General features: G+C 41.1%; 2 protein-coding genes across 2 annotated transcripts; both read left to right on the forward strand.

Annotated features, from left to right (window-relative positions):
* The first annotated feature begins 9,516 nt into the window (after positions 1-9,516).
* Positions 9,517-51,210, forward strand: si:dkey-34d22.1 (discoidin, CUB and LCCL domain-containing protein 1). The gene is made up of 15 exons (XM_062992154.1): positions 9,517-9,619; positions 23,876-24,097; positions 31,414-31,551; positions 38,298-38,349; positions 40,080-40,152; positions 40,262-40,395; positions 40,571-40,608; positions 41,269-41,451; positions 41,563-41,675; positions 42,291-42,462; positions 44,102-44,191; positions 46,557-46,650; positions 46,761-46,801; positions 46,905-47,018; positions 50,512-51,210. Exons 1-15 carry the CDS (start codon positions 9,517-9,519, stop codon positions 50,865-50,867), a joined length of 1,923 nt encoding a protein of 640 aa, XP_062848224.1. The 3' UTR covers positions 50,868-51,210.
* A 12,186-nt stretch (positions 51,211-63,396) lies between these two features.
* LOC134310544 (ras-related protein Rab-39B-like) lies at positions 63,397-67,033 on the forward strand. Its single transcript, XM_062992153.1, has 2 exons — positions 63,397-63,712; positions 66,498-67,033. The coding sequence occupies exons 1-2, from the start codon at positions 63,495-63,497 to the stop codon at positions 66,925-66,927; spliced, it is 648 nt and encodes a 215-aa protein (XP_062848223.1). The 5' UTR covers positions 63,397-63,494; the 3' UTR covers positions 66,928-67,033.
* Positions 67,034-72,089: the final 5,056 nt, after the last annotated feature.

Consider the following 72,089-nt stretch of genomic DNA (forward strand, 5'->3'; position numbering starts at 1 on the left):
TGATCCACCACCTAAATAATACCTGCTCTGTGGTGGTCCTGACCATTGAAGAACAGGGTGAAAGCAGGCTAAAAAGGTATGTAGAGAAACAGATGGACTACAGTCAGTAATTGTAGAACTACAAAGTGCTTCTATATGGTAAAATGGACAGTGAGTGTAGAAACAAGGAGGTGGCTGATCAGTGTATATTACAGTTATGGCTGATCAGTGTATATTACAGTTTACAGGATGTGTAACTGTATAGGCTTTGTAAAGTGATACACTGTTGATGACGTTCCGAATGTTTTTAAAACCATATCCCTAGCTCAGTGTACAAATATGTACTTCTCTTACAAGATTTAATGTAAAAGTCATTTCACCATGTAGACAACAGATCATAACAAACCATGCCAACATCTCCCCAATTTAAAAACCACTTCCCTTTACAAAACACTTTTAGTACATTCCTAAATCAAACCTACAGCAAATCAGAGTAAAAGAACAGTTTTATGATTCGTAGCCAGAAGCAATTCATCAATACAGACAATAATTTAGCATCAGTCGTGTGGGACCAGTTGTAATCCCAAATAAGATTTGACATCTGAAAAAGGCTTAGCAACAACTGGTGTTGGTTATCATATCTAAAACCCCAAATATATCATGTCAGGGCAAGTTACAAATCCATGACACAAGCAAAATAGCATCTAAAACTTTAGTGAATGATCTATGTTTTCAAAATAAAAGTTCCAAACAAAAATGTCTGCAATTTCTTTTCTTTCTCAGGTATATTTAAGCACTTTTATGCTTTTTGCATCCTTTCCTTTGGGTAACAGTGGACCACTTAGCTTAAATGCAAATCATTTAGCAGATGCTTTTATCCAAAGCGACTTACAATTATGGCAGCTTACAATTCAAGGAACTGAGGGTTAAGAATCTCGCTCAGGGGCCCAACAGTGGCAACTTGGCGATGGTGGGGCTTGAACTGGCAAACTTCTAATTACTAGTCCAGCTACCAAGCAGAATAGCTTTATTTGTTAGATACACCGACTAGGCATAACATGATGACCACTGACAGGTAAAGTGAATAACACTGATTATCTCTTCATCACGGCACCTGTTAGTGGGTGGGATATATTAGGCAGCAAGTGAACATTTTATCCTTGGAGTTGATGTGTTAGAAGCAGGAAAAATGGGTAAGCATAAGTGATGGCTAGACGACTGGGTCAGAGCATCTCCAAGACTGCAGCTCTGGGAACATCCCAGTTCCCAGTCTGCAGTGGTCAGTATCTATCAAAAGTGGTCCAAGGAAGGAACAGTGGTAAATCGGCGACAGGGTGATGAGCGGCCAAGGCTCACTGATGCACGTGGGTAGCGAAGGCTGGCCCCTGTGGTCCGATCCAACAGACGAGCTACTGTAGCTCAAATTGCTGAAGAAGTTAATGCTGGTTCTGATAGAAAGGTGTCAGAATACACAGTGCATCACAGTTGCAGGCTGTTTTGGCAGCAAAAGGGGGACCAACACAATATTAAGAAGGTGGTCATAATGTTATGTCTGATCAGGATATACATATATGTAGTATAGTGTAATACAGTGCAATGAAACTCTTTTTTTTTCAGATCCCAGTCCCTGGAGCCGAGAGAGTTAAACACCTTGATAAAGGCCCTTGCCTAACAGCAGAGGCATATCAGAGCCGGGATTTAAATCCACAAACATCCCACTAGGCTACCATTGTCCCTTGTTAAGTACAGAGTTAATAATTTGATGATTTCATGACCAACAGGCAACTCCCCACTGGATCTTGGACACACCAATCAGTGGACTTTGTGACTGATCTTTCAAAATCAGAATGTAACACTAACCTACTGGTTGTAATCAATTGGCTTTCTAAGGATTGTTGTCTCATCCCTCTTCCAGGTCTTCTCACTACACAAAAGACTGCACAGGTCATTTTTCATCAGGTCTTCCACCACGGGCGGCTCGTTCCTTAGGGCGATCGGGCGACGCACCACAAAAGGGCGAAAAGGCGAAATTTAACCAGTGTTAAACTTGCTGTGACTGTTCTGGACAGTCTGTCTTGCCTCTGAATATCGTAGTCCAATCAGCGTCGAGTTGTGTTCCGTACAGTACCGCCCCTTTTCAGTCTGATTGAAAATCGCCCGGATTGCTCTGAAAGACTCTCATGTTAAGGCACTTTTTTTCAAACTGTAGGCACTGCAATACAATCTGTATGGGTTCCGGGAGGGCTCGCACTTATGTGCTTGCGTCACACGTAACCTGGTGTAGCGATAATTGGAGCAGCTAGCGATCTCGTCACCATGACTACCATCACCTCAGTTCGGAGCAACTCCATCGTGTCATTAAGGGAAATGCCATTCAGTCGTCATAGTAATCAGGATAAATTAGCAACTAAAGAATTAGGGCCACCCAGACCAAATTTAAACATCAAGCAAGTATCTACAAAGGGGGGGAAATCCCCCCAAATCAAACCTACTGCATTGTATCTCCCCAATTGTTTAATTGTACTTCTTTATTCACTGCACATCAGCCCCGATGCCAATCTTTATTCTGGATCTGCTGCACCTAAAATAAAATGCTATCTGATGAAGACTGAATTAAATTGTTAGTGTGAAGGCTTTACTTAATTTTATGATTAATGGTAAAGCTGGTCTGTCTTCATGTTCAAAATATTTGTGAGGGCAAACTGACAGATGACTTAAGATGTTAATTATTTATGCTTTAATTTACCCATTGAACGGGTCACCTTGACTATCATCGCAACAATTGCCCCCCCCTGAGAGATTTGGCAGGAGCCGCCACTTCCACCACTACGGCCTATTGTGGTACCAACTACACTTTCCAGGTATGGAGGGACTTCATGAAATGGGTAGGCATAAATGTCATTCTAACATGGTGTCATAATTCAGAATCTAACCGTCAAGTAGAGAAACCTAACCAAAACCTTGTACATTACCTTTGTAGCTACTGTGAAAAGTGATTAGGATGTACAGTATGTTTTACTATTAGTGCTCTGTGTTAGTTTTTATGTAAATTCTTAGTGAATAAATCACCTGCTATAGTGTTTACTGACTGTTTGTTGAATTTCAGTCATTACAGCAGACATCCCAAGTCTCCCGGAAGTTCCGGGAGTCTCCCGCATTTACATAGCAGCTCCCTGATACCCACAAGTCAGATAAAATCTCCCGGAATCTAGAACAAGAGGCCAAGAACGCACACACGCGCACGCAGGCGACACCGACTTTTTTCCACGATCGCGTATTAAATCCGTTATCTGATATACAATCTAGCACACTGTGTAGGAAACATAAATCAATTGTCTAATTCACTATCTAGTGCACTACGTAGGGAACAGAAATTCATATCTAAAATACTATCTAGTGCACTATGTAGGGAACATAAATCTGTTATCTGATATACAATTTAGTGCACTATGTAGGGAACATAAATCTGTTATCTGATATACAATTTAGTGCACTATGTAGGGAACCTAAATCCGTTAACTAATACGCTACCTAAGGCATTATGTAAGAAACATAAGTCTATTATCTAGTACACTATCTAGTGCACTATGTAGGGAACATAAATCTATTATCTTTCACACTATCTAGTGCACTATGTGTAGTACACATTAATGTGTTTGAGACGCGAACAGTTAGCTTAGTAGCTCAGTTAGCAGCTCCTAAAAGTTCTGTTATCACCCATATTCTTCGGTGTGTGCGAGAGGTGTGGGGGTTGTTGGGGTCGAGGTCCGGTTACCTCCCTGAAATGAGTTTTTGCAACTTGGGATGTCTGTTACAGTCATTGTGCTTTCGTTATGCTCTTTACGTATGTTTCCTCTGGGCACTGCTGTTTTCTCACACGTTTCATATATATATGCCCATAGGTGGACTGGCCACTGTAAATCATCTCTGGGTATAAGTAAATGTGAATAAGTGAGCATGGCACTGCAATGGATTTTACAGCAATACTAATCTGGATAAAGCTGAAGTACAAAACAAATGAGCCTCAGTTATTATTCATAACCATGTTCTGTTGTTCATCATTTATATTACAACAAAACAACCATTAAAATGCAACTGTGGCGCATTAGGAAAGTAAAACCTCCACTTTGCTGAATAGAACAAGCTTGTTAAAGCAAAATGATTTGTTCATTAGAAATGGAATCTTATCATCATGTCTGATTCTTTTGTCTGCTGTCTTTGTTATATTGTGTCATTTTACAGCCACGTTCTAAGTGCAGTTTGTACAGATGATTTTTTTATTTAATTTTGTCTGTGCCTGAATGGTTATCTCATGTATGTGTGTGTGTTTTCTTTCCTTTTTTCTTTTTTTAAATATGCTTTGTCAGAAATACACATGCAGAAACTTGTTGACGGAGAATGTTTTCTAATGTCAATCTACTAGCATGGCCTCCTCACATCCTGTCCCCACGCTCTGGACTATCAAGTATAGGCTGTAATTATTAAGTCAAAGAAAAATGACATAATAAATGAAATTCTAAGACTACCATGACATTAATGTCCCTCACATGTCAGCAACACCATGAGCACAAGCTGTCATCTGTCTGTGTGTCTTTTTATCTCTTGTCGTCCATCCATCCATCCATCCATCCATCTATTTATTCATTTATCCATCCATTCATTCATCCATTCATCCATCCATCTATTTTATTCATTTATCCATCCATTCATTCATCCATCCATCCATCCATCTATTTATTAATTTATCCATCCATCCATCCATCCATCCATCCATCTATTTATTCATTTATCCATCCATTCATCCTTCCATCCATCCATCCACCCACCCACCCATCCATCCACCCACACATCCATCCATCCATCCATCCATCCTTCCATCTATTTATTCATTTATCCATCCATCCATCCATCCATCCATCTATTTATTCATTTATCCATCCATCCGTCCATCCATCCATCTATTTATTCATTTATCCATCCATTCATCCTTCCATCCATCCATCCACCCACCCATCCATCCATCCACCCACACATCCATCCATCCATCTATTTATTCATTTATCCATCCATCCATCCATCCATCCATCCACCCATTAATCAATCCATCCAACCACTGATCCACCCACCCACCCATCCATGTATCCATTCATTTATCTATCCATTCATTTATCCATCCATCTATCCATTCATTTATCCATCCACCCACCAACCCACCCAACCCACACGCCCATCCATCCATCCATGCATCTATTTATTCATTTATCCGTCCATCCACCCACCAACACACCCATCCATCTATTTATTCATTTATCCATCCATCCATCAATCCATCCATCCACCCACCCACCCATCAATCCATCCACCCACCCATCCATCCATCCATCCATCCATCAATCCATCCACCCATACACCCATTCATCCATCCATCCATCCATCCATCCATCCATTCATTTATCCATCCATCCATCATCCATCCATCCACCCACCAACCCACACACCCATTCATCCATCCATCTATCCATTCATTTATCCATCCACCCATCCATCTATCCATTCATTTATCCATCCACCCATCTATCTATTCATCCATCTATTAGTCTATTCATCTATCTATCCATCCTTCCATCTCTCAGTCACCCACTGATATATGGATAAATGGGTGGATGGATGGATGGTTAGATTGAGAATTTGGAAGATGGATGGATGGAGGTTCTATTTAAACTGAAAATGTGTTAAAGGTCTAATGTGTTAAATCTGATCACTTGATCATGAAAGAACCTGGACCAAACCCAGGACATTCTTGCTGTGAGGTGACAGTGCTGCCCATCAAGCCACAGTCCCATATCAGACCAGTAATATCAAATATTACAACATGTTAGGATTTGCACTTTTTTTACATGACTGGGGATTCTGTTTAATATTCAACAGCTTACTATATGAAAGAAACTTTATTTTAAAAAAAACCCTTTGCCTGGCTCTTTCATCTGAACTGTTCTATACATTTACATCCACAAGGACTTTGTTGTTTTTACCTTTCTCCTGTCAAGCTTTGTGATTAGTTTATTAATCCCAGGTAGGCTTAGCCCCTTGCAGGCAATATTCAAGGACTGAGTCATTAAGTGTGTTGCTCAGCTACTGTGTCGCTGCATTAACCTGATTCTTTACCTGTTCTGTATGAGTACCTCGTCATTTGAAGGACAAAGTGTATGTGATGTGAATCACTGGTAATTTTCTTTCATTTTAAAGAGGTGAAAAAGATTATCTCTGTCAATTAATTCAGTGTATATAGCAAGTACAACACTGTCAGCATCACAATAATTTATTACTATGATTTTATAAACAAGTTGTGGCCAAAAGTATGTGGACATCCCTTTTAAATGGGACAGTGGTAGAGCTTTGGGTTATCAATTGGAAAATTGTTGTTTAGTCCAGCCTCTGCTATGCAGCCACTGTTGGGCCCTTGAGTCAGGTCCTTAACACTGTCTGCTCCAGGGGCACTGTACAATGGCTGACCCTGCGCTCTGACCCCAACTTCCAAACAAACTGGGATATGCTGAAAAAGAATTTCATTGTACTGTACATGTGTACATATCCACTACTAAACCCTTGCAGCTCATTCAAAATGCAGCTGCTCGCCTGGTTTTTAACCAACCTAAACACTGCCACATCACCCCACTGCTGCGTGCTCTTCACTGGCTTCCTGTAGCTGCCCGCATTCAGTTTAAAACACTGATGCTGGCCTACAAGGCCAAAAATGGACCAGCCCCAAGCTACCTTTGAGGTCTAATCAAACCCCGCTCTGTACCACGGAACCTCAGAGCCTCTAGTCTCGCTCAACTTGATCCTCCACCCAGGACTCGAAGAAGACCAGCATCAAGGCTCTTCTCTGTACTGGTACCCAAGTGGTGGAACGAGCTTCCCCTGTCTGTCCGAACATCTGAGTCTCTCGCTGTCTTTCAAAAACGATTAAAAACCTTCATCACCTCTTTACTAAACACTTAAGCTGACTTGTACTTACTTACTAACACTTACTAATACTAATTCATTTCTTGCAAAAACAAAAACCTCATGCAGAACTTTTTATATTTACCAGGGCACAGCTCAAACTTTAAGTGAGAACTTCTACTTTTGTTATACTATAAAATCCATCCATCCATCCACTTCTACTTTTGTTATACTATAAAATACAGTAGTAACCTGCATTTTCCATTTTTTTATTAAGGACAGCATAGGTAGGGTGTTTTAGAGGGAGGCGAGATTAAGATGGTTAGGCATGTGCAGAGGAGGCATGAGCGTTATGTTGGGTGAAGGGTGCTGAGAATGGAGCGGCCAAGCAGAAGGAGGACAGGAAGGCCAAAGATGAGGTTTATGGGTGTGATAAAGGGGGATATGCAGGTGGATGATGTTCAGGACAGAGGATGATGTTCAGTACAGGACAACATGGAGACGAATGATCTGCTGTGGCGACCCCTAGCGGGAGCAGCCGAATGAGGGGGAAAATAGAGCCCTGTTTGTCTGATATCAATTATTGTTTTTTTTTTTTTTATGTTTAGTTTTACACCAGTGTAATTCCTTGGCCAATTTTCTATTCATGTAAAAAATGTAAAGTCCAGCTAAATTAAATAATTGATCATTGTTGTCACTATCAGCTACAGTATGTGTAATATTAATCCAGATAATAGTCTTGCAAGTCAGGCCACGGGGTGGCAGCGTGTCCTCCTCTGTTTAAGCACTGAACGTATTTAATTACATTATTGGTCAAAAGTTTAACTAAATAGCTCAAAATAGCCGAAAATAGCTCACAATTTAGACGTGAATATTTACATGAAGTTACGTGTAAAACGTGGTAAATGAAATGTAAATATTCACATGCTAATTACAAGTTTGCAAACACGTCATGATGTTTCTCACATTGTAGGCTATATATTAAGATTTCACACATCACGTTATGTTTTACACACTTTTATGTGTTTTAGACACTTGACACATGCTGTTTTCACACGTTTTTTTATAATGTTACATGTTTATACGTTAAAGCGATCTTTTTCAGTCGAAGCTAAAGAACATGCTAATGAACAGCGGTGCCAGGGTTGCCAGATTGCAACAGTGGTTTCGAGCCAAAAATCCTTTTCAAAATCCGCCAATCTTAAAATTTACAGATCAGTAATTAGTAGGGCTGTCACGCGATTAAATTTTGTCGCGATTAAAGAACCTAATTAATCGTAATTAATCGCGTGCAAAAATAACAGCACAATTTGAACAGTTATGCACATTTTTATTGCAAGAACATGTTTACCAATAAAAAATTAATAAAATTATGATGAAATCTAAATTATTAAATAAAAAAAGCCAGCCAATGCCTATATAGAGTTGTTACCCATCTTTCAACCAGTGGTGTAACTAGGAGCTCATGGGCCCCAGTGCAAAAAAAAATTTGGGGCCCCCTCAACAAACTTCTGTTTACTAGTCCAGTACCTTAACCACCTTAACCACTGAGCTATCACTGCCCTATTTTTGTTAAGTAAAATTAAAATAACCAAAACTGCAATAAAAACACCAGAGGCAGGAATTTTTATCGCGATTAATTTTTTGTAAAATTTTAACGCGTTAATCGCGTTAATTTACGCAATTAACGACAACCCTAGTAATTATTAATTATAAAGGAATTTGTTTTTGCTTAAAATGCATTATTTATGATAGGATAGGGCCAGTGATAGCTCAGTGGTTAAGGTACTGGACTAGTAAACAGAAGGTTGCCGGTTCAAGCCCCGCCACCACCAAGTTGCCACTGTTGGGTCCCTGAGCAAGGCCCTTAACCCTCAGTTGCTCATTGTGTAAGTCGCTTTGGATAAAAGCGTCTGCTAAATGCTGAAAATGTAAATGTAAGGACACACAACCCGTTGCAAGTAAATAAGAATAAACTTGCAAGCAATGAAAGAAGTTTAACCTGTAACGTGTGTTTTGGACTGGAAAGAATAACCTGTCAATCATACTTTTGACAACGGGTTGGATGTGGTGGAAGAATGTAGGCCTATTTATATTCAAGCTGCTTTAGAAAGCGATAGTTTTTCACCCTCTCCAACTTCCAACAAATCCGCCCAATCTGGCAACACTGAGCGGTGCATGTACATGTTTTTTTGTTACATGCGCAGCTCCACAATGACTGTATATAGGTGCACTGTTATATCTAATAACGTGTTATAATGCGACTTTTGAAGAGTTGAACCAATTAAAACATATTGTGTATTATGTTCATAACAGCATATGTTGAATATTATGTTGAATAACAGCATAACTGGCACTTCATGAGACCAATGGGAGTGAATGTGATTTAGCCATCTAACTCAGCCATGCCTATCACATAGTACTTCCCCAACTCTCTCTCTCTCCTCTCTCTCTCTCTCTCTCTCTCTCTCTCTCTCTCACTGGACTGGACAACTTCACAAACATTTCAGTACTTTAGTTTCAGGATCAGGTCAGTACTGAGTCGAACTGTGAGATGTAAGCCCGTTTAAAGTGTATGATTCTCCGAAAACCATGAAGGCAAAACCAGGATCGGTTCAGGATGCTGTCCGACTCTTTACTGCACTTTGGGGGGTTTTCAGCACAGCGACGGTTTTACAAGTAAACACTCAAGAAGGTAAGTTTACTATATTTCTTAAATTATGCACTACATATTACCTCGAAATACATGCCATTGTATACTTTAATTTTAAAGAGGCATTGACAGTGCATAATACAGAAAAGCGGCTTCTAAAGGGGGTACGATGCACCCCAGGGTAAGAAGACGTCAGTCCAGGGGTAGTCTGCTACAGATTAAAGTCGTTCCCTAAATAGGAAGACTCATATCATAATAAAAACAACAACTTTAGTAAAACATAACATGTATAACCTGTTGTTTTTACTGCCATTATTATTAGTAGTATTTTCAGCATTTACTATGACAGTACATTGGTACCTTGTAACTCAACGTCAACTCGCCCTTCGTCGAGAAATTTGTCCCCTTAAACTCAACGTTTCCCTTAAATTAACGTGTTCATTTTTTTTTTTTTTTTATGTATTTATTTAATTTCAAATTAACAAAGAACAGGCGCTTTGTTCAGCGCTCGGCATCAAACGTCATCAAAGTGTGAATATGGGACGAATCTGCATTTGTGTGGAATAACTGTCAGATTCACTCTGAAAGCTCCACATGTATCTGTGTTTAGCTGGATTTTCCTCACTGCTTCACTTTTAAACTTGTGTTACAGCTTGAGGTTCTGAGAAATTGTGAAAATCAGATTTGTTTTAGTGTTTTTATATTAGATTTGTGTTATTTTCAGTGTATGAGTGTCATAAAGAAGCCCATAAAATATATGTAAGTCCACCGGACAATGGAACGCATTAACAGGTTTCCTATACATCCTTATGGAAAAAAATATCCTAAAACTCCATTCCCAGAACCTATTGACGTTGAGTTTCAGGATACCACTGTATATTGTCTAAGCAATTAAGGTTAAACGGCTTTGCTTAAGGGCCCAACAGTGGTAATCTGGCAGTGGTGGGCTTGAACCAGTGACCTTTCGATTGCTAGTCCAGTTCCTTAACCTCAAGGCTACAACTGTCCTTAGTAGTAGCAGTAGTAGTAGAATAAGTTATATCAATCTTATTTCCTCATTCTCTTATTTTCACTAATCACCCTATTTTGATCATGGTCGTTATGGGTCCAGCAACACCCAGAAACACTTAATCTAAGGCAGGACCCTGTACAGGGCACTAATACTTTTCAGGGCAACACACACTCACATTCACTCATACTCACTCACATTTTGGTGCAATTTAGTCTAGCTGGTCCACGCTTTGCATCTTTTTAGGTGGTGTGAGGAATCTGAAGGTACCTAAAGTAAGACCATGCGAACACAGGGAGAACATACAAAATTTATCATAGACGGTGATTGTAGGCAAGTTTTAAATCCAGGTCTCCAGGACCCGTGTTGATGTGCAAAATTTACTTTATGCAACAGTTGTGTCACTGTGCCACCTATTCATATAGTGACTCCTAATTAAAAGTGCCCTTAACAGCAGAATTATTTACATGGGAAAAATAGACTAAACATTTATCAGAAATAAAATGCAAAATAAAAATAATATTCCAAACAATTATATTTACATCTGAAACATTGTGATTACATTGTGTCTTTTACCATGATCCCAAAACTGAGATGTACTTATTTAAAAGTATTCTGTGAAATCTGACAAGTGAGCTTTTGTGGCGTAATGACACAAGCCACATTGCTGGTAACAATAATGCCAAAGTTCCGGGGGGTTAAATCCCAGGCTAGACTCACAAATACTGAAGGTGCAATGTATTACATAAACATAGCCATTGGAATGGGGGAAGTCATGTATCTGTGCACCCTTAGTGCCAGTCCCAAGCCTGGATAAATAGAAGGGTTGAGCCTAAAAGGTCAGCCGGCGTAAATACTGTTCCAAATCAAATATGAGGTCGAATTATCTGCCATGGTGACTTCTAACAGAAGCATTTGAAAGGAATTTAACTACACTTTTATTTTTGTGTGATGTTTTTAACATGGGCCATTTGAACATTGGTGTTTACTTTGTATTAATTTTTGACATTTAGTAATAATCAGAATATAATGTCTTATGGGCACTTGGGTTACGCAGTGGTCTATTAGGCTTGCCTGATACTGGAAGAGATCTGGGTTCAAATCTTACAGGGTGAGTCAAAATTATGTTAACAAATTTACAAAACACACTTCATATGTGTAAGATGATTTACAGGACAGTCTCAACCTGTTCGCCATCATGTTCAACACACAAAAATCACGAGCAACAGTACCATTTAAAGCCTGGACACACATTTAGTGGGGAATAGATTCAGTGTTAACATAATTTTGACTTACCCTGTATATATCAGCGGGCCTGTCGTCCACACAGACATTATTGGCTATATGTGAGGATGGCCAATGCCCTGAGATAGATTGGCACTCCCGCCTTGCGCTTAGTGTTTCCTGGTAGAACCGAACCCAAAACGACCCTGACCAGGATAAAGCAGTTACCCTTAACCGGTGAAATAAAATAAATAATGTATTACTCATGGCTTTTGTAGAGACTAAATTTGTTTGTATAATTGTTTAAATATAAGAAAAGTTACATATAAGTTAGGCTGGTAACCTATTCATTTATTTGTTTTTACTAACTGGTTCCTCCTGGTCATGTTCATAGTGGGTTTTGCACCACTCAGAAACACTTGGTACAGGGCAGGGAAGTCTTCGCAAATTATCATGTGCCAGTTATATCAGGTTAAACTTTTGCAGTGTGTTACTGGTAATATAAAACACTTGTACAATATTTGTACAATAAAAAACATAAAACATGGTTTGCAATTAAATTGTGCACATTATCTCATGTGTGAGATTGACAAAGCTTAAATACAATTTGACAGAATTAATATTGCTCTTTTTATTTGCCCTGAAAAAGCACAGTCACCATTTCCCATTTCATCGATTGCTCCACATTAGCAACTTTTAGCACATTACTGCATTAAAAGGGGCATTAGAGAGCCTAAAAATGCAAACTGCTGCTGTTTAAATGTACTGTGATTTATGTATGTAATAATATATGGCTTCCATGGTACATTTAGCATGGGACACCTCAATGGAAAAATCTACAAAGCCATGGCATAAATCTTTGTCATAACTGCTGGTACTCTGGTTTAATTCATTCAATAATCTGTTAATAATTCACTGCTAAACATAAAAGCAAAAAATTGTACATATAAAATTTGCACACAAGCATTCAGACATTTGTAATTAAGCTCATTTTGTTTGCAAAAAGATAGGTTGCACATATGATTGCACTATATTAACTGTGGAATATGGCAGTGGAAGCATCAAGATACGGAGCTGCTTCCCTTTAATGTTTGTACACCCTTACATATGAACCAGTTACCCCATTTCTGGTTCATGTGTAATATTAGCCCAGGGTAGTTGATAAACTGCCATCAGATTTAAAGTTGCATGTGTGACAGAAAAAATGACAGAATGAAAAAATACACTGTAGTTGATTGATTGATTTTATTAAACCTCTCCCTCTCCAGATGCAGTGCCTCTTGTAAAAACAGAAACAGTCAGGGATAACACAAAAAAGTCCGTAGACTTATTTTCATTGTGGTCCCTAAGAGGTTTTACCTATGCATTTTTACTTTTTATTTTGTATATAAATATACAGTGGTGCCTTAAACTCGATGTTTCCCCTAAAGTCGACGTGTGTGTGACTGTCACTTTGTTCAGCGCTCGGCTTGAGCGGTGCAGTAAAACATCATTAAAGTGTGAATATGAGACAAATCTGCATTTGTGTGGAATAACCGTCAAATTCACTCTGAAACCGTCCACATGTATCTGTGTTTATCTGGATTTTCCTCCTGTTTCACTTTTAAACTTTTAGCTTGAGGTGCTGAGAAATTGTGAGAATCAGCTTTTCAGAGAGTCTAAAACACTAACAATCGTAAAAAAAAAAGCTTAATGAGACTTCATGTATTAAAAGAACAACATAGGAACATGAAACCTCTCTTAATTATTGCTGCTCATTAGTTCTCTCCACTAATAAAATTCCTCGCTTGTTGTTTTAATACAATAAGTCACGTTAAGCTTTGTGCACCGCCACACTCCATAGCAATTAATAGCACTTAAAAGCAATTTTGGCCGCTTTTCATGTGAATGCGCCCTTACTGAACTCGCTAAGGAATACGGTATTCCAAGATCAAGCATCTCTACGATTAAGAAGCATAAGAAAACATTACAGATGTAAAGTGCATGTTTATAGTATTTTTATATTATATTTATGTTATTTTCAGTGTATATGTGTCAAAAACTATTCCATTATTTTACATTAGCCTAAAATATATGCAGTTCTACGAGACCATGGAACGCATTAACAGGTTTCCTATACATCTCTATGGGAAAAAATACCTTGAAACTCAATGCCTTTTAAACTCGATGCCACTCCCAGAACCAGTTGACGTTGAGTTCCAAGATACCACTGTATTTTAAATATTTCAAAGATGTTTATATATTGGAAGCATCAAAATACAGAGCCTTTTCCCTTGCAAACATCTGTGTACAACTGTAATTTTGTACACCCTTACACTCAAACCAGTTTCAACTCTCTGTTTCTTGAAGCAGTCTTTCCCAACATGAGTGGGTCAGTTTGAATCACTGACTTCTTCCACAGCCTGAGGTGAGGATGATTGCTGCATAAACAGAATAATTCATCAAAACCCTGTAGACTGTGTCTGTGACTGTGTGGAAACAAACCTCTGGATTCCATTAGCATTATCTCTGGGGAAGCTGTCTGACAGTAGGGTAATTACTTTAGATGAATCATATGTTTTAACATGTCAGTGAGCTACAAGGAGTCATAAAATTAGGCAAGATAAAGGAAAAGGAAAACAAGAACTGGGCTTCCAGGGGAAATGTACTATTAGTAGATGATTGACAGCTGGGTGTTATGAAGGTGACAGCCTAAACAGCTGAACATCCTGGCAAGCCTGCAGGGACGTGCCCTACCGACTACAAGGTGCAAAGAAAATTACATGTTCACTGATAGCTTGTAGCGATTCCAGTCAGCCTTTTCCTGAATGTTAGTGTAAGGAGGTGGTGAGGAATGAGGCTATACAGCAGACTCATCACCGAACTGATTCAGATTCTTTAGTGCAGTGGCTGAACAGAATCAGGACAAAGGAAAGTCAGAACCAATATCAGCCACGCTACTCAGAGTGACTGCTTAGAAGGAAAAACAATTACCCAAGGTGTGATTTAATATCACGATGTATAGAGTCATAGAGGAGCGCCCTACAGCAAGATATATCTGGCAAGCAAAGAAAACGAGGACGGAAAACTAGCAAAGAACTCAAAAAGTTCCCTGAACACTTCTATTGGTTCATGAGAAACGAAAGAAAACAGTTAAACCAACCAGAAAACTAGGTTGAGAGTGCTAGGTTAGAAAAGCAATCGAACACAACACGCCAGCTACTTGATCCACCAATGTAGATCATGTAACACGATTAATGTAACAGACTAATGCTTTTCCTTCTAACTCTTTTGATTGCATTTTCCTCCCAATCTAGTTGTATCCAATTACCTGCTTGCATTACGCTTCCCCTCTACTCCTAACCAAGAACAGCCGTGACCAACACACGCCCTCTCCTACACGTAGGGCAGCTGTAGCCTAACGGTTAAGGTACTGGACTAGCAAGCAGAAGGTCACCGGTTCAAGCCCCACCACTGCCAGGTTTCTGCTGTTGGGCCCTTAACCCTCAATTGTTCAGACTGTATACTATCGCAGTACTGTAAGTCACCTTGGATAAAGGCGTCTGCTAAGTGCCGAAAATTTAAATGTAAACGTATCTTTTCACCTGTGCAAGGCGAGTTCATATGTGGACCACCCTGATCACATTATCCCCCGTCTCTGTGCAGGTGCCATCAATCAGCCAGCAGAGGTAGTAATTGCATCAGTTATGAGGAATCCCCTCCGGTACCCACCCTACGAAGGAGTCAGTTATTGTTTGTGTAGGCGCCCAGCCTGCCGGTAGCAGGGCTGAGATTCGTACCGACGATTTCAAGGTGTCACCTCTGAGCACTCTCCTTCTAACTCTTATATATATATATATATACTGTATATAGCTTGTACATTTTCTCCCCTTTTTCTCCCTTTTAGCGCATCCAATTGCCCGATTTTGTCATGCTTCCTCTCCACCAATGCCGATCCCTGCTCTGATTGAGGAGAACAAAGCTAACCCACGCCCCCTCCGACACGTGGGCAACATGCCGTATGCATTTTATCACCTACACTTTGATGAGTGCAGTGCAGCTCAGCGTTGTGTACGGAGAGACACACCCTGAGAGCACTCCTTTCTCATCTCTGTGCAGGCTCCATCAGTCAGCCAGCAGAGGTCGTAATTGCACCAGTCATGAGAGAGAGACCCTATTTGGCATAGTCCCGCCCCATATCTGAACAACAGGCCAATCGTTGATCATGTGGCCGCTCAGACTTAGCCGGTAGGCAGAGCTGAGATTCGATATGATGTATTCGAGATCCCAGCTCTGGTTCCAGCGTGTGTTTTTACCGCTGCGCCACCTGAGCGGCTCTCCTTCTAACTCTTAATAGTGATTTAAACCAAGTGACTCAGACCACTAATCTGTTTAAATGTTTCTTTATTAGATACTTTTGGCCAAAATAAATAAGATAAACACAACACTAGCTCTCTGCCTTACCTAGCCAAGCACAAGCAAAGATTCAGCACTGCCTTGAAGCCTAGACTTCCATAAATAGCAGTGAGTTTAGCTGCTATTTATTTAGCTGCTAGTGTATTAGGGCTTATAAGAATGATAACCCCCGGGGGTCTGCACTTCCTTCTGCTGGTGGAAGTGGGTGTTACAGGCCGAACCGTTGTACTTAAGAGTTCTTCCTTCCACTGAGGTGATATTTTTAGTGTGCTGTTTGTGTACAGTAGATTGCCAATAATACACTTACGCGTACACCTTTGTGTCTTTACTGGAATCTAATGTTTATAGTGCTGTAAGCATATTTTTTTTCAACTGTGTTAGTAATGTAATGACTGTTTGTGCCTTGTAAAAGTAATAAATGAAAAATGGTTAATAGTAGAATGTGCTTCAGGCTGGGTAGCACTACAAAGACATAGAGATTTGTCTGTGCATGACTCGGGGCCTTCAAAGTATAATTACTTTATACCCTAGATGTTCCTGGTTATTTGGGCATAGAAAAAATAGCAGTCCGCCAGAGTAGGGCATTCAATTAAATTGATCCAAAAGGCACCCAGATTAATGATGTGGATCTAAGGGTGTTTATTTGTAATACATCTTGATTAGGGTGTTTTTTTATTTAAATTCACAGTTTTAACTGGAGGGAAAAGTTCACATCATTATATAGCATCAAGTGTTCAGTAAGATGAAGTGAGGTTAATCTCACAAGCATCTTGGTGGTGCTTTGCTTGGAAGGATCAAGTGGCTTTCTTGACTGAAATTTTTAAGATCAGATAAGTACATCTAAGCTAAGTTCAGAGCTTTGTAAACTTCCCCACCATGGCAAGAATCCCTTTTTCTTTACATTTTTAATTGGTTTAGTTAAACTAGCCCTAGGATAGCATTGAAGACTTGATAATGGTACAATAGCTTTCAATAGCACATGTGACCCTAAAGTCTGCCTGTTATAGTTTCCTATTAATTTGTGTACTTTGATGTTTAAGGTTGGTAATGTGCTTTCACCCTGTTCTTCAATGGTCAGGACCACCACAGAGCAGGTATTATTTAGGTGTTGGATCATTCTCAGCACTGCAGTGACACTGACATGGTGGTGTGTTAGTGTGTGTTGTGCTGGTATGAGTGAATTAGACACAGCAGCGCTTCTGGAGTTTTTAAATGCTGTGTCCACTCACTGTCCACTCTATTAGACACTCCTACCTAGTTGGTCCACCTTGTAGATGTAAAGTCAGAGACGATCGCTCATCTATTGCTGCTGTTTGAGTTGGTCATCTTCTAGACCTTCATCAGTGGTCACAGGACGCTGCCCAAAGGGCGCTGTTGGCTGGATATTTTTGGTTGGTGAACTATTCTCAGTCCAGCAGTGACAGTGATGCCAAGTTCACACTACACGACTTTCTGATTTGTCGGGTCGCTGTACAGTTCACACTACACGACTGAATGTTTTGCACTCGGCAGTCTTTCAGTCGGTGTATATTTCACACTACATGACTGATCGGCGATAGGGGGTTTCACACTACACGACCTATCACCAACTGGAATCACAGGCAAGCTTCTCTGGTCTCCCAAACTACGTTTTGTCACGAAAACAAACGCAAGAAGTGACTAGGGGTTTAATGATACCACGTCCAAAAATGCACGTCAACAAGTAGCGAGCGATCAAAGTTGTTTGTGCGCTGATGTGCAGCGTAAAATCAAGGAGGAAAAATAAATGAATCTGAGTGGATTTGGCAACACGAATAGTATGGATTGTTCTATAGTAAGTTGGAGGTTAATTAATATTTTTGCAATGCAACGTTGGTGTTTTGTAGAGAACGATCAAGTCAGAAATACTGTAAAACTTGTGTGTGCTGGTGTATTCTGATATAAACTATATTATGCCTGTCCCACCTGTTTACACTCCTCTCCTGCGTTTCCCCTCACACCGTATCCTGCGTTCTCATTGGCTGTTTGACACCGCACTCATTGCCAGACGTGCAACTCAGATCAGATATCTGACATGCTAGAAATCTCAATTCGGTCGCCGAGTGCTCGGCGAGCCGGTCGGATGGAGTTGTTGAGTAGTTCACACATAGCGACTGAGTGCCGAGTTTTGAGTTTTGAGCGAAAATCAGGGCAAAGATCGTGTAGGGTGAACTACGCATGAGATGTGTAAAAACTCCATCGGCATTGCTGTGTCTTATTCACACATACTAGCACAACACACACTAACACACCAGTGTCACTGCAGTGCTGAGAATGACCCACCACCTAAATAATACCTGCTCTGTAGTGGTCCTGACCATTGAAGAACAGCATGAAAGGGGGCTAACAAAGCATGCAGAGAAACAGATGGACTACATTCAGTAATTGTAGAACTACAAAGTGCTTCTATATGGTAAGTGGAGCTGATAAAATAGACAGTAAGTGTAGAAACAAGAGGTGGTCATAATGTTATGGCTGATCGATGTATGTAAATACTGTATGACAAATAAAGGCATTCTATTTTACTAGTTATTTTTGGTTAGATGAAACAGGAGGGCCCTTTGCAGACACAGAAAAGCATACTAAACAGGAAGTAACGGGGAGGTTTTAACCAAGGTCTCTATGACCTTGAAGCTGTACTGCAATCAGACTACCTGCTAAACCACGGTGTGTAGCTGGTTTTAAAATAATAAGCATAATTCATTTTAATTAGGTTGACTATTTCTACAGTCCACACAACAGTAAACAGTAAACTTTACCTAAGAAATACCTACAATTATATAAAATCTCAAACATCTAAAGCTCATTCGTCTTTCACACCAGTCTGTTGCATGCATAGCCACTCTGTTGTCCATGGCTACAGTTCATGCCTCTGGTATTTCCAGAGAATCTCAGGGGAGGTGCGTGGGAGCCCCAGACGGGAAGAGGGGAATCAAACAAGTGAGTGGATAACCGTTAAGATATACTCAAAGGTGTGACGTGAAGGCTGAACTGTGACCGTCCACTCACACTCATGACAGACCCATAGTTGGACGGGAAAGCATTTCTAAATTTGTAGTATCCAGGCCTGCCTGCCTGCCTGCGTGAGACACTCAGCCAAACTATACATTCAACCCACTGGCTACAGTGACTCACAATAATAGGCGGCTGAACTGTATCAAATTAGGGTCATTAACAGTCTGACCACAAATGTGTGTTTGTTTTTCTGTGCCGATGATAAAGACTTGTTCATGGCAGTGAATGGTTTTCATATTGTGTAATGGAACACAAAGGCAAAAATACAAAGTCATAAACCAGCATGGGACTTTTTGTGTGGGCTAAGAATTAAAATTTGCAATAGAGGCCACAGCCAAGCTTGTTTTTTTTTTTTTTGGGCCTTTTTGTAGGTTATTTTTACATTTTTAACACAAACTATTAGATTAGGTATTTTATTTAATCAAATTGTACTTTTTACTGTGGTGAATTCAGTGGGAGCCTAGTGGGTTGAGCTTTGGGCTATCAATCAATTAATTGTCAGTTCAAATCCAGGCCCGCTATGCAGCCACTGTTGGGTTCTTGAGCAAGGCCCTTAACCCTGTCCGCTTCAGGGGTGCGGTACAATGGCTGACCCTGCGCTCTGACCCCAGCTTCCAAACAAACTGGAATATGCGGGAATAGAATGTCATTGTACTGTACACATGTACACCGATCAGCCTTAACATTACAACCACCTCCTTGTTTCTACACTCACTGTCCATTTTATCAGCTCCACTTACCATATAAAAGCACTTTGACGTTCTACAGTTACTGACTGTAGTCTATTTGTTTCTCTACATACTTTTTAGCCTGCTTTCACCCTGTTCTTCAATGGTCAGGACCCCCACAGGACCACCATAGAGCAGGTATTATTTAGGTGGTGGATCATTGTCAGCACTGCAGTGACACTGACATGGTGGTGGTGTGTTAGTGTGTGTTGTGCTGGTATGAGTGGATCAGTCACAGCAGCACTGATGGAGTTTTTAAATATTGTGTCCACTCACTGTCCACTCTATTAGACACTCCTACCTAGTTGGTCCACCTTGTAGATGTAAAGTCAGATACGATCGCTCATTTATTGCTGCTGTTTGAATTGGTCATCTTCTAGACCTTCATCAGTGGTCACAGGATGCTGCCCACAGGTCGCTGTTGGCTGGATGTATTTTTTTATAAGGAGGTGGTTTTAATGTTATAGCTGATTGGTGTATATGTACATATATGACAAATTAAGGCATTCTTCTTTACTTGCTTTTCATTTAGCATGGAAGACTACATGTTTACATTTTTGAACAGTACAAATGTGGGTGGGGCGCTCGAGGCTACCGGGTTTAAACACATTAGCCCACAACTGCTGAGATCTCAATAGCCAGGCATCTACAGGGATATAATTGGCTATGACTGAGGGAGGGCGGGCTACTACAGGGATTCCTTATTCTGCTGGCTGGTCAATGGCATTTGCACAAAGATGGGGAATATTGGAGATCATTGCATGACTGTCCATACACGATACTGATCCTGTGGGAACCTGCCTCGTGCAGATGGAAAAAAGCAGTTGGCTACTACCCACGTGTGTCAGAGGAGGACGTGTGTTAGCTACAGCCAGCCCTTTTTGGTTTGGGTGGGAGTCTGCAGCACTAGAGGACAAACAACTGGGTACAACTAGATATGATCTGGGAGATGAAGGGAAAAAAGCATAAATAGAATTAAAAAAAATAGGAGTTTTTCTTTTTCTTCATCAAACATATGCTAGATATACTTTGACCACATTGTTTGAATATTTGTGTTTCCCAGGTGGTTTCCAATATTGCTTTTTTCTAGTATTAAAAAAACGATTTTGACTTCACAAAATATCTAGAGTACCTGTGGAATGTCTAAGTTCTGAGGAATCTGATACCAGGACATTACCAGCAGGTCCTTCAGCTTTTGTATGTTGCAAGGTGGATTTATCAACCTCATAATCCTGGTCAGGGTTGTGATGGGTCCAGTCCCACTTTGAAACACTAGGCGCAAACCAGAAATACAAAATACACAGATAGCCAAAACATTAGAACCACTTATCCTTAGAGAACAGCTCTAATCCACTGCAATTTTGACTTCATAGGATATCTAAAGTACTTGTGGAATGTCTAAGTAATGTGAAATCTGGTACCAGGACATTACCAGCAGGTCCTTCAGCTTTTGTATGTTGCAGGGTGAATTAATCAACATTTTAATCTTGGTCGGGGTTGGACCCAGTTCCACTGGGAAACACTAGGCGTAAACCAGAAATATCCTCGCCAGGGTGCCAATCTACTGCAGGGCTTTAGACCCTCTTTTCCAGATATAGTCAGTTATGTCTGTGTAGACGCCTGACCTGCCAGTAGCACCAGTTTGTACACCTCAGTGGTTATCAGTACACCAGTGTTCTCAGTGGTTGTGGGTTAGCATATTTAAGAGCTGTACCACCCGAGTGCCTGGAGTAGTTTAAGAACCAAAACAGAACTCCACAACTAACCTGAAAGAACTTGATGTGTTTTTGGTAGGCCAACATTAGGGAGATATTAGGGACATTAGGGAGATAAAATCTTGATGGAAACAATTCATTGTATTTTTAAAGCAGTTCTAAGCAGTCACAGCAATTTGCTTTTGTATTTGATCTTATTCGAAAATTTATGTTTCTCTTCAAATTGATAGAAGTGCTATGATGTGACAGTTATGATATAAATCACTGGTTATAAATATAGATCACAAAGACAGGAAAGGAGGGTATTGAAGGGGAGAGTAGAGTAGGCCAAAATTCTAATCTGCTACAGATCATCTTAGATTTTAATGGCATAACATAAACTTTAAAGACCGCTAGACGTAGGAGCAGAAATACACTCACATTACACATACATTATTTTGCCTACACTTCTCAAGATTTGCTATAACTTGCTTGCAAATTGGTAATTTATAGTTGTCTAGAAAATACCATGTCATGCTAATGACCCAGGTTAAACCAGGCTACTCTTTAGACTTTTACCTCCACTTGAACCCTGTTATTGACAACGACTCACTGTAATTACAGCTTTAATTAAAATATAAAGTGAAACGCCTCAGGAGTGTGACTAAGTCTTGGCAGGTTCTGACTTTACACAGGGCTTAGTTGCTGCGCTCCTCATACTCTGCTGTCCCCACTGTTTCTACACCACTACACCAACACTATGGTTAAAACATGCCACCTGTACATTACTAACAGTGTGTAATTAAATCTGTTGCTGTATCAACACTTATACCTGCCCTGTTTTGTAAGAGATAAGTTAAATGGGAAACATACTACAGATGAACATGGCCAAGATTTCAGGAAGGTATATGTCAGAATTTTAAAGCTAATCTCTTTTCCTGTAATTATTATTATTATTATTATACATTTTATTTAATGGCACCTTATATGACACTTAAAGTCACCTTACATCACAAAATCAGTAATAAAACATATACATTTAATAAGCAAAATCAACATCATTAAAATGAAAAATCCACTAGATCAATTCTTTACTATTTTATAACCATGATATAAGTAGATTAATTATCAATCAGAATTTGTGTTGTAATTAGGAGGCACACTACACAATTGGTTAAGCAAACACTAGTGTGAAGTATTTCCAAAATTAGGTACATTAAGTGACATTAAATACAAAAACACACATAATGCAAAAAACACCACTATAGGACAATATGCTACATAAAAAAAACACACCAAATAAAACAAACATGGAACTAAACTATTGGCTAAAATGTTGTGCTAATGTTATGATAAACTTGTTATGCTAAAGACTAAGCTAACCCCTATGCTAAATGCTCCCTTTCTAATGCCTAGTTCACACTACATGATTTTTGCCCTGATTTTCGCTCGGCAACTGGCTAGATTTACCGGCTCGGGAGCAATTCGGTGTTTGCTCAGTGATCGAAACTCCAGCGTTGCATTGCAAAAAATATTTATTAACCTCCAACTCACTACAGAACAATCCAAGCCAAATCCACTCAGATTCAATTATTTTTCCTCTTTGATTTTACGCTGCACATCAGCGCACAAACTTTGATCTCACTACTTGTTGACGTGCATTTTTGGACGCGGTATCATTAAACCCCTCGTCACTTCTTGCGATTCCAGTTGGTGATAGATGGTGTAGTGTGAAACCCCCTATCGCCGATCAGTCGTGTAATGTGAAAGCCACACCGACTTGAAAGACTCCCGGTTACAAGAGATCCAGTTGTGTAGTGTGAACTGTACAGCGACCTGACGACTTGGAAAGTCGTGTAGTGTGCACTTGGCATAAGCTGAAGGCTAAACAGAAATACAAGATTAAAGAAGGGCTAGAAAATCACTGAAACCAGAAAACATTGTTAAGTTTGTTAATGAGCAGTAGATCAAGTAGCAAGGAAAACTGGCCGAACAAGAAAAATATTCACAAGACAAGTTTGATCTTGCCTAAAAGTTATTAGATTAGATTAAATAAGTTTTTTACATAAAAAATGACATTTCTTTCCATTAAATAAGCGTACAGCTTTAAATAAGTACTACGTTTTGCAATTAACGCTGTATATGAAATGAAAATCAAATAAAAAAGAACATATGTTTATTACATTTATAGCTTTGATTTTCCTCTCCACTGTAGGTGATGGGTGTGGGCACACTGTTCTGAGTCCCAAGAGTGGCACCATTGCTTCACGGAATTATCCAGGTACCTACCCCAACCAAACACAGTGTGTGTGGAATTTAAAAGTTCCAGCAGGATTTACGCTGCACCTCACCTTTGGGGATTTTGACCTGGAGTGGAGCAAGGACTGCAGAGCTGGCTCTCTCACCATTACTGACAAAAGCAGAACCATCAATATGGGTAAGATGTTTATTATTTCTCTTTTTATACACAGTAAAACACACATCGGCTGTAGGAGAACTGCACTTAAAGCGTGTCTACTGAGTACAGTAAGAAATATTACTGTCAAATAGGGTCTTACAAAATGGTAATAACTCGCTTGCAACAAGATATATTATTTATTACCAGGTGTTGTTGGTTAAGACCTACAGCTGGTCGACTGTTAGAATGTTTTCCATGATAAATATCTTTTTTTTGTAAAAAATAGTCTCCAAAATCTGTACCTTAAAGCTCGTTTGTTGTTGATCACATTAACAAAACACTGAGGTTAAGGGATAATTCATATTTTGGCTTTTAATTAATAGTATATAAAAGAATGCCTTTATTTGTCATATACAGTACAACGAAATTCTTTCTTCGCATGTCCCAGCTTGTTTTGGAAGCTGTGGTCAGAGCGCAGGGTAAGCCATTGTACGGCGCCCCTGGAGCAGACAGGGTTAAGGGCCTTGCTCAAGGGCCCAACAGTGGCTGCATGGTAGAGCAACCTTTCAGATGGTAGCTCACAGGATCTGGGTTTCTTGTAGTTACTGGATTTCTTCCAACTTGTGACCTCAGCATAAGAGTCATTTTTTTAAATGCATTTTCTCCCCATTTTCCTCCCGATTTAGTGCACTCAATTTTGTCTTCCGTTGCTGAGAGATACCAGATTGCATCCGAGGAGAGCACGTCACTGTACACGACTCTTTCGACACGAGCACAGCCCTCCTCTTCTCGCCCCTGCATTCTGCACAGGCGTCTCTTCCGCCAGTCAGGGTCCTTACACAGCGTATGAAGACCCACCCACCCACCCACAAATAGTCCGGCCCCCACCCTGCAGATACGGTGGCCAATTAGTATCTGCTGCAGGCACTGCCAATTATGCCCGCTAGATGGCGCCCAGCCGACCAGTGGCAACACCGAGTTTCGAACCGGAGAGTTCAGAAACTCGGTGCGGGGCTGCTCAGGTGGCGCAGCGGTAAAAACACACGCTGTTCACCAGAGCTGAGATCTCGAATACATCGTATGGAATCTTGGCCACATGAACAACGATTGGCCTGTTGTTCAGATAGGGACGGGATTAAGCCAGATGTGGGCTCTCTCTCAGATTAGTGCAATTATGACATCTGCTGGCTGGTTGGTGGCACCTGCACGGAGATAGGAAAGGAGTGCGGTAGAGGGTGTGGCTCTCCGTACACAGCGCTGTACTGCACTGCACTTGTCAAGTGTAGGTGATAAGATGTTCGATTGCTGTGCACGTGTCGGAGGGGGCGTGGAGCAGCCTCGTCCTCCCCAATCAGGAGCAGGGACCAGCATTAGTGAGAGGATGATTGACGAGCAGAAATTGGATGCGCTAAAAGTGGGAGAAAAAAAGAAACTCTGTGCTGGTGTGCAAGCGGAATATCCCGCTGTGCCACCTGGGTGCCATAAGAGTAATTTTTTTACCTTGACAATGTGTTCAAACTTGACAAGACACTACTTTTCCACATACTTTTAATATATGCAGTCAGCTACTGCACACATGTTGGAGGGGGCGTGTGTTAGTCACGGCTCTCCTCGGTCAAGAGTGAAGGTTGACATTAGTAGAGAGGAAGCAAAATGCAGGGGAATTGGACATGACTAGATTGTGGGGGAAATTGGGAAAAATGCAAAAAAAGAAACTACTGTTCCACATACGTTTAATATGTGCATTCCTATTAGTATGGACAGAGATTAGTAGGCCATTTACACCGACCAGGCATAATGTTATGACCACTGACAAGTAAAGTGAATAACACTGATTATCTCTTCATCACAGCACCTGTTAGTGGGTGGGATATATTAGGCAGCAAGTGAACATTTTATCCTTGGAGTTGATGTGTTAGAAGCAGGAAAAATGAACAAGTGTAAGAATTTGAGCGAGTTTGATAAGGGCTAAATTGTGATGGTTAGACGACTGGGTCAGAGCATCTCCAAGACTGCAGCTCTTGTGGGGTGTTCCCGGTCTGCAGTGGTCAGTATCTATCAAAAGTGGTCCAAGGAAGGAACAGTGGTAAACAGGCGACAGGGTCATGGGTGCATTGAGACTCAAGACTCATTGATGCACGTGGGGAGCGAAGGCTGGTCCGTATGGTCTGATTGAACAGACGAGCTACTGTAGCTGAATTTGCTGAAGAAGTTAATGCTGGTTCTGATAGAAAGGTGTCAGAATCTGTTAAATCGAGGTTCCACTGTTTTTTAACACTTCTATACAGATAGATTAACTTAATTAGTCTTGGGCTTGAAATTGCATACTGATTTAATATGCATATTTTTCTAGCTTTTTATTGGGTTGTGTTCTCAACCTGAGGATGTTTTGCAGATAAAAATTTACAATCCAGTCTATTCACAGCAGCAGAAATAGTTACACCACCTAATATATTGTTGTTATTAGGAAATTCCAGGCAGACTACTTCATGCTGTTCTCTAGCCATTATAAAGCTTGTAACAAGATCTATCATATACACCAATCACCCATAACATTAAAATCACCTCCTTGTTTCTACACTCACTGTCCATTTTATCAGCTCCACTTATAATTTAGAAGCACTTTGTAGTTCTGCAATTACTGACTGTAGTCCATCTGTTTCTCTGCATGCTTTGTTAGCCCCCTTTCATGCTGTTCTTCAATGGTCAGGACTCTCCCAGCACCACTACAGAGCAGGTATTATTTGGGTGGTGGATCATTATCAGCCCTGCAGTGACACTGACATGGTGGTGGTGGTGAGTTAGTGTGTGTTGTGCTGTTATGAGTGGATAAGACACAGCAGCACTGCTGGAGTTTTTAAACACCTCACTGTCACTGCTGGACTGAGAATAGTCCACCAACCAAAAATATCCAGCAAAATATACAGCGCCCTGTGGGCAGCGTCCTGTGACCACTGATGAAGGTCTAGAAGATGACCAACTCAAACAGCAGCAATAGATGAGCGATCGTCTCTGACTTTACATCTACAAGGTGGACCAACTAGGTAGGAGTGTCTAATAGAGTGGACAGTGAGTGGACATAGTATTTAAAAACTCCAGCAGCGCTGCTGTGTCTGAGCCACTCATACAAAACACACACTAACACACCACCACCATGTCAGTGTCACTGCAGTGCTGAGAATCATCCATCACCTAAATAATACCTACTCTGTGGTGGTCCTGTGGGGGTCCTGACCATTGAAGAACAGCATGAAAGGGGGTTAACAAAGCATGCAGAGAAACAGATGGACTACAGTCAGTAATTGTAGAACTACAAAGTGCTTCTATATGGTAAGTGGAGCTGATAAAATGGACAGTAAGTGTAGAAACAAGGAGGTGGTTAGAATGTGTAAGAAACTGTCTCCAAAATGTGTACCTTAAAGCTGTACCACAATTAGTTGTTAATCACATTAACAAAACACTGAAGTTAAGGGATAATTCATATTTTTAGTTTCTGTAGATAAAACTCAGTCTAAAACAATCCAGTCTATTCAAAGCAGCCAGTGAGGCGCTACTACTCAATAGTTACACCAGCTAATATATTTTTGTTATTAGCAAATTCCAGACATACTACCTCATGCTGTTCTGTAGCCATTATCAAGCTATGTGCCCACACAGGCATGCTGCATACCACTCAGCAGCAGGTATGTAATAGGATTATGTAGCGCCTCTCTTTACAAAATATTGGCAACACCAAGTGAGAATGAGCTTGATAGTAATAGATTTAGTCAAGAATTAGGCTGATTGTTATTTAACAGCATGTATCATCTAATATAGAATGCTTATTGTTAGCACTTTGATATGTGAGAGTTGAACAGTATGAGCCCCGGACTGCAGGTGCATATGTTTTTTTCTGCACTGTGTATATTGTATTGTTCGCACTTGTGTTCTGTGTTGCACCCTGGTTCTGGAGGAATGTTGGTTCATTTCAGTATGTGCTTGTACTGTATATAGCTAAAACTATAAACTATAAAGCCTCTTGAACTTGAACTGATATTTTAACAAAAGCAGTTTTGTGGCAGTTAAACATTCACAAACTGCCTCAAAAAAGAGAAACTTTGTTTACAAGCCTAAGCTTACTGACTGGGACAGATGACACTGGGTGTGTTCGAAAACCTAGTGATCTCTCTACATAGACAGCGTTTTACGTCATCCTACGCACGTTCCCGAGAAGTAGACTGTCCGAAGTCCTAGATGCCTTAATATGCTCACTACTAAGGTATCTTAAAATTTAAACGCTATTTTGACTCAAGAACGAGTGAGCATCCGATGCTGCCTAAGCGGCGAAGGCAATCCCAGCATTCAATGCGGCACAGCTTTTCTCACAGAAAAATAAAAAACATGGCGGACGATGAGGAGAAATGAACGAGTTATTTTCAAACGTAAATAAATGATTATTGATTTTTAATTAGTTTTGACTTGCACAAGTGTGATTTATTTGCAAGTTCGGGCTTGTCATCGAATTTAACCGTTTTTGATACACGAAGGGGGATGTTAGTTGACATGCTGGCACGTTGTGCCACCTCATCCCATTGGTTTGAATGGCTTGAGGCTAACTGTGTTAGCTTAGTTAGCGAAAACTGATGGAATCGCTGTCTAAGTAGTGCGTTAGAATAATCTGCCTTATGAGTCAATGACTTATTAGAATCCTCTCTACTTAGGCAGCTGCCTATGTAGGCAGTAAGTCAGCAAGGTGGCTCACTAGGTTTTCGAACACACCCATTGTTATTAATGAATAGTTATTAACAGCATTTAATAATGTTTCACTCAAGCCGCTCAGGTGGCGCAGCAGTAAAATGCCCTACCACACCAGAGCTGGGTTTTAGAATACATCGTATTGAAACTCAGCTCTGCCACCCGGCAGGGCGGCTGCATAAACAGCGATTGGCTGTTGTTCATAGGGCTAGGGGCAAGCTGGATCATGGGTCCTCATAACTGGTGCAATTACGACCCCTGCTAGCTGATTGATGGCACCTGCACAGGCCTAAGGAATAATGTTCATCAGGGTGTGGCTCTCCGTGCACAGTGCTGATCGGTATATATGAACTCGACTCGAGCAGGTGAAAAATGCAGTCTGTACTGAGCATGTGTCTGAGGGGGCGTGTGTCAGTTAAGAAGTGTCCTCAGCCAGCGGTGGAGGGTTGAATCAGTGGAGGATGCAATCAGGGTAATTGGATACGACTAGATTAGGAGAGAAAATTGGGGGGAAAGGTTGGAAAAAAAATAGAAAATAAAAAAAAACAAGTTTCACTCAATAAAATAACCACCTCTATAAGTCAGTTTTTACATCAACTGTATTGCATAGGCTTTACAAGAATGTTGGCAGAGCTGTCACCCAAAAACCTTCCGTATCAAAAGCCAATCTGTGAAAGACTTAGGACTTAGTTAAATTAACACAAAATCTAGATCCCTAAGCAATGAAAAAATTAATTTTTGAATGAATTTACTTCCTATTACTTCATCATATTTTTTATATGTGATGGAATGGCGACCTGTCTGGGGTGTTTCCTGCCTTTTGCCCAGTGAATTAGACCCATTGCAACCCTGACCAGGATAAAGCGGGGGTTAAACAGACAATGAACAAGAATGAACAAATTAATGGGAAGTTGTAGCCTAAGGGTTAAGGTACTGGACTAGTAATGAAAAGGTTGCTGGTTCAAGCCCCACCCCTGCCAGGTTGCCACTGCCATTGAGCAAGGCCTTTAACCCTCAATTGCTAAGACAGTATACTGTCACGGTACTGTAAGTCGCATTGGATAAAAGCGTCTGCTAAATGTTGAAAATGTACATGAATGAATATTCCCTATATATTGATAGATTTATGTTTAAAGGAAGCAAACCATTTTATTAACATAGGCAGTGATCTGGTCAGAATCATGATTGAATAATTAACAGGAACAGTAAAAATAACATATTTTTATAAAAACCATTTACCAAATGATGTTCCCATATTTCATAATTGTGATGCCCTAATACGCATTTAAACAAAGAAATGGTTTGATTGACACCAGCATGAAGTCAAACTCTGTCTATGGCCTTTCCAATTACTAGATTTAAATCTATACCTCCTTCATCACATTAAAAAATTATATTATGGGCCGCTCAGGTGGCGCAGCGGTAAAAAGAAACGCGCTGCAACCAGGGCTGGATTCTGAGAACGTGGTATCGAATCCAGCCTTGCTTTACCGGTTCGAAGCTGAGTGGCTATATGAGCAACGATTGGCCGGTTGCTCATATGGGGGGTGGGACAAAGAACCGGATGTGGGTCTCTCTCTGTCAGAATGCGATTGCGTTCTCTGCCAGCTGATTGGAGGCGCTTACACAGAGATGGAAGAGGGTGCCCTTAGGGTGTGTCTCTCCGCATGCAATGCTAGGTGGCGCCAAACTCGTCAATGTGTGGGTGGCAAAGATGCATCTGGCTGCTGCTCGTGTTTCGGAGGGGATACGGGTTAGCTTCAATCACCTCCGTCAGGGCAGGGTTCGGCATAGACAGAGAGGAAGCACGATGCTAATTGAACAATTGGATGCGCTAAAAGGGGAGAAAAAAGGGTAAAAATTAAAACATTTTAAAAATTATATTATAAAATGTAATAATGTAGTATTATTTTATATCACGAGGGATCTTCAAACAGTTCCGGACTTTAATATTTGAGTGTGGGAGGAGTAGTAATTGGTCGTGTCAGAGAGAGAGCTTATAGTCCGGATTTAGCACCATCTGATTTCCACCTTTTTGGATGCTCAAAGAAGCTTTAAGGGGAAGAAGATTTTCATGTGATGATGATGTGAAAGCAGCGGTGCATCAGTGGCTATGTGCGCAACCAGAAAGATTTTTTGCTGATGGCAATAAAAAGTTGGAACTACGCTGTAAAAAAGAATCCTCATATAATAGCATTCTGTATATTTGTAAAACAAATATATATTTTTGGTATGAGCTTTCCAACAGTACTGAAGCTGTTCTAGAGAGTCCTATTCCATCTAAAAGAAATGTGAAACATTTTTCTAATAGTATGTTCACCATGCATACAGTAAATCAATGCAGGACATAGCAAAGTAAAGAGATTTTGTGATAGGTATTGGCTGTCTGTGATTTTTTTTTTTTGCAGCAGGAGCCCTAAACCAGTTTGTTCATACATTTTGTTGAATAGTTCTAATCATGTTCTTAATGAGTCAGAAACTTTCTCTACAAATTGTACCCTGTAACTTGTGCTGGGTATGTTGGTTCAAAAGTTGGATTACTAAAGGTGTGTTTAAATTGTGCAAACTGGATAATTAGCAAGCAGACAGTAACAATATTATATGCTGTGTGTGTTGTGCAGGTCCCATGTGTGGGCAGCTGGCTGCCTCAGACAGGACAGTCCCAGTGAACAGTAGTGAAGTAACAGTGCGCTTTGTATCCGGTACTCACCGCTCTGGACGAGGCTTCCTGCTGTCATACTCAACCCATCAACACTCAGGTACCACACTCACTTTACACCTGCTACCTTTCATTTTGGTCAACTTTGGCCTAGATATTTTGGATTGATGTGCCCTTACCACCTTCAAATATTGTGGCATCGGCTCACTCAAAGGACAAGACCAGAGGATCATTTTTTGCTCTTTCAGTGAACGGGGTGGAGCAGAAGTCTATTCTGAAATTGAATTAACACTGAACACAGGGCCAAGCCCACTATAACCAACATACCACATGTAAACAGTAACTCAGCACACATTCACATACCTCGACACAACAGACATCAACCATTACGTACCACTACATACATCACTGCAATTCATTCCCAAGCATCTACAAGCACAATTCACGTTCACGGATCCATTTAATTACATTATTTAGTGAGTGGTGTGGTGCATCCTGAGAGATGCCATGATAACCCCCCAGCTTGCACAAGAGTGACGCACAGCATTCCATGACACCAAAATAGCAGCGCCCACTCTTGTTAGCTCTTATTTAGCCAGCCGCTTGCCACAATATCTTTGTCAAACATTTTATTGTGTTTACAAATTTGAGTTTACTCAAATGTGGTGGCTTGGTGGGTAGCACTGTCGCCTCACAGCAAGAAGGTCCTGGGTTCTGATTTCCTCCCACAGTCCAAAGACATGCAGTCAGGTCAACTGGAGATACTAAAGTCCCCCTAGCTATAAATGTGTGTATGTGTGTTTGCCCTGTGGTGGACTGTTGACCTGTCCATACAGGGTGTTTCATACCTTTCATTCAGTGAATCTGACCCACCGTGACCCTGAGTAGGATAAAGCGGTGGTAAAACAGACAATGAATGAATGAATATTCAAATGTAGAAAGTATTATGTGGATTAATAATAATAATAGTATTATGCTGATAATTAAAAACAAACAACAGGTCACTACAAGAAGCTGCTGGAACATGGGTGACACTGTTCACAGTCAAGTTAGCTTTAGAGGCTGCAGTGCAGAAATTATTCTCATACACCTGCTTTTTAGGAGACCTGTTACAGCAGCAAGCCAGGGATTCCCCATCGGGCCTTCCATCCCTCAGACAATCACATCCAAAATAAAAAATGCTAAATTTTCAATGTATTTGTTTATTTTTTATTTCATTACAGGGCAGTAATACACTCAATACAGGACACCAATCCATCACGGTGCCTTGGCATCCCCCTCAGACATAGCCAATCATGTCTGTATTGAAATGTAGGACCTGATGATAGCACTATTGCGAATTCAAACTCTGGATCCCAACAGTAGTGGGCTAGCATCATTTACCACTGGACCACTCAAGCGTCTAATGTATTAGTTTATTTATTTTTACATTGGATGTGTTTAAAGCATTACATCGCAGAAAAATTGTTGCAGAAATTATTAGATTCTCAGATGTATCTACAATATGAATACAAAATATAATATGCTCTGTAAATATTACAAGAAAAATAACATAATTAAAGAAAGCCAGACTCAGATGGGACCCATCCTACTTGGGTAACCTAGGGGTCATTTGAATGAATTACAATGAGATTAAACAAACATACTAGACCGGTAAAAAATGGTAACGGAGCGTGCAGCTTCTGCAGCTTCCGTGGGCAATAGAAAGTGCCCAGCAGCGCACTGTAGTTTAAAACAACTACATTTCCCTACTACATTTACATGCTCAACGAATATTTGCAACACCTGTGCGCTTTAGTACTATATCAATGCGAGTTCCCAACAGCATAGTTCTGAGTTTTTGATACTCATTGACTGAGCCGGTATGCTATCGGGTATTTCCGAGAGGTATATATTTAGACAAGATATTTATACAAGAGATGGCAAAAGACACTAGCGCTAAAAGAAAAGAAAGATTATAGAGATTAGTTTCGAACGTGAGCAGTGTTGCCAGAGTGATTCGGGGGCTGTTCACGTTCAGTTAGACAAGATCTATTGATGCATTCTCAATAATCCCAGTTCTCAAATCCACAAAGTTGAATTTGTTCATCTGGATACAAAGTTTGGTGTGGAGATACGTTTCGTCACTCATCCAAGTGACTTCTTCAGTCTGAGATGGTGGTGAATGCTTTACAGGTGATCGGTTCCGTATACATATCCCTAACCATTAATTACAATGGCCATGTGTGCTACTTACATATGATTGGGGTGTAGCTGCAGTTGGATGAGTGACGAAATGTATCTCCACACCAAACTTTGAGTCCAGGTGAACTGATTTAACTTTGTGAATTAGACAAGACGTCTCTCCATATTATTAAGGTGCAGCAAGCGCACCGCCGCGATCAGCATGGTCGGGATTCTCCCGCATAGGTATTGTCAATTTTGTTGTGCAGCGCTATAGGTGGAACAATCTTTACCGCTACTGGTATATCTCGGTTGGCAGAATACAGCTCTCGCATTTCTCCGCTTTGTGTTTGAATTCTGGTCTGGGCGATTCTCTGCTACATTAAAGTTCCACAAGCATTACCACACACATAGATATATTCTTTCTCTGCACTTTGGGTCCGATATTTTGCTAGTGAATAATAACCTTAAGCAAATAAAGGCCAACATTTTGATTATTCACCACACGCACACTACTTACAAAAAATAGGTGGCTCAATTGGTAGCACTGTCACCTGAGCAAGAAGTTCCTGGGTTTAATTCAAGATACTGGACTAGTAATCAGAAGGTTGCCAGTTCACTGCCAACTTGCCACTGTTGGGTCCCTGAGCAAGGCCCTTAACCCTCAATTGCTTACACTGTATTTAGTCATAACTGTAAGTCGCTTTAGATAAAAGCGTCTACTAAATGCCGAAAATGTAAATGTAAATAAGGGCATGGGTTCAAGCCCCACCACTGCCAAGTTGCCACTGTTGGGTCCCTGAGCAAGGCCCTTAACCCTCAATTGCTCAAACTGTATTTAGTCATAAATGTAAGTCGCTTTGGATAAAAGCGTCTGCTAAATGCCAAAAATGTAAATGTAAATGTAAATGTATGTGTGAAGTTTGCATGTTCTCCTCATGTCTGCGTGGGTTTCCTCCAGGAGCTCTGGTTTCCTCCCACAGTCCAAAGACATACAAGTGAGGTGAATTGAAGACACAAAATTGTCCATGACTGTGGTTGACATGAAAACTTGAACTGATGAATCTTGTGTAATAATAATTACCTGCCCTGTCATGCAAAAACATGACGTTAAAATCCTAATAACATACAAAAATATCTATTTTTGTATTTGTAGTTTCATAATTTACATGGTATTTTTGCTGTGGTTGTTATTGTGTTGTGACTGACTGTACTATAGTCTGACAAAACCCGACTTGCCTAGTCTTGTTCTCTGAAACATTTTGCACGCTTGTTTACTTCTCAGTAAGATAGGAAGTTTGCAGAAAGGTTGAAATATTAGTCATTTATCTTTAAATAACCATATATGCTATGTTTGATTAGAAAACCTAAAGTAGCAAAAAGTATTACTTGTGCTAAGTATATACACGATCAGCCATAACATTAAAACCACCTCCTTGTTTCTGCACACTGTCCATTTTATCAGCTCCACTTACCATATAGAACTTTGTAGTTATACAATTCCTGACTGTAGTCCATCTGTTTCTCTGCATGCTTTGTTAGCCCCCTTTCATGCTGTTCTTCAATGGTCAGGACTCTCCCAGGACCACCACAGAGCAGGTATTATTTAGGTGGTGGATGATTCTCAGCACTGCGGTGACACTGAAATGGTGGTGGTGTGTTAGTGTGTGTTGTGCTAGTATGAGTGGATCAGACACAGCAGCTCTGATGGAGTTTTTAAATACCGTGTCCACTCACTGTCCACTCTATTAGACACTCCTACCTAGTTGGTCCACCTTGTAGATGTAAAGTCAGAGACAATCGCTCATCTATTGCTGCTGTTTGAGTTGGTCATCTTCTAGACCTTCATCAGTGGTCACAGGACACTGCCCACGGGGCGCTGTTGGCTGTATATTTTTGGTTGGTGGACTATTCTCAGTCCAGCAGTGACAGTGAGGTGTTTAAAAACTCCATCAGCGCTGCTGTGTCTTATCCACTCATACCAGCACAACACACACTAACACACCACCACCATGTCAGTGTCACTGAAGTGCTGAGAATGACCCACCACCCATATAATACCTTCTCTCTGTGGTGGTCCTGTGGGGGTCCTGACCATTGAAGAACAGCATGAAAGTGGGCTAACAAAGCATGCAGAGAAACAGATGGACTACAGTCAGTTATTGTAGAACTTCAAAGTGCTTCCATATGGTAAGTGGAGCTGATAAAATGAACAGTAAGTGTAGAAACAAGGAGGTGGTTTTAATGTCATGGCTGATCGGTGTACATTTACATTCACCATGGCTTGGGAACTGATTCCATTAAGAACAGTATCTCATCACGCTGTGCGGTTGTTAAATAGCCTCAAATGTAAACACAGTTTGCATGCAAAATGATATGTGAAGCATAGGACCTGAGCTTCTTTGTGTGTGCGCTAGTGAGGTGGAAGCATTGGAATGCGGCTGTGTTGCTTCACTGAGCTGAGCAGTGTTTGCTTGGCAAGCAGATCAGCAGGCCTCTATGAACTTGAATAGATAGACAGAGACCTTTCAGACTGGCAAACACTAGAGGGCTGGGCAATAGCCATGTACCCCTGAGTCTGTTCCTCAGTTGGATTTCTCGAAAACCGATTGATGTGACAAATAGTGTAGTTATTCGCAACCGTCACATGTCCCTTCCGACACATGTGCAGTACCAAATGCATCTTTTCACCTACACAAATTTGGTTCATATGGGGATTTGTTTCGCACACATGGAATCATGCATCGATCTTCCTTATACCCCGTCTGCAGGTGCCATCGATTAGCCAGCAGAGGCCACAGTTGCTGCAGTTATGAGGACCCTAACTCTGATCAGCCATTGTCCTGCCCCTTATAGACACACAGCCTAGATCTGACATTTCGAACTCGTCGGTTTGAAACTCAGCTCTGCCATCCGGCTGGGTTGGGCGCTTACATGAACAACCACTGGCTGTTGTTTATACAGGGTAAGAGCCGGATAGGGACTCCTCATAACTGAGCCAATAACGTCCTCTTCTGGCTGATTGATGCCGCCTAATCAAGGTGTGGCTCTCCATACGCAACACTGATCTGCATGAACTCGCCTCGCGCAGGTAAAAAGATGCTGTCGGCTACTACACGTGTCGGAGGGGGTGTGTGTCAGTCTTGCTTTCCTAAATCAGGTTGGGGATTGGCGTCAGTAGAGAGGAAGGGTAATGCAATTGGGTAATTGGAGTCGGGAGAAAAAGGGGAGAAAATGCATTAACAAAATGTAAAAAAAATAGACACAAAGTCTGTCGTGTATTTGTGTAAGCACCTAGCTGGATGATAGCAGTGCTGGTGGATTAGCGCATTCTACCACTGCGCCACCTGCCACCCCACTTTTTTTTATATACGTATATATTTTATTTATGCATTTTCTCCCCTTTTTCTCCCTTTTAGCGCGACCAATTGCCCGATTGCGACATGCTTCCTCTCCACCAATGCCGATCCCTGCTCTAATTGAGGAGAACGAAGCTAATCCACGCCCACTCCGACACGTGGGCAGCATGCCGTATGCATCTTATCACCTACACTTTGTTGAGTGCAGTGCATCTCAGCACTGTGTACGGAGAGACACACCCTGAGAGCACTCTTTTCTCATCTCTGTGCAGGCACCATCAATCAGCCAGCAGTCGTAATTGCACCAGTCATGAGAGAGAGACCTATCCGGCTTAATCCCACCCAAATCTGAACAACAGGCCAATCGTTGTTCATGTGGCTGCTCAGCCTAGCCGGCAGGCAGAGCTGAGATTCGATACAATGTATTCTTCTATTTATTTATGCATTTTCTTCTGATTTAGCATAGCCAGTTAGTCTTCCGCTGCTAGGGTTTCCAGATTGCGTTCGAGGAGGGTATATTCACCTGCTCCACACCCCCTTGAACACATACGCGGTCCCTTGACCCCTTCTTTTTTTGTCTGTGCTTCAGAGGATTCACACATAAGGCTTTTCCACTTTTGCACAGGCTCCTCGGGCTGCTAACCAAAGTCCTTGCACTACGTTTTGAAGACCCCACCCACTTTATTAGTGCAGGCTTTTTCTGCCCTGCAGACTCGATTGCCAATCGTGCCTGCTAGATAGCGACCAGCTGACCGGTAACAGAGCTGAGATTCGAACCAGGGAACCGGGGAACCAGCTGTGTCCTGTTTTAACTAAAACATCTGCAAATGTGATCCTTTTTGCATCATCATCTGTGGCATTGTTTAATTTTGTGACTGGATTATACATACATTATTTAATGGTTTTAAAAACGTTTAAATATACCAATACTACATAGTACCTTTAAAAACTAATCTATCCCCGTCAGGGTGGAGTCGTTCAGCAAACACCCAGAGTTGCTCAACAAGAAAACAGTGTTTCACTGCATGACCTTGTAGCGACCGTGCACATTCAGTGAGAGGTTTATACACAGAGGAATGTTTAGAGCGCCTCAGTGTGATCCATGATGTGAGCATCTGGTTTCCTGTTTTTGTTTGTTTAAACTCAAGCACCAGTTTTAATGTGTTATGGACTATGCACAGTTCACCCCAGCACACCAATCATTCGTACAGACTGGGAAGTGTGGGTGGCGTGCAGTTTGTGTATAAATAAGATCGCATGTGAAAGATTTTGTATATGTTTGAGCTTACTTGTGATTGATATAGCCGTTGTTTTCCTTTCCTAGACCTCATCTCATGTTTACACCGAGGAAGCCACTTCACCTCCCAGCAGATCAGGTAAGAGGGTTTTCTTTTCCAGCAAAACCTTAAAAGGCATTATGGGAAAATGGTGAGATTTGTCAATGTAGAATGAACTAATAAAAAAGGGTGAGTTTTATTAAGGGCGACACAAGTTATTTTCATTTGTCAATGAGCCCACCTGGCATATACACTGATCAGCCATAACATTAAAACCACCTCCTTGTTTCTACACTGTCAATTTTATCAGCTCCACTTACCATATAGGAGCACTTTGTAGTTCTACAATTACTGACTGTAGTCCATCAATTTCTCTACTTTTTTTCCTGCTTTCACTCTGTTCTTCAATGGTCAGGAGCCCCACAGGACCACCACAGTGCAGGTATTATTTAGGTGGTGGATCATTCTCAGCACTGCAGTGACACTGACATGGTGGTGGTGTGTTAGCGTGAGTTGTGCTGGTATGAGTGGATCAGACACAGCAGCGCTGCTGGAGTTTTTAAATACCGTGTCCACTCACTGTCCACTCTATTAGACACTCCTACCTAGTTGGTCCACCTTGTAGATGTAAAGTCAGAGACGATCGCTCATCTATTGCTGCTGTTTGAGTTGGTCATCTTCTAGACCGTCATCAGTGGTCACAGGACACTGCCTACGGGATGCTGTTGGCTGGATATTTTTGGTTGGTGGACTATTCTCAGTCCAGCAGGGACAGTGAGGTGTTTAAAAACTTCATCACCTCTGCTGTGTCTGATCCACTCATACCAGCACAACACACACTAACACAACATCACCATGTCAGTTCCACTGCAGTGCTGAGAATGATCCACCACCCAAATAATGTAGAGGTGCTTGGAGAGTCCTGACCATTGAAGAACAGCATGAAAGGGGGCTAACAAAGCATGCAGAGAAAAAGATGGACTGCAGTCAGTAATTGTAGAACTACAAAGTGCTTCTATATGGTAAGTGGAGCTGATAAAATGGACAATGTGTGTAGAAACAATGTTAATGTTATGGCTGATCGGTGTAGCTCAGCAGAGGGTTGTGGATTATTCAGCATCATGCCAAACCGCCATGCCATTTATATGGAGGGCATGAAGGCATAGATAACTCATTGTGTCAGTTCCTTGATTCAACAGTCATTGTACATCATTGAGCATTAATTCGCTTCTGGTGGAGGTAAGTCTATACTGTATAATCAAGGTTTCCTCCAAACAGAGTAGCTGGCTTCTCTGGTATTACAGTGACTTTTGGGCCAACATGACTGAACTGGTGTGGACAGGCGGCTTTATGGTCCTTTTTATGAGCGAGTCCCACACATAGATTCTTGCTGAATGCAGGCTGTATGTCAGTGGAGTGGGTGGCCCACTCTTTTTATAGCCGCTCCTGTTTGTTTTTGGGTTTTTTTCAATTATCTGGTTGTCTCACATTGGTGGACAGAGTACCTGGCCCACACACTTCTCATTTGGATTTTGTTTTATGTCCACCATCTCTGTTACGGGCTGCAGATGTTTTTTGTGCATTTTCCTTTGATACTTTTAATAGTTTCCAGTATTTTGACCACCTCTTGCTTTCATCATTACCCTTTTGGTTCTCTTTAGTCACGGTATTGTTCTACCTTGATTAAGCACCCTGCAAGTTTGGCTAATCTTTTATTCTTGCAGGTACAGGATTTCACCTGGTGCCTCTACAGTGAGGCACAAGCCACACTGTTACATATTTTTAAGAATTAATGGTGATGTGTATCATATAACCCACCTGTTTTCCAGTGTGTTCTGTCCTGCGGGCTGCAAGGATGTTGCAGGGGAAATCTGGGGTCGCCATGAGCGGGGCTACCGAGATGTAAGTTGATTATTATATAGGATTTATTACTTAAAAATGTCTTAGTGATCTGAGTACATGTCTACTGATTGTTGCAGTTTATGGTATTGAATAATATGCCTTTTTGTAGACTTCTGTACTGTGCAAAGCTGCAGTCCATGCAGGAGTTATATCAGACCAGGAGGGAGGCATGATCAATGTGACCCAGCACAGGGGCATCACCCTGTATGAGTCAAGCTTTGCCAATGGAGTTCTGTCTAAAATGTAAGTGTGCTCAGATATACACACAGAACGTGTTTCTTGCAAGAGACCTGTTCAAATCTCCAATCCTAATAAAATTAGCATGCAAATGTTCACCCATGTCCTTTGGATTTAATTCAGCTTAATGGACAAATGCAAATGCCTCTCTCACGCTGAAATATCTTCTCTTATACCACAGAGGTTCATTATCAGATAAGAGGCTAATCTTCAACAAAGGTATCTGATTATCATTTCCACAAGCTTTCTAAAATTCAGAACTCTTTGATAATGAAAGGTTATATAATGTTGTTGAGTTATTTTGACAGTCTAACATTAACATGACATTAACACTGTTCTTATGCACTAATTACACTGATTAGGCATAACATTATGACCACTTACCTAATATTGTGTTGGTCCCCCTTTTGCTGCTAAAACAGCCCTGCAACTATGATGCACTGTGTATTCTGACAATTTGAGCTAGTAGCTCTTCTGTTGGATCTGATCACACAGGCCAGCCTTCAGTTCCTTTCTTGGACCACTTTTGATAGATACTGACCTCTGCAGACCGGGAACACCCCACTAGAGCTGCAGTTTTGGAGATGTTCTGATCCAGTCGTCTAGCCATCACAATTTGGCCCTTGTCAAACTCGCTCAAATCCTTACACTTGCCCATTTTTTCTGCTTCTAACACATCAACTTTGAGGATAAAACATTCACTCACTGCCTAATTTATCCCACCCACTAACAGGTGCCGTGATGAAGAGATAATCAGTGTTATTCGCTTCACCTGTCAGTGGTCATAATGTTATGCCTGGTTGGTGTATACTTACTGTTTCACCTGTAATGTCAGAGAATAGAAAAAAAGAAAAACCCTTCATTTTTTTGATGCACCAGCCTGTGAGAGTTCACTAGCAGTGATGACCTACAATGCATCTTCCATGTTGGAGGGTATGAACGAGTTGGGCTGGACATTAGAAGAGGGAACCTCTAGAGGCCAGCTCATACAGTGGAGTGCCAACATCAATGACCAGCAGCCTTGGCTGGAGATTGAGCTTTGGAACCGGAACATCATCACAGGTAAGGAAGCACTAAAAACTGTTTTCTGAGTTTGAGTAGCTGTTAGTGAGTCATTTCTTTCTTTTTTAATTATGCTGGATCAATAGCCTAAATTTATTCTTGTATTTCTAGGGATAAAAACAGCCGGACATCCCAACTTCTACATTGAAACGTTTACTCTGAAGTTCAGCAAAGACCGTAAAACCTGGAAAGTTTACAAGGACACGTTTAGCAAAGAGAAAAAGGTACACAGAGCATTTTAATTGGATTGAATGAACCAAATAACAATACCAGTTTACATTTAGCTTGGCAATAATGGCAAGGCATTCACTTTGTTGTTATGTGTAGACTGAATTCCAACCCCAGCCACTGGTGACCGACTAGAGGTCTTGCTTGGTGGAGGAGATGGCATTTTTGTTCTATGCATTTTCTTTGTTTTTTTTGAGGGTGTCTGTTTGCATGTTTGTCCCAGATTGGTAAATAAAATACAATAGAGAAGTATGTTACATTTGGGCATTTAACCCTTTAATGGTCTGTTCAACCAATTGGTTGAGCTTACTGTGAGTCTAAAAAAAGCTATATGTAAATAATCTTGTTTGGGCCATATCTACTCCTTGGTTGACATGTTAAACTGTCTAAGACGGTTCATTAGAAAATACTGTGTGCGCTAGTAAACAAATATTAATAGTCCTAAGAAACGTTTTTTAAACAATTTTTTTAAACATTATTGTCTTAGAGAGACCATTAAGAGGTTAGGTTAGGTGGTAGGTAGTTAGGTAGTGGTGGTAAGTGGCCATGATTCAGTGTAAAAAAAAATGTGAGTAAATTAGAATTAATATTGGATTCTTTTTCCTATGCAGGTATTTGAGGCCAGTACTGATGGCCACATAGTGGCTTTCAACAGCTTGTTTCCTTCTATAACAACCCGTTACCTCCAGCTGTGGCCCCAGCGCTGGCATGGCAGAGTCTCTGTTCAGGTACAGGTGCTTGGTTGTCCATCAGCTGTGCTTCGACCTCGATCTAATGCTGACGGTGAGACTTATTTAAACATTACTTTGCTTTTTGTGCATACTGTCCAATTTAAGCTAGTGCAATTTAATGGAAATCATGCAATGGATGATAAGGCTTTCACACATACACCGATCAGCCATTACATTAAAACCACCTCCTTGTTTCTACACTTACTGTCCATTTTATCAGCTCCACTTATCATATAGAAGCACTTTGTAGTTCTACAATTACTGACTGTAGTCCATCTGTTTCTCTGGATGCTTTGATAGCTCCCTCTCATGCTGTTCTTCAATCTCCCAGGACCACTATAGAGCAGGTATTATTTGGGTGGTGGATGATTCTCAGCACCGCAGTGACACTGACATGGTGGTGGTGAGTTAGTGTGTGTTGTGCTGGAATGAGCGGATAAGACACAGCAGTGCTGATGGAGTTTTTAAACACCTCACTGTCCCTGCTGGACTGAGAATAGTCCACCAACCAAAAATATATCCAGCCAACGTCCCCCCGCGGGCAGCGTCTTGTGACCACTGATGAAGGTCTAGAAGATGACCAACTCAAACAGCAGCAATAGATGAGCGATCGTCTCTGACTTTACATCTACAAGGTGGACCAACTAGGTAGGAGTGTCTAATAGAGTGGACAGTGAGTGGACACGGTATTTAAAAACTCCAGCAGCGCTGCTGTGTCTGATTCACTTATACCAGCACAACACACCACCACCATGTCAGTGTCACTGCAGTGCTGAGAATGATCCACCACCTAAATAATACCTACTCTGTGGTGGTAGAGAAATAGATGGACTACAGTCAATAATTGTAGAACTACAAAGTGTTTGGCTTAAAGACACTCCAGTGGCCTGTACAGAGTGCTGACCTCAGACGTACTGAACAGCTTTGAAATGAACTGGAACACCAACTGAGGCTTTCTTGACCAATATCAGTGCCCTGCCATACAGATGCTCTTTTGACTGCATGGGCACAAATTCCTACAGACATACTTCAAAGTCTTGTGAAAAGTCTTCTCAGAAGAGTGGCTGTTTTTATACACTGTAAGGCCAAAATTATTTGGACATCTCAGTATGAGGTTATTGGAAATCTGATTTCAAACACAAATGCTATTAAAATAGAGTGACCTCTGTGTGATGTGTGTAGCTTAGGGTAGTGGTTGCTCAGTGGTTAAAGTACAGGACTAGTAACTGGAAGGTCACTGGTTCAAGCCCCACAAGGCCCTTAACCCTCAATTGCTTGCAGTGTTTACAGTCTGAATTATAAGTCACTTTAGATAAAGACGTCTGCTAAATGCTGAAAATGTAAATGTCATTGATCTTAGTGAGTGTATTGAAGGCATCAAATTTTAAATTTGTTTATATTTACAAGCTGGTCAGTGGTAGCTGCTCAGTAAAAACACTGGACATCTTTTTTTTTTTACTTATTTAGTAAAATAAAGGCTCGAGAACATTAACAAATCACAGATTTCTGTTTGCATTGCATTTTACAAAATTTCTTAACTCTGAAATGGTGTTTGTATTTATGACTAAACCTATAGACAAAACTAAGAAGGCCTAAACATTTCAGAGCCTGATATTTGTGGCTCGTAATTATGTAACGTTCCACAAAGACGGCTTTGTTTACTTTATTCGTTCTGTCAATCTTCTCCTCAGGATCCACAGCTTTGAAGCCAGTTCCCACAGAAACAGCAATGCAAAATCCATCTGCCAACAAGACGACTGTGGTCATAAGCTCAAGCCAAAGTAACTAAACTGAACTAAACTAAATGAAAATACCATTGACAGAAAATATACACTGATCAGCCATAACATTAAAACCACCTCCTTGTTTCTTCACTCACTGTCCATTTTATCAGCTCCACTTACCATATAGAAGCACTTTGTAGTTCTACAATTACTGACTGTAGTCCATCTGTTTCTCTGCATGCTTTGTTAGCCCCCTTTCATGCTGTTCTTCAATAGTTAGGACCCCCACAGGACCACTACAGAGCAGGTATTATTTAGGTGATGGATCATTATCAGCACTGCAGTGACACTGACATGGTGGTGGTGTGTTAGTGTGTGTTGTGCTGGTATGAGTGGATCAAACACAGCAGCACTGCTGGAGTTTTTAAATACCGTGTCCACTCACTGTCCACTCTATTAGACACTCCTGCCTAGTTGGTCCACCTTGTAGATGTAAAGTCAGAGACGATCGCTCATCTATTGCTGCTGTTTGAGTTGCTCATCTTCTAGACCTTCATCAGTGGTCACAGGACGCTGCCCACGGGGCACTGTTGGCTGGATATATTTTTGGTTGGTGGACTATTCTCAGTCCAGCAGTGACAGTGAGGTGTTTAAAAACTCCAGCAGCACTGCTGTGTCTTATCCACTCATACCAGCACAACACACACTAACACACCGCCATCATGTCAGTGTCACTGCAGTGCTGAGAATGATCCACCACCCAAATAATACCTGCTCTGTGGGGGGTCCTGACCATTAAAAAACAGCATGAAAGGAGGCTAACAAAGCATGAAGAGAAACAGATGGACTACAGTCAGTAATTGTAGAACTACAAAGTGCTTCCATATGGTAAGTGGAGCTGATAAAATGGACAATGTGTGTAGAAACAAGGAGGTGATCTTATTGTTATGGCTGATCGGTATATACAATGCTTCTTAAATCTCCCAGCATTCACCAGCAGGTCTAGGTTTATGTTCCTTACTCTTGTAACTACAAATCATTTATGTTTGCTTGTAACTGTAGTTACAGAATGATTCATGGTAGTTAGTAGTGAACAATACGCTTTGAGATACATGACTAAACCATAAAAGCAACTTTTTAAATATTGGACAAGTACTGGCAAGTTCATCTTGCAGTGATTCATTAAACGTCTACATTCATTTGTCTGCTCTTACCTCATAGGTCACAATTATATTTTGGCAATGAAATGTAATATAATATAATTTTAATACATTCAAACGTATTACAAATGCTTATGAGTAGTTTCATATGCAAGATTTAGCTTTAACAACTGTAGTTGCAAGAACCCTCGTTGGATTGGTGTCTTGTTCGGGGTTTGTTGCTGCATTTCAAGTCAAGTCAAATTTATTTATATAGCGCTTTTTACAATGGACATTGTCTCAAAGCAACTTTACAGAATCCAGGACCAACAGACCAAAAACCCCTACTGCATTGTGCCTTGTGATCCAGACCCACCTTATCCAACAACATTATTATTATTATTTTGCTGCTTACCTCCACTCCTGACCGAGGAGAGCCGTGACTAACACCCCCCCCCCCCTCCGATGTGTGTGCAGTAGCCGACTGCTTTTTTTCACCTTCACAAGTTGAGTTTATATGGGGCTCAGTCTCACATATGGAGAGTCACACACTGATCCACATCATCCCCTGCCTCTGTCCAGGTGGCGTTGATCAGCCAGCAGAGGTCGTAATTGCATCAGTTATGAGGAATCTCCTCTGGCATCCACCCCAATGGATGAGCCAATCATTGTCCGTATGGGCGCCCAGCCTGCTGGTAGCAGAGCTGAGATTCTAACTGACGAGTTCTCTAGTGTGCTAGTGGGTTTTACCACCTATCTAACCACTATATAATGATTTATTCTCCCTAAAACTGGCCGCTTTTAATGACAATAATCATTATAAGGTTTACCAGGAGACCCTGGAGCTCATTTTAGACCAGTGATCCCCAATCACCCGGCCGCAGACCGGTACCGGTCTGTGGGTCATTTATTACCGGGCCGCACAGAAAGAATAAATAATTAGAGATCGCTACAAGAGCAATTAAAATTCCAATACACTTCAGGTGTTGTTGTTCCCAATCACCACTAGGTGGGAGCAGCATCTCTTTGCAGCGAAAAAAGCTCAGGATTCACACTGATTTTCCATTCTATAGTTATTCTATTTTAAATCCCCCCACCACCGCCGGTCCGTGAAATTATATGTTATATGAAACCGTTCCGTGGTGCATAACAGCGGGGACCGCTGTTTTAGACCATTCCTGTCCGATTTCTGCTCTTCTCATTATGCCCTATCCATTGCTTTGTTATGAACTTGACATGCAAAGCTGTGAATGACAATAAATTAGGCTTTTTTGATTGTGCAGGTTCCACCCAGCCTCTAGTACTGGTGGTGGGTGTGATACTGGGTGCAGCTCTATGTGTGTGGTGTGTATTAGCAGTGCTGTTGTGGAGAAGAAGGTACAGTACTTTTTCTATTATCATTAGTTACAATATAATTGGTTATTAACAACAGTTGATATTGTTCTTTATATTGATCACAAAGCTCGTCTTGTACTGTCTGGTTTCAGGAAAACAGCTATGCGTCAGAACAAGTGCTGTGTTGATGCAGGTAGGCCTACAGTACAGAGTTCACTGTTTGAGGTCCTAAAATGTCATGGTGGTTTAACCTGCTTATGCTTTTTAGCTGAGTGGTTCTGTCTGTTGTGCTCCAGACTGCCAGGGATTTCATGGTAAGAAGCTACCGTTTACAGACTCAGAGCTCAGCAATCAAACCTACCCACGGGCAAGGAACATCCATGACAGCCTACCAAGCCCCCCTCTCAATGGTGAGTCACACTACTTTCTACTTGGTAAGTATTACTTCCTGCCTTAAAACACACAGCATTTCTTAAAGCGTTTTCATATTTTGCAAATAGTAATAAGCAGAGATTGGAGATGCACTATTTCCATTGTTGCTTACACCACACCCAGGCCCTGAATGTGTAAAAATGTGTGCAAACATAAAACGTTTACCACAAATGTGCAAGGTAATATACTAATAGGCTCTAATCTTTCAATTAAGCAAAATACACCAATCAGCCATAACATTAAAACCACCTCCTGGTTTCTACACTCGCTGTCCATTTTATCAGCTCCACTTACCATATAGAAGCACTTTATAGTTCTACAATTACTGACTGTAGTCCATCTGTTTCTCTACATACTGTTTTAGCCTGCTTTCATCCTGTTCTTCAAAGGTCAGGACCACCACAGGACACCCACAGAGCAGGTATTATTTAGGTGGTGGATCATTCTCAGCACTGCAGTGACACTGACATGGTGGTGGTGTGTTAGTGTGTGTTGTGCTGGTATGAGTGGTTTAGACACAGCAACGATGCTGGAAGTTTTAAATATCGTGTCCACTCACTGTCCACTCTATTAGACACGCCTACCTAGTTGGTCCACGTTGTAGATGTAAAGTCTGAGAGACGATCGCTCATCTATTGCTGCTGTTTGAGTTAGTCATCTTCTAGACCTTCATCAGTGGTCACATGACGCTGCCCACGGGGCGCTGTTGGCTGGATAGTTTTGGTTGGTGGACTATTCTCAGTCCAGCAGTGACAGTGAGGTGTTTAAAACCCCATCAACGCTGCTGTGTTTGATCCACTCATACCAGCACAACACACACTAACACACCACCACCATGTCAGTGTCACTGCAGTGCTGAGAATCATCCACCATCCAAATAATACCTGCTCTGTGGTGGTCCTGTGGGGGTCCTGACCATTGAAGAACAGGTTGAAAGCAGGCTAAAAATGTATGTAGAGAAACAGATGGACTACAGTCAGTAATTGTAGAACTACAAATGGACAGTGATTGGTGTATATTGTCGTAAATAACTATAAAATTACTTACTTACAAAAATAGTACTTATTTAACACTCTGACCAGTAGTTTGTGGCTGCAGCAAGTTGACAGTGAAAGGGAAAAAAATGAAATAATGACTTCTTAGTCATGGTCCATGATTCAGCTGAACAGCCGGATGAAAAGGTCATGTTTTTCCTTTCACTATTTCTATCTGTTGCTTTTTGTCTCTATTTTCTTCTCTGACAGTCATTTATCAGCAGAATAAATGTGCCTTTCTTAATTCAGATGAGCCTCTTAAAGGGTCTCTGTAATGGAGGCACAAATAAAAAGCGCTTATGATAGAGCTGCACATCTGCCCACTCCACCCCCTCGTATCCTCCGGCCAACAGACACTTTGGCGAAGCCTTCGGTCACAAATAGGACAGAAGGTCATCATCCGAAACAATCGCGCTCCCTTTTACACTCGCTTTAATTAAAGCAGCTTTGCCCTATTGGGATTCCAGTAGTGAGCAGGAGACAGAAAAAACACACACACACATGGGGATTTGGGCTGATTTGAGTATGTTGTGTAGTTTGGGGAACTCTTGCTGATAATAAATAATATTGATGTGTGCTGTCAGAGTGAGACACCAAGTTTAATTTAGCATTCGTTTATTACAAGGTCAGCTTGCTTTATAAATGACTAATCTACGTACATTGAATGTATTTTTTTGTTTCAACACCCATGTCATCAGATTAGAGCTTGTAGGTGTTAGCAGTGTGCCATGTGTGACTGCCTCTAGAGTTTCTGTGTTGTGCCTGATGCAAAATCCACTGGAACCAACTGGGAGTAAAAAAAAAATTCCAATGTTGGTTAGATTATTTATAGATCCTTGCTAGACAATCAGTTCTTTGATTAAGCCAGTGAATATCTCTCAGACCAAATGTGGCCAAAATAATTCACATTTTTCAAATGTAAAATCATACAGTTAACTAAAACATCAGTGTAGCATTACTGGAACTAAGGGACCCCACCCCAACCTCATCGAATCTCAGCTCTGCTACCAGTCAGCTTGACACCCCCAGAAGGCACAATTGACAGTGCCTGCAGCAGACAGAATTTGCCACCAGTCTGCTGGGTGGGAAAAGACTGGACGCTGTTTAAGGACCCTGGTTATCAGCTCGAGGCGCCTGTACAGAGGTGGAGGCCTTTACAGAGACAATATCCGGCATTGTGTGCAAATCCTTCTCAGATGCTAAAAAAACATTTACAAACCCTATTTCTGGAAGACAACACAAAAATACACAAAATGTATCTTTTTAATCATTTTATTTATTAAAAATAAAGATTTATTTAAGACCTATAGCACATATTTGAGGGTGACACGGTGGCTCAGTGGGTAGCTCTGTCGCCTCACAGCAAGAAGGTCCTGGGTTCGATCCCCAGGCGGGGCGGTTCTGGTCCTTTCTGTGTGGAGTTTTCATGTTCTCCCCGTGTCAGTGTGGGTTTCCTCCTGGAGCTCCGGTTTCCTCTCACAGTCCAAAAATATGCAGTGAAGTTAATTGGAGACACTGAATTGTGTGTATGTGTGTGTATGTATGTGTGTCCAGGGTGTTACTGTGTGCCTGGGGCCCATTGAAAAGCTGGGATAGGCTCCAGCACATGTTTGCATCTGCTCAGGAGTAGATCCCAAACCCTATGGGATCCCAAACTCCTGACAAACAGTGCGTAGGCTATAACTTTAGCACTTTGAAGATTTAAAGTGGGTTACACCTCAAGGCAGATGATTTACAGGTGCCATTGCAGCCGAGCTGTAGTTGCTAATAAGAACTTTCACTTTACATACATTTCATAGCACAATTGACCAGGGCAGCAATAACAGGGCAGGATTTGTTGAGTTGGTAAAGTCATATGTCAGTGCCACCTTAAAAGTCACTGATGTTTGTTTATTAGGATTTTAATGTCATGTTTTACACTTTTGGTTACATTCATGACAGGAACGGTAGTTACTCATTATTACACAAGGTTCATCATTTCACAAGGTTATATCAAACACAGTCATGGACAATTTAGTGTCTCCAATTCATCTCTCACTTGCATGTCTTTGGACTGTGGGAGAAAACCGAAGCACCCGGAGGAAACCCACTTAGACACGGGGAGAACATGCAAACTCCACACAGAAAGAACCCAGACCGCCCCACCTGGGGATCAAACCCAGGACCTTCTTGCTGTGAGGCGACAGTGCTACCCACTTAGCCACCGTGCCGCCCTAAACACCACTGAGCTTTTAAATATAACCAGTAATAATTTTGCTGCATGGCAATATGATTGATATTTTGGAACTGTTAAAAACAGTTTTAGGGTATTCCCTAAACATACTACAGCACAATGATGTGACCGCATAAATAATATGTAGTAATATGTAACCCACAAGTACTACACTGCATTGCAAACGAATTGTATTAATATTATGCGCATTGCATGTTTTTCTAGACTATGCTGAGCCTGAAGTGCCGACGAGTGGGCAGATAGTGGGCCTTACCTTCCGGCCACAGCTGAATGATGGATACACCCTTCCGTTCTCAGTCAATCACTACGACACACCGATTCAGCTCCCCGAGTACGCCGAGCCAGTACTGCCTGAGCCAGAATATGCCACACCATTTAGTGATTTTGGTCCAGATCCCTCCACCATCACGCAGCAGGACACTCAACATACTTTACAATATGACTGCCCAGATCACAGAGGACTCGCTAATGGATACTGCACTCCTCTCGTCAATGGTACAAGGACTCCCAGAAAGCCTGGAGACTCCCTGCGGCAGCACACCTACCACGAGCCTCTATGAGCCGGTCTTTAAGTTTGCTGTGAATCTTACTGGCTAATTAAAAGTACACCTTACAATTATATATACAGTACAGTATTCTATATTTATGGTAATATTTTTTGGGAATGGACAATTTAATATGTTTTATTGTAAAATTGTATGCAATAGAGCTACACAAAGCACCAGCTTGTGGAGTTCCAAGTCATTTTAATTGCTTCTTTTTGTTTGGTTCATGACTGTAAGTGCTTTGGAGAGATGCATTAGAAACCAGTAAGAGCTCATTTCCACTGCAGGGTACCCTATGGTATGATACATTATGAAATCCATAAACCCACATTCAGTGATTGTTTCCACTGCTAGGTAACCTGCTCTGTGCTAAAGTACCCATGCTAAATTTGGTTACCCTTTTTTGACCAAGGACCAAGCGTACCCAAGTGGGTGTGTGGGTGGAGCGAGAAAAAGTGCAGATTTTAATTGGTGTCATTGAAAAAAAAAAACGAAAATTGTCCTGTTGTTGCTACCACTAATGTTTACAGTTACTGTTACATACACTGATCAGCCATAACATTAAAACCACCTCCTTGTTTCTACACTGTGTTCATTTTATCAGCCCCACTTACCATATAGAAGCACTTTGTAGTTCTACAATTACTGACTGTAGTCCATCTGTTTCTCTACATACCTTTTTATCCTGCTTTCACCCTGTTCTTCAATGGTCAGGACCCCCACAGGACCACCACAGAGCAGGTATTATTTAGGTGGTGGATGATTCTAAGCACTGCAGTGACACTGACATGGTGGTGGTGTGTTAGTGTGTGTTGTGCTGGTATGAGTGGATCAGACACAGCAGCGCTGCTGGAGTTTTTAAATACCGTGTCCACTCACTGTCCACTCTATTAGACACTCCTACCTAGTTGGTCCACCTTGTAGATGTAAAGTCAGTCATCAGTGGTCACAGGACGCTGCCCATGGGGCGCTGTTGGCTGGATATTTTTGGTTGGTGGACTATTCCAAGTGAGGTGTTTAAAAACTCCACCAGCGCTGCTGTGTCTTATCCACTCATACCAGCACAACACACACTTACACACCACCACCATGTTATTGTTACTGCAGTGCTGTGAATGATCCACCACCCAAATAATACCTGCTCTGTTGTGGTCCTGGGATTGAAGGTGGGTCCTGACCATTGAAGAACAGCATGAAAGGGGGCTAACAAAGCATGCAGAGAAACAGATGGACTACAGTCAGTAATTGTAGAACTACAAAGTGCTTCTATATGGTAAGTGGAGCTGATAAAATGAACAGTAAGTGTAGAAACAAGGAGGTGGTTTTAATGTTATGGCTGATTGGTGTATTTGCTCTTAAGAGTCTAGCAGACAATGCTATCACAGCTTTATCCTTAATGCAGTCGTCCTTCAAGTAACCTCGAGCAATTGGAAACAGACAGTAGCAATTAAGTACAGTACGGATAGTTCCAGATTTAAATGTGTACAGTATTGTACTATAGGTTTATGTTCAATGGGAAAAGTGTCACCTCTGTTGAACTCCAGTCGTCATGCAGTACCGCGTTTTTACATTTACATTTTCGGCATTTAGCAGACGCTTTATCCAAAGCGACTTGCAGTACTGGGACAGTATACTGTCTAGTCAATTGAGGGTTAAGGGCCCAACAGTGGCAACCTGGCAGTGGTGGGGCTTAAACCAGCGACCCTCTGATTACTAGTCCAGTACCTACATGTTTTAAGCACCTAATGTACACCCTTAATTGTCTTTGAAACTAGCATTGTGTACTTAAGTGTAAAATTATATTAAACATTGTAATACTACAGTAAATGTACTTTTTTATTTTAAATTAAATTGCATTCCCCCCTTTTTTACCAATGTATTCATTTCAAATCCTTAGATAAGGCACACATGTAGTTATTGGCCACTTCTTTCTACCTGCTAGAGGTGGACTCTATGTATGGAGAGCCACACTTTGCTAATCTGTGATTATTCATGCCTTATACAGTCTTCTTGACCAGCCAAAAGTTGCATTCGCACCAGCAGTGAGGAACCCTGTTGTGCCTGTTGGATGGACAGGCTCGTTGATGGTGTCAAGCTCAAGATCTCAGCGGTGGTGGGTTAGCGCATTAGATCGTTGTGCCATCCAAAGCACCCCACAAACTGGTCATTTTAATTTTAAATAAAATAATACTGAACTGCAAGAGTTTAAATTAAAACAACGACTTGCCCAGTACCTCGGAGATCTGGAAGGCGTACCATTAATTTAGTACACCTAAACTTCCTTTCTGATGACATCTCAGTACTGGGATTCTCTGCCAGACAATGACTGAAGTCCTTATAAGGTCTGTCATGGGATGGGACATTCAGAGATTCAGAGAGTCGATGTACTAAATGTGTTGCAATGTCATTCCTTTAAATGATGTTTATCTTCTTGTAAGAGGACGTACGCAAATGTCCAATAACAACGTCCCTCATAATATTTTGGGGACCTTACAAAGAGACATTGAGTGATTTTGTTAACATTCTGTTAACTGTTTTCTGAAAACACTTTAAGGACATTCCTGAAACATTCCCCTAATGTTTTGAGCATAACATTTTGGGAACCCTTTGGAAAAACATTCAGGGGATGTTAACTGCAGCCTTCCTTCTGTATGTCTTTTGCACACCGAATACAAGTCTGTCTAAAATGATGGAGCTGGATAGCTAGTCATTTTGCCAGCCTTAGCCCAGGGGTGCCCAATACGTCGATCGAGATCTACCAGTCGATCGCACAGTGCACGCTGGTAGATCGCGCCTCATTCAAACATGTCAACGTGATTGACATGAAATGTGGCCACTGTTTCTTTAATTTGTGATTTGTTACCATAGCTATGCCTCAGCCTGCCTAAAGCACTGTGATTCTAGAAAGTTTTCATCCATCAATAGCCAGTTTGCACCATTTTTGCACTTTTTTCCTTTTGTAACCTACACTGTTTGTAAAGATGAGTGCGCAATTAAGCACAAAGAAACCAAAAACGGTTCAAGACCACAGCAGAGTCAGCTGTTTCGTTCATATGTGGAAGAAGCTGACAGAGAATATGATCTCATGTTACATACAGAAATTTTAACCTTACAATCTGACATTCATATGAACTCAAGGGTCTCTGCTGGACAATTTTGGAACTTGCTGGCTGAGGAAAAATATCCAAACGTAAGAAAATGTGCCACATATTTGACAGCATTTTTGGATCAACCTACTCGTGTGAATCAGCCTTTTCCCACATAAAAATAATTAAGTCTAAATATTGGTCCACACTTACTGATGAACACATAATGGGCATCAGCAGCTATTGTCCACACTACATAAACCTGGCTGACACCATTCAGTGCAAATCATCAGAATAAGGTTAGTGTGATTTTTTTTGTCGCTTGCCCTGTAAAGCTGAATATAATATAGGCAACTGAAGCGGGCAATAATGAGGCTAACCTTAAAAAGTAAATCACAATGACCTGTCAACTCAAACCACGAAAGTAAAAACAAAACCAAAGCAATTATGCTTTGATTTCATACAAAGTGACAACAGAAAGAAAATACAGTTTGAGCAAATGAAGGCCAAGGGACTGCGCCACAGTGGCATCTTGACGATTATGGAGCTTGGATTTAATGTCAGCAGTGCATGGGGTAAACCACCGAATTAATGTTTCTAAACCACTTTGGCGGGTGGCATGGAGGCTCAGTTGGGCCTTGCTCAAGGGCCCAAAAGTGGCAACCTGGCAGTGGTGGGGCTTAAACCAGCAACCTTCTGATAACTAGGCCAGTACCTTAACCACTAGGCTACAACATCTCTACGCGTTTTAAGCACCTAATGTACACCCCTGATTGTCTTTGGCACTAGCATTGTGTACTTAATTGTAAATTTATATTAAACATTGTAATACTACAGTTAATGTACTTTTTTTTATTTTAAATTAAATTGCATTCCACCCTTTTTCTCCCAATGTAGTCATTTCAAATCCCTAAATTAGACACACATGTAAACGTTGGCCACTTTTTCACCTGCTAGAGATGTGTATGGAGTCTCCTTGACCAGCCAAAAGTTGCATTTGCACCAGCAGTGAGGAACCCTGTCAACCTCCCTTCTACAGATACAGTAAGTTGTGCTTGTTGGATGGCCAGACATGTTAATAGCTTTAAGATCTCAGCGGTCATGGGCCAGAGCATTAGACCGTTGTGCCATCCAAAGCGCTCCTCAAAATGGCCCTTTTAAATTTAATTAATGTTTCTAAACCACTTTGGTGGGTGGCATGGTGGCTCAGTGGGTACTACTGTCACCATACAGCATGAAGGTCCTGGGTTTAATCCCCAGATGGGGCGGTCCGAGTCCTTTCTGTGTGGAGTTTGCATGTTCTTCCTGTGTCTGCGTGGGTTTCCTTCGGAAGCTCTGGTTTCCTTCTACAGTCCAAAGACATGCAGTCAGGTTAATTGGAGCTAATATATTGTCCATGACTGTGTTTGACATTAAACTTGTGAACTGATGAATCTTGTGTAACGAGTAACTACCGCTTCTGTTGTAAAACATGGCGTTAAAATTCTAATAAATAAGTAAATAAATGCTAAATCACTTTGTGTTTATTTACCAACACGGAAATGTGTCCATTATGAGTGTTGATGACTTTTTTGTCTTAAGAGACTAATCTAAGTACACCGATCAGCCATAACATTAAAACCACCTCCTTGTTTCTACACACACTGTCCATTTTATCAGCTCCACTTACCATATTAAGTGGTAGTGTAAAAAGTGTAAGTGTAAAACAGTTGCAGAAATAAAGTCTGCTAGATTTTACAGTAGACTAAATGTCCTTTGAGAATGTAGGTCTAAAAATGAACTGTAAATATAAAACTGCAAATGTATCACATATTTAATTCTAACAGCATGTTTTTGGACTGTGGAAGGAAACCGGAGCACCTCGAGGAAACCCATGCAGACACTGGAAGAACATGCAAATTCCACACAGAACAAACCCAGACCACTCCACCTGGGAATCAAACCCAGGACCTTCTTGCTGTGAGGCAACATTGTAACCCACTGAGTCACCAGGCAATCTGTATAAATGCATCACATATCTTTAATTCATATTAGTGTTCATTAAACTTTTATTTGTTGCTCTTGAATCTTGTTTTAAAGTAGATCTGTAATGGTCCAGAAGCTACAGTATGAAGATCTACAGAATGGCTAATATTGCAAACCATGGGTCATGAGTCAAAATCTGTCCATGGGCCACGATTGGCATATGGCTATGGCATACGCAAGCAAGCATGCACACACTACCATACTACCATTTTTTTTCCCTATTTTTCCCACTTTTTTCCCCAAATTTTTCTCCCCCCCTAATCTAGTCGTGTCCAATTACCCTGATTGCATCCTCTATACTGATTCGACCCTTCACCGCTGACTGAGGATGCCTCTCAACTGACATACACCCCAGACAGTACAGACTGCATTTTTCACCAGTTCATACACTGACGGGCACTGTGTATGGAGGGCCACACCCCCATCAGCATTATTCCTCAGCCCTGTGCAGGCGCCATCAGTCAGCCAGCAGGGGCCACAGTTGCACCAGTTATGAGAACCTATGATCCGACTTTTTACCCCTGTGAACAACAGCCAATCGTTGTTCATGCCGTCCAGCCCAGTTGGAATGCAGAGCTGAGATTCAATACGATTTATTCGAAACCCCAACTCTGGTACCGCTGCGCCACCTGAGCGGCCACTACCATGTTGTAACTCTAAACTTTTGTGCTCCAGGAGAGACCCAATTACAAACGAGAATTATTACAAAAACCCCAGCAAATTCCCTTTTCTGTACACACCATGTACAGAGAGTGCAGTAGTTCTGGGGTTCTGTCATTAGACAGAACCCCAGAACTACTGCACTCTCTGTACATGGTGTGTAGAGCTTATAAAGAGTAGGAATTTGCCTCCACCTTATGGCTATTTTAAACATAGCACAGTAATGGAGTCTGGGTTGATTTAACCAAAAACACGTTTGTTCTCTTTATTTTGGCAAGGAAAGGCTTTAGATCATATACATATATGGCCAAAGGTTTTTGAACACCTCTTTTAATTATTGAGTTGTTGAGGAGTTTTAGTCTCACCTATTATAATCAGGTGTAAAATGTTACCACTACTTTATCCTATTAAGCAATTTACTAAACAATTTACTGGGTGAAAGGCAGGAAACACCCTGGACAGGTTGCCAGTCCATCACAGGACAAACACACACACACACACACACACACACCCTAGGGCAATTTTAGTATCTCCAATTAACCTAACAGCATGTTTTTAGACTGTGGGAGGAAACCAGAGCACCTCGAGGAAACCCGTTTGGCACAGTGTTTACGCCGGATGCCCCATTCCTGACACAACCCTTCCTATTTTATCCGGGCTTGGGACCGGCACTACAATGCACTGGTTTATGCATCTAGCGGCTAGGTACCTATAGGACAATTCAGTGTTTCCAATTAGCCTGGTGGCATGTTTTTGGACTGTGGGAGGAAACCCACGTGGACACAGGGAGAACATGAAAACTCTGCACAGAAAGGACCCGGACCGCCCCACCTGGGCATCGAACCAGGACCTTCTTGCTGTGAGGCGACAGTGCTACCCACTAAGCCACCGTGCCGCCCCGATTACACAAGATTATTAAAATGTAATATTATAATATAACCTAATCACCTCATGCCAGTAAAAGAAGGCACCAGCAGCTGAGTGTAACTGATAATGTTTTGAAGTATCACAAGACATGAGGGCTATTTTAGACTATAAGAGGAAATGTTCAAAAGTTCTTGCTTCCTGATGTGATCACATATGTGGGTTAAACACAAGGCTATTTAGCTTTTATTTCCTCAGACAATTTGCATAAGTGTCTATATTATTACATAATTTAGTTTTGTATTATGACCACTGTTTATTGTGAAAGTCTGTTTCATTTTTAAAGTCACATCTAGCATACAAGCTGTTATTAAAATTTTGCCATCTACAGCCTTTTATTTAAAGTTCACAGGTTTACTGGGTGGTCAACGTGCATCCTTATTTGGGCAGCACGGTGGCTAAGTGGGTAGCACTGTCACCTCACAGCAAGAAGGTCCTGGGTTCGATCCCCAGGTGGGGAGTTTGCATGTTCTCCCCGTGTCTGCGTGGGTTTCCACCGGGGGCTCCGGTTTCCTTCCACAGTCCAGAAAACATGCAGCCAGACTAACTGGAGACACTGAATTGTCCTACAGGTACCTAGCCGCTAGGATGCATAAACCAGTGCATTGTAGTGCATTATCCCAAGCCCGGATAAATAGGGAGGGTTGTGTCAGGAAGGGCATCCGGCGTAAAAAAAACTGTGCCAAATCAATAATGCGGATCACGATCCGCCGGTGACCCCTAACGGGAGAAGCCGAAGAAATAGAATGTGCATCCTTATTTGACCTACAACTTTTTATAGGTACAGTTAGAGCTGTGACAGGATTAATAGCATTTGTTACAGTTTAAATTTAATTTAAAATTCAATTCATTTAAAATTCTTAAATTATTAAATTTGTACTTTTTCAGTCATGTTGTTAGTCAAATATGGACACACAGCATCAGAAAAGAGGAAGAATGATCACAAGCAACAGTTCTAGATAAGGCTAGGCAGGACTTTCCAGGATGGTTTCTAAATGACAAAAGCACAGCCACAAAAATACCCACAATGCCTATTGTATACAAACCAGTCTCAACAAAAACTGTCTTGTGATCTTTACAAATCTGTATTGTATTATATCAACGGTCAATGCACAAATATCTGTAACCTGGTGTAAGGTGTCCAAACCTGGACCCCTGAGCACTGACTCTATACACCGATCAGGCATAACATTATGACCACTTTCCTAATGTTGTGTTGGTTCCCCTTACACAACAAACCATACGCAACAAACTGTGATGCACTGTGTATTCTGACACCTTTCTATCAGAACCAGCATTAACTTCTTCAGCAATTTGAGCTACAGTAGCTCGTCTGTTGGATCAGACCACACGGGCCAGCCTTCACTCCCCACGTGCATCAGTGAGCCTTGGCTGCCCATGTTCCTTCCTTGGACCACTTTTGATAGATACTGACCACTGCAGACCGGGAACACCCCACAAGAGCTGCAGTTTTGGAGATCCTCAATTTGGCCCTTGTCAAACTCACTCAAATCCTTAAGCTCTCCCATTTTTCCTGCTTATAACACATCAACTTTGATGATAAAATGTGCACTTGCGTCCTAATATATCCCACCCACTAACAGGTGCCGTGATGAAGAGATAATCAGTGTTATTCACGTCACCTGTCAGTGGTCATAATGTTATGCCTTGTCAGTGTAAATGTACAGTATACGCAGCCATTTGGTTGAAACTGTTAGATACAGTGATTGCTTTGCTTGGCCATGTAACAGCCAGGTGCACTTGCACCATGAGCCACAAAGTCCCCTGATAACATTTATTTCAGGATGCAAATGCTTCCATATATATAAAATCACCAACTGGCCTTGTGTTCAAAAAAAAATTGTCGCCTACATTAAATAAAGAGAAAATGCTCCCTCTGTACATACAAACTGCATGCACAAATATTAAACAAGTTGTAATGACAGACGAGGTAAGTAGACAGGACACAAGTGTGCAGAGTAAAAAAGAATGCCAGAATAAACAAGATTAAACGAAACCCTATGCTAACTGCTAATGCTAAACACAAAACTGTTCTCTACACTAGGCTATGCTATGCTAAACGAAATAAACACAGAAGCTACAGCCTACGCTAAACTACACTAACCACTAAAATCTAACAAGGACTAATCTTAGCTAACAACAGTCTATAGTGAGAACTTGCAATGGAAACCATGAGTGAAGCCATACAAGGAAATATCAGACATCCCAAGTTGCAAAAACTCATTTCAGGGAGGTACCCCCGGACCTGGACCTCGACCCCGTCCCCACAAGCCCCCCCAAAAAAGCTAAAAAACCTCTCACACACACCAAAGAATATGGGTGATAACAGAACTTTTAGGAGCTGCTAACTGAGCTACTAAGCTAACTGTTCGCGTCACAAACACATTAATGTGTACTACATAGTGCACTAGATAGTGTGAAAGATAATAGATTTATGTTCCCTACATAGTGAACTAGATTGTATATTAGAAAAGAATTTATGTTCCTTACTTAGTGCACTAGATAGTGTACTAGATAGTAGACTTATGTTTCTTACATAATGCTTAAGTAGCGTATTAGTTAACGAATTTAGGTTCCCTACATAGTGCACTAAATTGTATATCAGATAACGGATTTATGTTCCCTACATAGTGCACTAGATAGTATTTTAGATATGAATTTATGTTCCCTACGTAGTGCACTAGACAGTATATTAGACAATTGATTTATGTTTCCTACACAGTGCACTTGATTGTATATCAGATAACGGATTTAATACGCGATTGGGGAAAAAAGTCTGTGTCGCCTGCGTGCGCGTTTGTGTCGCTCTTGGCCGCTCGTTCTAGATTCCGGGAGATTTTATCTGACTTGCGGGCATGAGGGAGCCGCTATGTATATGCGGGACTTGGGATGTCTGAAATATACACATTTACATTTGCCGCATTTTGCAGATGCTTTTACACAAAGCAATTTACAATTTTGAGTAAATACAATTTGAGCAATTAAGGGTTAATGGCCTTAATCAGGGCTTAATGGTGGCAACTTGACAGAAGTGGGGCTTAAACCAGCAACCTTCTGATTACTAGTCCAGTACTTTAACAGCTGAGCCAGTACACAGGATTATCACACAGGATCATTCATGAGGACACCCACACAAACACAGGGAGAACATGCAAACTCCACACAAAAAGGACCCGAACCACTACACCTTGGAATCAAACCCAGGACCTTCTTGCTGAGAGGCGACAGTGCAACCCAACCCACCAAGCCGCCATGCCCAAACAAGATCATTTACATTTACATTTTTAGCATTTAGCGGACGCTTTTATCCAAAGCGACTTACAGTATACAGTCTAAGCAATTTAGGGTTAAGGGCCTTGCTCAAGGGCCCAACAGTGACAACCTGGCAGTGGTGGGGCTTGAACCAGCGACCTTTTGATTAATAGTCCAGTACTTTAACCAATAGGCTACAGCTGCCCTATGATCAGAGTAATCAAAAATGCAAGACAAGGAAGAAAAACAGACAGGATACCATATAAATTAATTAGGGGAGATATGTGGACTAGATGAGCCTGAGGAACTAAAAGACGAATCAGAGGAAGGGGGCGGAGACTAAGTGGATGTGCCGTGTAAACAAAAACACAGAGTCCATGTGCAAAGCCACAGGGGAGAGTGGAGACTGAGACTGTTATACACTAAAGTGCCAGAAAAACTTTCACCAATGTAATACTCGGTAGCTCCCCCACAGTTTAGGACTGCAGAAATATGAAAGGGCATGGACTCCACGAGTCGTGTGGAAATATTCTGAAGGCAATGAACACCATACTTTCTGCAGAATTCTGTAGTATTCTACGGTGTAGGATTTCAATGTTCCACAGCATGGTGCATGTGATCGATAACCTTGAGATCTGGTGACTTAGGTGCGAATGGCAAATCCCCAAACTCAGATAAGTGTTACTTCAACAATAATTTGACGTCATCTATTATTAAGAAAATAAGGAGATTAATAACCAGCACAAACTTTTAGTACCATCTTCTCAGTTTTTATATTATCCTTATGTCATGCTGAATTTATTTTATATATATAACATTAAACCACCTCCTTGTTTCTACACTCACTGTCCATTTTATCAGCTCCACTTACCACATAGACGCACTTTGTAGTTCTACAATTACTGACTGTAGTCCAACTGTTTCTCTGCATGCTTTGTTAGCCCTCTTTCATGCTGTTCTTCAATGGTCAGGACCCCCACAGGACCACTACAGAGTAGGTATTATTTGGGTGGTGGATCATTCTCAGCACTGCAGTGACACTGACATGGTGGTGGTGTGTTATTGTGTGTTGTGCTGGTATGAGTGGATCAAACACAGCAATGCTGATGGAGTTTTAAACATCTCACTGTCACTGCTGGACTGAAAATAGTCCAACCAAAAATATCCAGCCAACAGCGCCCCATGGGCAGCGTCTTGTGACCGCTGATGAAGGTCTAGAAGATGACCAACAGCAGCAATAGATGAGCGATAGTCTCTGACTTTACATCTACAAGGTGGACCAACTAAGTAGGAGTGACTAATAGAGTGGGCAATGAGTGGACACAGTATTTAAAAATTTCAGCAGCGCTGCTGTGTCTGATCCACTCATACCAGCACAACACACACTAACACACCACCACCATGTCAGTGTCACTGCTGTGCTGAGAATGATCCACCACCTAAATAATACCTGCTCTGTAGTGGTCCTGTGGGGGTCTTGACCGTTGAAGAACAGGGTGAAAGCAGGTTAAAAAGGTATGTAGAGAAACAGATGGACTACAGTCAGTAATTGTAGAACTACAAAGTGCTTCTATGTGGTAAGTGGAGCTGATAAAATGGACAGTGTGTGTACAAACAAGGAAGTGGTTTTAATGTTATGGCTGATTGGTAATATATATACTGTATATACAGTATATAATACATATTCTAAGGTTTTTAATTGTCAACATCATCAAATACAGAAGCTGGACAAACTGCTTTAAAACTGACCCTAGGTATGAATAGGCAAGTATATAAAGCCCTGCAATGGACTGGTACTTCGGTAATGCTCTATTTCTGCTGTGCTCACAGTATTTCAGGTTGTGCCAGATGCACCTACACCCTGATCAGGATAAAGCGTTTACAAAAGGATTTGAGGAGTGACACATTAGTACATTTCATAATTTAGTGCAACGGAATTTAGCAGTAACAAAGTTCAGCATTTTGAAAAAGGGTTTAATAATGTCTGAACTTTCTGCCACCCACGTGTGTACCAAAGGATTATGGGAAAACAAAAAGCACCAAACAACTGTGGTTCTACAAAGGGCATTTTAGTGTCTGTTAGAAGCTATAGTTCAGAAAAGAAAACATAACAATGCATATATCTGGCTGCTGAGTTACTTTTGTCACAAGTCCTTTGTATTCTTCCTATATGTGTCTTAGTTATGTGATTTGACGTGGCTCATTTGGCCACTGATTTCAAAAAATATCTTCCAATAACACTAGCTATAATTAAACTTGATCTAAGCAGGTGTTAAAGGTCTAGAACCTTTCTAGAGCTTGACATATTTTCGTTACAAGCGCATGGTATAAGACATGCAATGAGCTGGTCTCGACAGGAAATACTGGGCTGGATCAGATATGAAAATACTTGCTCCTACCCTCTGGCACTGTGGAGAAATTTTGTTTCTTTCTTAAACCACACCCTCACGCAAGTATAAGCAGGCAAGAGTGATAAAGCAAGTCAACACAGGAAGTTCCTATCCCTGAACGACTCAGCTGCTCTGCCCGTGTCTATTGCTCATGCGTTCTTGCACTGTTATGACTAAGGATGTGTAGAAAAACTTTCCAGCTACCTAGTGCTGTGCTTAGTGACTTGACGATACTCTGCAGAGCACATCTGCTGTGATAAGATCTGCCAGGACCTACAGGTACCATGGATCTGACGTTGTGGCAGTACCAGTTCCGCATCATCATGCTGGGTGACTCTACAGTGGGCAAGTCATCCATGCTAAAACGCTTTACAGAGGATCTGTTTCTGGAGAGTATTAACCAAACGGTTGGAGTAGACTTTTATGTGCATTTCCTAGAAGTGAAACCTGGCATCAGAATCAAGCTGCAGTTCTGGGATACAGCCGGCCAGGAAAGGTTCAGGTAAAACAGAGTTACTATTAGTTTTTACACAGTATTAGTATATTACTGCAGCCAGCATGTTTACATTGCAGTCTAAACATAATAGTCTTTATTTGTTCTGGACATTATGCAGTTCTGGAACAGGTTTGAAATGCTAATCGTATTATTTTAAATATGGAATAGGCAGAGCCATTTTATTGCATGAGGTGGAACATTTCTGAATAGCCTGGTTGTGAAGAGATCCCTGAACACAAGCAGGTCAACAACTGACCCCATTTGCATGAACTTGCAAATTAATGTGTTTACTTTCCACGGAAGCACATCATCCTGGTTGGTGAAGTTTAAACTGTTACTGTAGTTCACTTGTCAAAATTCAGTTCAATTTAGTCTTTCGGTTTTAACCAGTAATTTCTTTTACACACAATGGCTAATCCAGAGGTCAACACTCAATTTAAATGACTTAATTTGTTTGTTACATGCAGAGACTTTACACAATAGCCAATAACAAGAACAAAAAGTTGGTACAATGTTTAAGTGGATTAAATGGTTGATGAAATGCAAAATTAAAATAAATCCTAGTATTAATTTGCTTTTAATGGGCTGAGTTAATACAAATCACATTTCCACAATTGGGACATTTAATAAAATTAATTTAAAAAAAAATCTGTGATTTATAACAAAAGAACAATGAAATGGCTTTTAATATTTTGATTGATTGCATTTTGTAAATACATTTAGAATTTTATACCTGCAACACACTGAAAAAGTTGGGCAAATAAGACTATTCAAGTTACACCAACTAAAAACATTCCACAATGTGTAAACGAATTGGTAACAGATAAGGATATCATAATCGTGAAATAAAAATAGGATCCACCAAGGGCTCAATCTTTGCAACCAAAGAATGGTTGTGGCTCATCACTGTGGGCCAAACCTTGTGAAAGAATTCAATAAGAGTATTGCTCAATGCAAGTTTACAAATAATGTTGGTCTTTCACCATCTACTATACATAATATTGTGAAAAGATAATTTTGAGAAATCTCAGTCTGTGTAGGGCAAGGCAGGGAACCACTGTAATGTGTGTGACCTTAAGATGTCAGAAGGCATTGCATGAGAATGGACATGCAGTCAGGCCAATTGGAGCTACTAATAAAAGCCCTAAGTGTACATGTGTGTATGTGAGATGAAATAGTGACCTGTCTGGGGCGGTTCCTGCCTGTTGCCTGATGAATCAGACTTACCGTGACCTCGACCAGAATAAAACGGTGGTAAAACAGATAATGAATAAATGAATAAATCTATCATGCAAAGAGAAGTTACACTATGAACTCAGAACTACAGAAACACCAAGTTCTCTGAGTCTAACAAATGTTCTCAACAAAAATTTTATTGTATGGGGATGCATCAGTGCCCATGGCATGGGTGAGTAGTATATGTGTGAAGGTACCATTGATGCAGAGTCACATACCCTGTCATCAAATTGACTTATTTTCCAGGGAAGTTCATGGTCATTTCAGAAAGACAATGGGTGTGTTCGAAACCTAGGGAGCTCTGGCAATCCCAGCATTCAATGCGGCATGACTTTTCTCACAGAAAAATAAAAAAAACATGGTAGACAGTGCGGAGAAACGAACGAGTTATTTTCAAACGTAAATAAATTATTATTGCTTCATTGATTTGCAAATTCGGGCTTGTCAGCGAATTTAACCGTTTTCGGCACACAGAGGGAGATGTTAGTTGACATGCTAGTGCGTTGTGCCACTCCATCCCATTGGTGTTAGCTTAGTTAGCGAAAACGGATGGAATCGATGTCTAAGTAGTGCATTCGAATAACCTGCCTTATAAGTCAATGACTTATTAGAATCCTCTCTACTGAGGCAGCTGCCTATGTAGACAGTAAGACAGCAAGGCAGCGCCCTAGGTTTTCAAACACACACAATGTCAGGCCTCATTCTGCACATGTTACAACAGCTTGGCTTCATTAAAACAGAGTGCATGTGCTGGTCTGTCTAGCCTGCAGTCCAGATTGATCTCCTATAAAAAAGTAAAGCCTATAATGAAGAGGAGAATTGGACAATCAGACTGTTGAGCAGCTGAAGTCTCGTACAGAGCAAAAATGGACAAAAATCTTACATGCAAAACTGCACAGTTCAAAAATTAAATGATTGCAATCAATAGGAAATATGGTAGGCATGCCTCTGTCCCAACCTTTATTAGTTTTATTAGTTTCCTGTCTAATTACAAAGCTTTCATTTTCCAGGAAGAAGTATGCTGTTATTATTATTTATAACACCTTAGGTGACTTTTAAAAGATTAAATAAAGTTAATTAAAAGCTATATGGGTTCAAAAAGTTTAAAGACACAGCAAACAAGTGTTTTGCTTTAATTTGGAGAGTTAAAATACAAAATATATGAGAGATCTTCAAAAAGTTTCCGCATTTTTATATTTTGGTTGGAAACAGAGAGGACGGGAGGAGTAGTAATTGGTCGTGTCTGAGAGACTGAGAGAGAGCTTATATAGTCTAAATTTAGCGGCATCTGATTTCCACCTCTTTGGATGCTCAAAGAAGCTTTAAGGGGAATAAGATTTTCAGGTGATGATTTGATTCGTATATTTACAAAAAAAACTCTGTGACTGGCCAGGCAATGCAAGCAGGGAAAAAATCAATGAAGGTGACAGGCACATTTAGCCAGACAGCACAAGGAAGCATTATACTTGCATGTCATTTATGTTTAAAATAATAATTATGTGTGTTTGGCATAATAAAAATCAACAACCAATCAAATTTGAAATATATGTTGCAGGTCAGTGACACGATCCTACTATCGTAACTCAGTTGGAGGCTTGTTGCTGTTCGACGTGGGAAACCGTGCCTCGTTTGAGCATATACTAGACTGGCATGCAGAAGTCTGTGAGCACGTAAGACCACACGCCGTGCTTTTCATTCTGGTGGGCCATAAGAGTGACCGTGAGGATGATGGAGACCGCACCGTCTCCCGACAAGAGGCAGAGAAGCTGGCTGCTAAGATCGGTGCACCCTACATAGAAGCCTCATCCAAAACAGGCCAGAACGTACAGACGTGCTTTAAGATGCTGACGGAGCGAATCTACCATGGGCTCCAGAGTGAAGAGGTGAAGTTGAGAGAGGGATGGGATGGAGTAAAGTGCTCAGTTCCACAAGCCCACAGTCTCAGAAATAGTGCACCAGCTAAGGAGAATAAACGCTGCTGTTAGCTTTTAATAAACGATCAATTCATTCATGGCATTAAAGGACAATGTGGATAAGGGTTTATGTTAAAAAGCCCTGAACACAGTGGGACATCCAGCATTATTCCCTTAACATCTAATTGATATTCTGAAGGATCAGGAATGATGTCCTTTTAAGAAATTATTCTTAATAATGTTCATGTATTATTGTTAATAAAATTGATCTTTTGTTTTATAAACTTTGCTTAGTTTTAAAGAGAAACATGCCTCCTTTGCTATTTATTTAGTAACATATAATAAAAATAATTATGAATGGCCAATCTCGGTTTAATGTTTTTAGCACATCAAAGTAGTTTCAGCCTGATTAAAGCATGGATTATCATTTTTTTAGCAGTATACTCCGCTAGCACACCAGCGCTGAGATTCTGAACTTCTTGGTTCGAAACGTGGTGTTGCTACCGGTCGGCTGGGCGATATCTTGCGAGCATAATTGGCAGTGCCTGCAGGGAGGGATGACTGGAATATGTGGGCGGTGTCTTCAAAACGCTGTGTAAGGACCCTGTTTGGCAGATAAAGGCCTATGCAGAGTGCAGGTCCTTTCTGTGTGGAGTTTGCATGTTCTCCCCATGTCTGTGTGGGTTTCTTCCAGGTGCTCCGGTTTCCTCCCTGAGGAAGTCTGAAGAACTACTTAAATTGCCCTGAGTGTGAATGTCTTATTACTACACTATCCCTTTTCTATCCCTTGTTCTCCGTAGTGGGTTGTGGCTGTCAATTATTTGTATTTTTGTTACTTTGTATTTATCACTTGCACACCACGCACCTTTTCGATTGTCCATATTGGTTAGTAGTTCTTCATCCACAGTGTTGTTTTAGCTTGGATTAAATATCTACATATGGATTCTATTTTCTTTCTACAAGGTGTGTGGGGTTTCACCTCGTTCTTTCTTTAGCCAGGTGTGTCCTTCCGGTTACACATATCACAAGCTTGATATAAAAGCATTCTGTTTTTATAAGCTAATTAGAATGCAGGAACCAGGGTGGAGTTCACTAGGAATACAAAAGAAAAGAGAATTATTGCCTAATTATAAAAAATTATATTATTTCTTGTACAGCAAAACTTTCTGTCTTGTGGTGCAGATTTCTAATGCCAAGTTCACACTACACGACTTTCCAAGTTGCCAGGTCGCTGTACAGTTCACATTACACAACTGGATTTCTTGTAATCGGGAGTCTTTCAAGTCGATGTGGCTTTCACACTACACGATCTATCATTAATTGGAATCACAGGCGAACTTCTCTGGTTTTCAAACTACGTTTTCTCAACGACGAGGGGTTTAATGACACCATGTTCAAAAATGCACGTCAACAAGTAGCGAGCGATCAAAGTTTGTGCACTGAGGTGCAGCGTAAAAGCAAGTAGGACAAATAAATTAATCTGGGTGGATTGAGCTACGTGGCCAGCAGGGATTGTTTGTTGTATAGTGAGTTGGAGGTTAATAAATATTTTTTGCGATGCAACGTTGGTGTTATGTTATGTAGAGAACGACAAGGTCAGAAATACTGTAAAACTTGAGTGTCTGCCCCTGTTACAAGTTTTTACACTCCTTCCCTGCGTTTCCTCTCACCCCGTAACTTGCGTTCTCATTGGCTGTTCGACACTGCACTCATTGCCAGTCGGACGACTCATATCCGGATATCTAGCAAGCTAGATATATGTCGAGCGCGCTGCGAGCCGCTCCGATCGGTCAGCGAGTGAAAATCAGGGCAAAAATTGTGTAGTGTGATCTAGGCATAACTAACCTTCATAAACCTATTAAAAAATACTTTATTAAGGATTTTGGTCACTTTTTGGGATCAGTGTATTTTTTTACTAGTAATAATAAGGTATATACCTGTCAAAACCTTTCTATGTGTTTTTTTTTTATTATTGATCACTTTATTCTTTGTTTAAGTAAGCATTACTCGGTGTCCTTTGAGGAGTTTTGTTTGTGACCCAGTAATACTGCACAAGCTGACGTTCAGAAACAGGTGGCATCTTACTTTATGTGTTTTGCAAAAGACACATGCTAGCCCTTATTGTCCCAGTTGATAGCTGATGTGTAAACAGGGAAATGGCAATAAGAAAAGAAGCAAAAGGTTGTCGAGGTTAAATTATTGTAAGGTCTTATAATGTTATGCATACCAAAATGTAACACACAATAAAGTCATATCACTCACTAGCTATGTACTTTTTATTATTGAAGCTTGGAATGGAAAGTTCATCGAGTCTGTCAAATGTAGAATGTCTAAAGCTTCAATGCTGCAAGGTTGCACAAGCAGCTGCTAAAAATACACCCAAACAAGTAGCTCCTGTCTTTCCAGTACTGTGTAGAAAATAGAAACAACTATATGGGTGCTACACAAAATGACATATGTTGTCACATGAATAGTTAGTTAAAACCCAGCATATCATAAAATGTATTATTCTGATGTTACTAAAACATTGCTTTTGTACTGGCCAAATCAATAAAAGAATGGTAAAGAGCTTTTATACAATAATTACTTTAGGTTTTCTCAAAATATGCATGTTCAAAAATAAACATACAGTGTATCACAAAAGTGAGTACACCCCTCACATTTCTGCAAATATTTCATTATATCTTTTCATGGGACAACACTATAGAAATAAAACTTGGATATAAGTTAGAGTAGTCAGTGTACAACTTGTATAGCAGTGTAGATTTACTGTCTTCTGAAAATAACTCAACACACAGCCATTAATGTCTAAATGGCTGGCAACATAAGTGAGTACACCCCACAGTGAACATGTCCAAATTGTGCCCAAAGTGTCAATATTTTGTGTGACCACCATTATTATAAGCACTGCCTTAACCCTCCTGGGCATGGAATTCACCAGAGCTGCACTGGTTGCTACTGGAATCTTCTTCCACTCCTCCATGATGACATCATGGAGCTGGTGGATGTTAGACACCTTGAACTCCTCCACCTTCCACTTGAGGATGCGCCACAGGTGCTCAATTGGGTTTAGTCCATCACCTTTACCTTCAGCTTCCTCAGCAAGGCAGTTGTCATCTTGGAGGTTGTGTTTGGGGTCGTTATCCTGTTGGAAAACTGCCATGAGGCCCAGTTTTCGAAGGGAGGGAAGCATGCTCTGTTTCAGAATGTCACAGTACATGTTGGAATTCATGTTTCCCTCAATGAACTGCAGCTCCCCAGTGCCAGCAACACTCATGCAGCCCAAGACCATGATGCTACCACCACCATGCTTGACTGTAGGCAAGATACAGTTGTCTTGGTACTTCTCACCAGGGCGCCGCCACACATGCTGGACACCATCTGAGCCAAACGAGTTTATCTTGGTCTCGTCAGACCACAGGGCATTCCAGTAATCCATGTTCTTGGACTGCTTGTCTTCAGCAAACTGTTTGCGGGCTTTCTTGTGCGTCAGCTTCCTTCTGGGATGACGACCATGCAGACCGAGTTGATGCAGTGTGCGGCGTATGGTCTGAGCACTGACAGGCTGACCTCCCACGTCTTCAACCTCTGCAGCAATGCTGGCAGCACTCATGTGTCTATTTTTTAAAGCCAACCTCTGGATATGACGCCGAACACGTGGACTCAACTTCTTTGGTCGACCTTGGCGAAGCCTGTTCCGAGTGGAACCTGTCCTGGAAAACAGCTGTATGACCTTGGCCACCATGCTGTAGCTCAGTTTCAGGGTGTTAGCAATCTTCTTATAGCCCAGGCCATCTTTGTGGAGAGCAACAATTCTATTTCTCACATCCTCAGAGAGTTCTTTGCCATGAGGTGCCATGTTGAATATCCAGTGGCCAGTATGAGAGAATTGTACCCAAAACACCAAATTTAACAGCCCTGCTCCCCATTTACACCTGGGACCTTGACACATGACACCAGGGAGGGACAACGACACATTTGGGCACAATTTGGACATGTTCACTGTGGGGTGTACTCACTTATGTTGCCAGCCATTTAGACATTAATGGCTGTGTGTTGAGTTATTTTCAGAAGACAGTAAATCTACACTGCTATACAAGCTGTACACTGACTACTCTAAGTTATATCCAAGTTTCATGTCTATAGTGTTGTCCCATGAAAAGATATAATGAAATATTTGCAGAAATGTGAGGGGTGTACTCACTTTTGTGATACACTGTACATACAAGTGCTCAATGTACACCAATCAGCCATAACATTAAAACCACCTCCTTGTTTCTACACACATTGTCCAATTTATCAGCTCCACTTACCATATAGGAGCACTTTGTAGTTCTACAATTACTGACTGTAATTGTTTCTCTGCATGCTTTGTTAGTCCCCTTTCATGCTGTTTTTTAATGGTCAGGACCCCCACAGGACCACTACAGAGTAGGTATTATTTGGGTGGTGGATCATTCTCAGCACTGCAGTGACACTGACATGGTGGTGGTGTGTTAGTGTGTGTTGTGCTGGTATGAGTGGATAAGACACAGCAGTGCTGATGCAGTTTTTACAAGCCTCACTGTCACTGCTGGACTGAGAATAGTCCACAAACCAAAAATATATCCAGTCAATAGCGCCCTGTGGGCAGCATCCTGTGACCACTGATGAAGGTCTAGAAGATGACCAACTCAAACAGCAGCAATAGATGAGCGATCCTCTCTGACTTTACATCTACAAGGTGGACCAACTAGGTAGGAGTGTCTAATAGAGTGGACAGTGAGTGGACACGGTATTTAAAAACTCCAGAAGCGCTGCTGTGTCTGATCCACTCATACCAGCACAACACACACTAACACACCACCACCATGTAATTGTCACTGCAGTGCTGAGAATCATCCACCACCTAAATAATACCTACTCTGTAGTGGTCATGTGGGGGTCCTAACTATTGAAGAACAGGGTGAAAGCAGGTTAAAAAGGTATGTAGAGAAACAGATGGACTACAGTCAGTAATTGTAGAGCTTCTATATGGTAAGTGGAGCTGATAAAATGGACAGTGAGTGTAGAAACACAGAGGTGGTTTTAATGTTATGGCTGATCAGTGTAAGTCTGCTTGTTGCAATTTGAATTGTTTGGACGCAGTTTTGAAAGCACACACTTTGGTCTATAAGGGCTCACAATTTACACTGTATTGTCAGGACAAACAAAGCCATGAAGTCTGTGGATCCTCAGTAGCAGGGACAGGGAGA

This window comes from Trichomycterus rosablanca, chromosome 3, assembly GCF_030014385.1.
Source record: "Trichomycterus rosablanca isolate fTriRos1 chromosome 3, fTriRos1.hap1, whole genome shotgun sequence".
Lineage (NCBI taxonomy): Eukaryota > Metazoa > Chordata > Actinopteri > Siluriformes > Trichomycteridae > Trichomycterus > Trichomycterus rosablanca.

Coding starts and splice junctions, on each gene's coding strand:
- si:dkey-34d22.1 (XM_062992154.1), top strand. CDS start 9,517: ATGAAGGCAAAACCAGGATCGGTTCAGGATGCTGTCCGACTCTTTACT. Junction 41,452..41,562: donor GAACCGGAACATCATCACAG/GTAAGGAAGCAC, acceptor TTGTATTTCTAG/GGATAAAAACAGCCGGACAT. Junction 42,463..44,101: donor ACCTCGATCTAATGCTGACG/GTGAGACTTATT, acceptor TCTTCTCCTCAG/GATCCACAGCTTTGAAGCCA.
- LOC134310544 (XM_062992153.1), top strand. CDS start 63,495: ATGGATCTGACGTTGTGGCAGTACCAGTTCCGCATCATCATGCTGGGT. Junction 63,713..66,497: donor GCCGGCCAGGAAAGGTTCAG/GTAAAACAGAGT, acceptor TATATGTTGCAG/GTCAGTGACACGATCCTACT.